Here is a 64,297-nt window from a genome sequence, read left to right as displayed (position 1 = left end):
CACTCCAGCACCTGGGGTGACCCAGTCTTCCTCCTACCCCATAAACGGGAACCCTTGGGACTCCATGGGAAAACATCGCTCCAGGGGGCTCAGCATTTACCAGCCCTGGGTGCCTGAACCTTCAGCTAACCAGGCATGAGGGCCACCCCCAACTTCTCCAGCGTCCCTGTAATGCCACATTGCAGTCTATTTCTTCCATTTGCCCTGCGGCTCCCCCTCTGGAGGTTGGGGCTGTCTTCCTCTTGGCCTGGCCCTGAGACGCCACACTTCTGGACTGCCTGTGTCCCCAAAGCCCCCAGCCCCTGTGTCTCCACAAGAGAGACCAGGCCAGGAGGCCTAGCCACCTCCAGAGTGTGAGCTGAGGAGAGAGGGTCCTGGGGCCCCAGGGCTCAGGCCCCCTGCCTTGGGCCTGCCAGCACCTCTAGCAAAAAGCTCTAATTTCTGCTTCCGAAATGGGTGTGGTAGGAGCTCTGTGGACAAAGAGGGTCCCTGGAGAGTGGAGGTCTGAATGTGTTCCCTTCCCTGGGGAGGCAGAGCTGGGGGAACGCCATCTCTCCTAGCGGGAGAGTGGGGCCCAAGCTGAGCAGAGCCGGTAAGAGGGCAGGAGACCCCTGTCCCATTCTCGGGCCTCGCTCAGCCATGAGGGCAGCTATTGTGCGTTGGATCAGATGGATGGGGTGGAAGAGGAAGGGACAGGCTTCTTCAGGTCCCACGTTAGAGACTCTCCCTGGTGTCCCCCCAGAGGTTCCTGAGCTCCCAAGCTGTAGAGCGGGTGCTGTCTCTGCCCCCCAGGATGGTTCACCCCAATGGGTCATGAGGTTTGCACAGAGAAATGAAAGCAAACCGGGTGCCTTGCCGGGGTCGGGGAATAGGCAGAAGTCTCCACCAGAGGTCGTCCTTGTAGACGCACAGCATCCCCGGACTGCATACCCACTGTGTGCCAGGCACATTAGATAGCACTCCAATTCCTTGCTGTTATCCTCATGCCGGGGAAAAAGAAATGACAGTTTGGAGAGGTTAAGGGGACCCACTCAGAGCCACTAAGCTTATAAGTGGCAGAGCCAAGATTTAAACCCCTGCAGCCTGACTCCACAGTGCTTGTGCTTAAACTTCGTGCAGCGAGGTTGCCCTGGTCCTGGAAGAGGGAAGTCAGGGTGGGGGAGAAGGCAGGACCCTCCTCTGACCACTCGGGCCGCAGGACCTGAGTCTGTGTCCAGGCTCCACATGCCCATCTGGGACTGCAGCTCCGAACAAGGCTGCTGGAGAGTCACAGGGGACTCACCCCTTCCTCTCTCCTCTGAACCACCCTCCATCCCCTCACCCCTAGGAAGAAAACCGTCTACAAGAGTGTGTGCCTGTCCCTGGCCCTGCTGGTGGCCGTAACGGTATTCCAGCGCAGTCTGACTCCCAACCAGTTTCTGCAGGCACCCCCGCCCCCCACTCTAGAGCCACAAAAGGCTCAGAAGCCAAGCGGACACCTGGTGAACCCCAACAGTTTCTGGAAGAACCCGAAGGACGCCGTAGCCCCCACGCCCATGGCCTCACGAGGGCCCCAGACTTGGGACATCAACATCACTAACTGCTCGGTCAATGTCAACTTGACCCACCAGCCCTGGTTCCAGGGCCTGGAGCCACACTTCCGGCAGTTTCTGTCCTATCGCCACTGCCGATACTTCCCCATGCTGCTGAACCACCCGGAGAAGTGCCACGGTGATGTCTACCTGCTGGTGGTGGTCAAGTCGGTCATCACGCAGCACGACCGCCGCGAGGCCATCCGCCAGACCTGGGGCCGTGAGCAGGAGACGGTGGGCAGGGGCCGCGGCGCCGTGCGCACCCTCTTCCTGCTGGGAACGGCCTCCAAGCAGGAGGAGCGGGCCCACTACCAGCAGCTGCTGGCCTACGAAGACCGCCTCTACGGCGACATCCTGCAGTGGGACTTTCTCGACAGCTTCTTCAACCTGACCCTCAAGGAAATCCACTTCCTCAAGTGGTTTGACATCTACTGCCCCAAAGTTCACTTCATCTTCAAGGGTGACGACGATGTCTTCGTCAATCCCCCCAACCTGCTCGAATTTCTGGCGGACCGGCAGCCACAGGAAGACCTGTTTGTGGGCGACGTCCTGCAGCACGCCAGGCCGATCCGCAAGAAGGACAACAAATACTACATCCCGGGGGTTCTGTACAGCAAGGCCAGCTACCCGCCGTATGCGGGCGGAGGGGGCTTCCTCATGGCCGGCAGCCTGGCCCGGCGCCTGCATCACGCCTGCGACACCCTGGAGCTGTACCCCATCGACGACGTCTTCCTGGGCATGTGTCTGGAGGTGCTGGGCGTGCAGCCCACGGCCCACGAGGGCTTCAAGACTTTCGGCATCTCTCGGAACCGCAACAGCCGCATGAACAAGGAACCCTGCTTTTTCCGCTCCATGCTTGTGGTGCACAAGTTGCTGCCCGCCGAGCTGCTGGCCATGTGGGGGCTGGTGCACGGCAACCTCACCTGCTCCCGCAAGCTGCAGGTGCTCTGACCCCGGCCCGACCACCGGGCCGGGTGAGGGCAGGTGTTCCTGAGCCCCAGAAATCATGGGGCCGGAGCCGCAAAGCCAGGACGTGGTCTGTGGTCCCCTGCAGGGAGCTGGAGGGTTTGGGCCGTGTGCGCCCCTGGGTGTGATGGGGTGCAGTTAGCCGGAAGGAGGCCTCCCTGCGCGGACACTCCCCAGAAAGTGGAGCTGAGGCCCAGGACCGTTGGGAACTGCCCGGACCGCGGGAGGATCATCTTGGGAACCAGGCCACCGGCCACGGGTCGCCCTCCTAACCTGGGTGCCCTGCTTGGCTCCCTGTGACCTGGTGGAGGCCCTGGTGGTCTTTGAAGGAAGCCGGTGCTCAGGTACCCGGGTTAGGCCTGACCCCGGACGGGTCTGTGGCGGCCCTCTCTTCTTCACAGAGAAGATTCTCGTTCTCCCATGAAATGCCTCAGTCTCCCCCCGCTGGGCCCAAGCAGCCCTTTCAGGAGAAGCTCAGCCCTGTGCAGGCTCACAGGCCCCCCCTTCCCCCACAGTCCCTGCCCCTGGGTCTCCAGGAGACGGAACCTCAGAAGGCCCTCAGCGCCGCCCCCGCCCCCCAGACCCGCCTGGAGTTGCTGCTCAGTGTCTGCTCCCAGGTGGCCTGACTCCTGGCCGTGGCCTGTGATGCTCCATCCGCCCCTGTCTGGACGCGCGGCTGGCCGCTCCGACTACCTCAGCGATCCTCAGAACCTCCGGGGCGGGCCGCAGCCCCCCCACCCCCCGCCCCTGACACAGGGCCAGAGAGCAGTGCTCCAGCCCCCCGCGGTCACGGTGCTGCCCCACCGGCCCAGGGCCCTCGTGCGGTCCCACTGAGGCCTGGCTCCCCGGCCGGAAACCAGCTGGTTTGGCCCCGGAGATGGACGTTCCTCTATTACTGTGAAGTTTTATTTATGAAGAATCTGGAAGGAGAGAGTGCCAGGCCTCAGGAGATGGTGGTATTCTTCCCTCCCCTTCCCTCATTCCAGCAAGAGTCCACCTCCCTCGGCCACTCGCCTCCCCCCAGAGCACCTCCGTGCCCGGCACCGCGCCCCCCCCCCCCCAGAACCCTGCCCTCCCTGCACGCCTACTTCTCCAGGGCCTGAGCAGACCAGCGTGTGCCCCTGGGAGAGGATGGAGGGACCCTTGTGTTCCACCTCGCCCGGGGCCGGGGGTCCTTGTGGATGGTGCAGAAGGATGCCACCTCATTTCTCAGGGTGGAGTCACCTGGGAAGCGACTGCGGGATCAACTCTGTTTTCTCAATAAAAGGAGGTGGTTGTTTTCTGGTGTGAAACTTCCTGTCACCATTTCCATCAGAGAGTGTCCGGGGCCCAGGTTGCCAGAGATTTCTGAAGACACGGCTTGTTCCTCCCTCTTGCTGGTGGGTACACAGCACCGCTTGAAGGGCTTTAGAGGGATGTGGGTGCCAGGATTAAAGCAGAGACCACAGAGAGACGCCCCCTGGACGGGGCGCTGGAGGGGAGAAGCATGCCGGCTAATGGTGCATTCCCGTGGAGGCTGATGCGCCCGTGAGCGGGGTCGGGTGGGGGTGTGCACGAGCTCGCGGGCTCCCTGATGTCCCTTGGGTCAACCTGGAAGCATTGATACGGTTGACGAGAAGCACTGAAACAGTGGCTCCGTGGGGTCCGGGGTTGGTGGTACAGGGGACTGCAGGGTATGGGGAACCTTGGTCTAAGTTGCTTACCTCTAGGTTGGGGAGAGCAGCTGTCCCCAGAAGAGTCGCTGGGGCCCTAGTGAGCAAACCAGCCGCTCCCTGCCTGGGCCCAGCTCCAGGCATCACGGAGTAGGTCAGATGCCCCCGGCTGTCTACACTGGGCCTCTCCTCCAGGGAAGTGGAAGGAATGACTGGGTCCTAACGTAACACAACATCTGGGAGTGCAGAAGGGGGCACGGGACTAAACGGCTGTCCCTCGCGGCCCCGGCTGCCTGGGTCCAAGCCCCCAGAGGGAAAAGGGACACGGCAGCTCTTCCTCCTCAGCCCAGATTTTCCCATGTCTCAGACGACCAGCTGCATAATTTGAAGGGCCCAGTGCAAAATGAAAATGCAGGGCCCCTGGTTTTAAAAGTTAAGAATTTCCAGTTTGCCACAACAGAGGGTTAAACCAAGCACACAGCCTGCTGAGCACAGGTCACACCCCCAAGTTGTCAGCCCCCTGTGTCCCTCATACCCTGTGAAGCCAGGGGCTCCAGAAAGCAGAGGGGGGCAGTAGGTCCTCTGTCTAACCCGAGCTCAGTCCACAGAGGACAGGGGCATCAGGGAGGGACACCCAGGAGACCGGGAGATGGAAGGTGGAAGCCACGAGCCCTGGGCGGGGTTCCAGGGACAGCACTGTGTTCGGCTAGGACCTGAAGAATGAAGTTTAGAGCTAGAGGAGGCCGTTGTACCTGAAGCAGAAAAGAGCTCCTCTCCGGGGGTGCTAGGGTGGGGTGTGAGAAGGGACAGGAGGGGCGCCTGGCTGGCTCAGTCAGTTTAAGTGTCCAGACTCTTGGTTTTGGCTCAGGTCATGATCTCACAGTTCGTGGGTTCGAGCCCCAAGTCAGGCTTCGCCCTGACAGCGCAGAACCTGCTTGGGATTCTTTCTCTCCTTATCTTTCTGCCCCTCCCCCACTCACACTTTGTCTCAAAATAAATAAACTTTAAAAAAGAAAGAAAAGAAAAACGGACAGGAGCCTGCGAGGGAGGTAGGGCCTAGTCTCAGGCCTGCATTGCAGGAAGATGTTCAGACTTGATCTTGAGAGCAAAGGGACAAGGTGCAGGGGCCCCGGGTGTGCACCCCCTTCCTGTGGGCCCCGTGGACCTGAGGCTTTAAGCGGAGACTGCACTTCCCAGCATGGGAATTTGCTCAGCCGTGGGCCCCCAGGGCGGCCTTGCGGCTGACCCCATTTCAGACTTCAGGGGCCCAGGCCTGAGCTGGCAGAACTGGCAAAGGAGTGGGGCTTCTGTGCTGCATGGCAGCAGGAAGGGAGGAAGGTCAGGTTGCCCACCGAAGGGGGCCACTATGCCAGGACCCCGCCCGACACAGGATGGGGAGCAGCCTTCAGCCCTGGGGGTGACAGTGCCTCTGCGTCCTGAAGGAGGGGTGGCATTCCTGCGCAAGAAGGGGAAGGAGGTCAGTCCTGGCTGGGAACATGCAGGGCATCAGGGACAGCGGCCAGCGGCCTGGCGGACAGGGCTGGAGATGGGAGAGACGGGGGGGTGGCAGTGTCCTGGTGAGAAAGGCGCATCTGCTGGGGGTGAGGTTGTTTTCCGCAGGCATGGAGGCTCCGCAGGCACCTTCCAGAGCCGGGAACAAACAAGATCGGGTGGAACCCTCGAAACATGTCCATGACCCCGGTCCCGTTTGGGGCATGGAGAGGCAGCCAGTCCCAGGTCCCAAGAACATCGGGCTGACACGGCCCCAAGGCCGCCCCACCACTGTCCCTGGCTCCTCTGTCCCCTCAGCAGGAACAGGACTCCAGGAAAGAAGGAGTTGGTGACTGGGGACATTGCTGAGACCATGCCCACCCTACGCCGGCTGCCCAGAAGCATGGCTCCAGCCCAGAGGGCACCCCAGCTGACCAGCCCTCAGCCAGCTCCTGGCCTGGCTCTGCCCCTTCCACTCAGCCGGCCCTGGTTTCCTCGGTCTGCCTGGGAGTGTGACCTTGGTCTGATGCTGATCACTTGGGGAAACAGGCACAAAGGCCACTCGGGGAAGCTTTGCAGGTAACAGTGACGACAACTGCCATTTTATGGGGCTTAGTCAACATGCCCGGCATTTCACAGGTATAATGGGTATGACCTTAACTCAGGGTACAAATACGGATACGCTTCAGCGTTTCTCATTGAGGGATGGAGTGCCAGCTCCTCCTGTGCCCCCACTGGCAGAAAACTGAAGCAGAGGAGGACATTCCAAAATACACCCCTTTGGCGTAAGAATTATCTGGAGCTGGTTATTCTTCAGAAACAGCGACACAGGAGCAGCTCTGAAGAATGAGTGGATGTTACTCTTTTGTAAGGGGACGTTTCATCTTGTGAAAGAAATCGGCACTTCGGTCTTCCCCTCTGTACCAGGGAGAGGAAGGTGGCTGGAAAGGGCTAGCATTACCAGTGCAGAGGGCGGGGGCTTAAATCTGCCTGACAACCTGCCCCTTGTTTGCTGTGCTTTTCCAGGCAACTTCTCACAACTCACCACGCCCCCTCCCCCTCCACCCCCACACACCACCTGTCCCGACATCTTTCTCTAATCTTGGGCTGAAGATGGTATTCAGAGTGGCGGCTTCGGCCATTTCGTAGAGTTTCAACTCAGTTTTCCTAGGTTATCTCCCATGCATACAGGAGGCACCCATGGTGCTCAACTTCTGTTTATCTGTCTTTTATTACGGGAAGTCTAAGAAAAATTATTTTTGGGGGCGCCTGGGTGGCTCAGTTGGTTAGGCCTCTGACTTCGGCTCAGGTCATGATCCCACAGTTTGTGAGTTTGAGCCCCATGTGGGGCTCTGTGCTGACAGCTCAGAGCCTGGAGCCTGCTTCGGATTCTGTGTCTCCCTCTCTCTCTGCCCCTCCCCTACTCGTGCTCGCTCTCTCGCTCTCTCTCTCTCAAAAATAAATAAATAAACATTAAAAATTTAAAAAAAAAAAAAGAAAAATTATTTTTTCTCCCTCTCGGAGCCCACTTACTCCCAAATTGTACAGAACTCCAAAGTCTTCCTCAGTGGAAAGTCCAAAGACTTTGGAAAGTCTGTTGCCTGCCCCTCCACATGGTCGGTCGTGCTGTGGGGCACAGCCTGCCCCGGGGCACAAGCTGTAGCAAGGCCCATGCTTCACACAAAGTGATTCTCCTCTCTTTTTTTAAAAAACCTTTTATGTACTTTTGAGAGAGACAGACAGAGTACAAGCAGGGGGAGGGGCAGAGAGAGAGGGAAACACGGATTCTGAGGCAGGCTCCAGGCTCTTGAGCTGTCAGCACAGAGCCCGACGCGGGGGCTCGAACTCACAAACCACGAGATCATGACCTGAGCCAAAGTCGGACGCTTAATCGACTGAGCCACCCAGGCGCCCCAAAGTGATCCTTCTCTTAATCACCCTCACTAGTGCAGCCCTCCTTCCCCAAAGAGCAGTAGCAAGTTAGGGGTACTGAGTCCTGTGGCTCTCAGTCCCTTACACAATCTGCTCTCAGGCTCTCTGTCCCTGGCAAGCAAATTTCCAGGCCTCTCCTGACAATAGATTTTAGTCCTCAACCTGATCCTGGAGCAGGCTGACAGGGGGATGAGTCTCAAATTCTTTCCTCCCCAAAGGCCCTGGGCTTGAATACAACCTGCTTCCTTCCCTCCCATGCTGTCAGCTTCAAGGCCGCTTGAAAAGGGGTCCCCACGGCCACTCAGCCATGTTTACAGAACTATAGGAGATCACTGAAAGAACCCCAGCCTTAACAAAGAAAGCCTGTTCCCACAAGACTTACGCTGTCCACTTAGACTGAGAAGGAGCGGGGAGGGAAGCTTCTGGAGCCCCATTACACACCACAGTCAAGTGAAGAAACCACTCCCAGGAGAAGGGGCCCAGAGCTACTGTGTGACAGGACACAACTTGAATTTAGGTCTGTGCCCCTAAAGCCCTCAACCTGCTGTCTCCCAAGACCTTCATTCAACCCTTCCTTTTTCCCTTAGTGGTAACTTCCAGGTGTATTTGTGGATTTTTGTCCCAAAGCCCAGAGAGTAGAAAAATGTTATAGCCAATGACTAGTTTGAAATCTGATATTTTGATGTGTGGAGGAGGCCAGGAGTATTAGCACTATAAGAAAAAAAAATCCAGATAGTTACTTAAAATACTGTGAAGAAAATCTTGTTTCAAAAATACATTATGCTTGGGGCACCTGGGTGGTTCAGTCGGGTAAGCCTTCAACTCTTGATTTTTGGCTCAGGTCATGATCTCACGGGGCGTGGGTTCGAGCCCTGAGTCCGTGCGCTGTAAGTGCGGAGCCTGCTGGGGATTCTCTCTCTCCCTCTCCATCTGCCCTTCCCCTGCTCTCACCCTCCCTCTCTCTCTTTCTCAAGATAAATAAATAAACTTAAAAATATATATATGCTTTAAAGCACAACCCCAAGCTATCTCCTTCTAGCCCAGTTCATTGTCCTTGAGCTATCTTGCACCCTTTTAAAAATTGCAGGTACTGATGGCTATGGAAACACTTGTCCAGAAGAGCTTCCATTGACTTCGACCCCCCCGTGGAAAAACCAGTTTTGCCTCCGTTTGCAGTTCAATTCTGTGACTCCATATAAATTTGTGCTTGTCAATGTCTCCTGTGTGCCGGCTGTCATCATCTGATTGTTCTCATGTGAATAAAATAAAACTTTACCTCGGGGGTCATTTTTATATCTGTACGAATTATAAATTTATCTTTTTTCAGAAAATTCTCTTAAGTTTTTATATTAAAAAGAGCACAAACTCGGGGCGCCTGGGTGGCTCAGGTCACCATCTCTTGGTTCATGAGTTGGAGGCGGTGGCCAGCCCTGTGCTGACAGTTCAGAGCCTGGAGCCTGCTTCAGATTCTGTGACTCCCTCCCTCTCTCTCTCTCTCTCTGCCCCTCTCCCGCTCACCGTCTCTCAAAAACAAACACTGAAAAACGATTTTGTTAATAAAAAAAAATAAAACGACACATATTGTGGAGCGGAATGCAATTTTTGCATGTACTTCTAGTACAAAATTTACATCTTGGAACAAATTTTACACCACCCAGGTGAACCCAGGCACACAGCTCAATCCTTTTCGACAGGACTCAAGCCCCCAGGCTTGTCTGAAAAGCTCCCCAGGGAGCTTTGAAAAATGCTGGCGTCCAGGCCCCAACCCAAGCGGTTCCTTGCGAACCTCGAGAGTGGACGAGAGTCTAGGTGTTTTAAACAGCTGCCCAGGTCACTCGGACAAGCACCCCAGGGGGAACTAGTGGCCGGACGAGCATTTACTGACCCTGCAGTGCAGCAGGTGACCTGTTAGGAATTTATTTTAATCCGGTGCGGCCGAATCTACCAGGAATGCCCAGAATTCTTGCCCCCCCCCCCGGGGGGGGGCCGCCCCCCCCCCCCCCCCACCTCCCCCCGCCCCGGGGCTTGTAATCGCGGTGCAGAAAAGCGGTGCTGGAGGGCGCGGGCGTCCCAGGGCGGTCAGGCCATTCGGCGGCCCAGAGGCCATCCCAGAACCGCCCCGGGCTTTAGTGGGGACAATCGCGCTTTGCCATCGGGCTGGGGTCGGAGAGGAGGGCGGTGAATGGTGGTGGAAGCCGCAGAATCCCGGGGGTCCGGGCAGAGGACGGAGAGCGCGGCGCTCCGCTCCCCCAGAGAGGCGTGTCCGGGCGGGACGCACCTGCCGGCCCGCGGCTCCGCGGTGGGGACGGCGCACTTACCCCCGGAGCCGGCTCGGCAGCGTAGGACCGGGCGCGGGGCCCCGCGAGGACCGAGGGCGCGGTGCGGCGGGAGGACGGCGGAGTCCTCGGCTCCCGGGCAATCCCAGGAGAGGGCGGGGAGCGCCCCCAACTGCCCACGTAAGGTATCGTGACCAAGGGACGGGAGGGACGATTTGCGCCGGTTTTGTGAAATCTGTAATTTGCGTTATTTGTACCCCAAATCCCCGGCGTTACCTGAGGGCATGTGTGCCCCACAAACGCTGGAAAGCCCCACACTAAACTGTGTAACAGGAGTTGTTTCGAGGTTTCATCCTTTTCCTTTGGCTTCTCTGTGTGAGGCTTTCTAGCACGTAGCACTGAGTTGAGAGGTAAAGTTTAGGAGGTAGAAAACGTGCCAACATCCGGACGGACATGGTGGCTTTGGAGGGAGTGAGATGGCTGTGAGGTCTTCTGGGCCACCTTAGGGTCGCTATTTCAGGGGAAGGAGGACTTATTTTACCCACCAAGGAGACAAATTGCAGCCCCTTAGAGTTGACAGAAATCACAGGCCAGGGCGCCTGGCTGGCTCCGTGGTAGCAGGCGACTCTTGACCTCTGGGTTGTGAGTTTCAGCCCCACGTTGGGCATAGAGCCTACTTTAAAAAATAAAATAGGGGCTCCTGGGTGGCTCAGTGGGTTAAGCATCTGACTTCAGCTCAGGTCATGATCTCTCAGTTCGTGAGTTCCAGCCACACGTCCGGCTCTGTGCTGACAGCTCAGAGCCTGGAGACCGCTTCGGATTCTGTATCTCCTCTCTCTCTGTTCCTCCCCTGCTCACTATCTGTCTCTCTCTCAAAAATAAATAAACATTTAAAAAATTTTAATAAAAAAATAAGATGAAAAGGGGCGCCTGGGTGGCTCAGTAGGTTGAGCATCTATCTGGCTCAGATGGTCTCTGGGATGGAGACCCGAGTAGGGCTCCGCTTTGAGCATGGAGCTTGCTTGGAATCCTCTCTCTCTCTCTCTCTCTCTCGATCAGCCCCTCTAGCCAACTTGCCCTCTCTCTCCAGCCTGCCGGGAGAAAGCACCAGCCACTAGCCCACCCACCCTCCCAGGCCTTCTGACATCAGAATGAAGGCCTTAGATATCAGGGAATAGTTTGCTATCACCGTAATTGTTTAGTGTCTGAGCTCTCAGACACATGATGCAACGCTCTAATTTTTATATAAAGCTAACATTGGATATAGCCAACATTGGTTAGGATATGTTTGGTTGCAAGTGACATAAAACTCAGCTCAAGTAAAAGACCAAGGGCCACCTGCAGCATGATTGGTCTGAGTCCACTAATCATCCAGGAGAGACACATAGGTCAGTGGTCCCACCTGCTGAAGCAGGCTGCCCTAAGCGATGGAGATCTGTGCTCAGGCAGCTGGGGCGCGGAAGCTGAAAATTACCCACCACGCTGAAGCCATGCACGTGGTCTGGAAGGCTTTGAGGCAGGTCCAAGGAGCGGAGCATCCCCCAGAGCTGCCTGCAGTTAGCTAAAACCAGCTGCCAGTGGAAAGGCAGGACTCACATCAGCCCAGCTCATCCAGATCCCATCAAACGTTTCTTGCTAGATTTGTTTTATGTGATCTACAGCTGTGCTGTTTGGCACTTTAAAAAACAGAAAGTTCCCGGCGTGCCTGGGTGGCTTAATCAGTTAAGCATCCAACTTCAGCTCAGGTCATGATCTCACAGTTTGTGAGTTCGAGCCCCGCATTGGGCTCTGTGCTGACAGCTCGGAGCCTGGAGCCTGCTTCAGGATCTGTGTCTCCCTCTCTCTCTGCCCCTCCCCTGCTCAAGCTCTGTCTCTGTTTCTCAAAAATGAATAAATGTTAAAAAAAATTGTTTTAATAAACAAACATTTTTTAAAAAGTTTTTTAAATAGAAAGTTCCTTGGGGCGCTTGGGTGGCTCAGTCAGTTAAGTGTCTGATTCTTGCTTTCGGCTCAGGTCATGATCCCACAGTTTGTGAGTTCGAGCCCTGCATTAGGTGGCTCAGTTGGTGTCCGCTTCAGCTCAGGTCATGACCTCGTGGTTCATGAGTTTGAGCCCTGCATCGGGCTCTGTGTTGACAGATCAGAGCCTGGAGCTGTTTCGGATTCTGTGTCTCCCTCTCTCTCTGACCCTCCCCTGCTCATGCTGTCTCTCTCTTAAAAATAAAATTCAAAACACATTAAATTATTAAAAAAAAAAAATCCATGTCAAACTCTGTACCACACACAGCTCATACTTCCTTTTGCACACGAAACGTTTACCGCATGTGTGTATTAAGAAGAAAGAAAACATCAAGTATCCTCCAAAGCAGAAATCTGACAGGCCAAACACTATGTCCAGGATACAATAAACCAGAGATTAGTCACAAAAGTAAAGCAAACAACAATCCTAGCCTCCTTCTTAAGTAACTGTCGAGTCAAAGAGAAAATAGAAACTATAATGGTTGATTGTTTTGAATTAGGAATACCACATAATTATGAGATAATGCCAATTTACGTCATTATGACTTCAAAGGTGTTCTATGTCAGGCCTTAGCCCTAAAGTCGTGACTATTTGAACATTGTAAAATTTACCAACTTTAAATGCATTCATTTTTTGTAAGAAAAATTACTATAAATAACTGACCTAATATTTCAACTCAAAATTTCAGGGAAAGAACTTTAAAACGAAGCCAGGAAAAAGAAATAAGAAATAAGAAAGAGGAAAGTTAACTTTAATAAATGTGAAAGCAGTCGAATTGATAAAGAAATTCAAAAGTCGATTTTTTTAAGATTTTATTTTTTTAATATCTTAAAAAAATTTTTTTTGTTTGTTTCCATTTGAGAGAGAAAGAGAGAGACAGTGCACGAGCAGGGGAGGGGCAGACAGAGAGACTGAGACAGACTCTGAAGCAGGCTCCAGGCTCTGAGCTGTCAGCACAGAGCCCGACGTGGGGCTCGAACTCATGAGCCATGAGATGATGACCTGAGCCAAAGTCGGACGCTCAACTGAATGAGCCAGTCAGGTACTCCTTAAGATTTTATTTGTATGTAATCTCTACACTCAACATGGAGCTTGAACCCACAGTTCTGAGATCAAGTCGCATGCTCCACCGACTGAGCCAGCCAGGCGCCCCCGAAAGTAGATTCTTAAACCAAAAATTAAGCACTTCAATAGTTACAGTTTCTGCCAAATTGAATAAAAGGAGAGAAAAGACAAATGCAATTAGCAAGTTGATGTAATTAACACAGTTTATAATGTAAAATTATAAGAATGACAATTCCCACATGAACATGTGAATAGGTTTTTAAATCTTATTGGAAAGTATGGTTCAAATTAATACAAGAAACAGACTCACAAAGAAAAGAAAATCCTATGTTCCCCTAAGTGAGGAAGAACCTCAAAGCATTATCAGAGGATCATCTTCCCAGGGGCACCTTTGTGGCTCAGTTGGTGGAGCAGCCAACTCTTGATTTTGGCTCAGGTCATGATCTCATTGTTTGTGGGATCAAGCCCTGTGTCGAGCTCCCTCTCTCTCTCTCTCTCTCTCTCTCTCAAGATAAATAAGCTTAAAAAAAAATCACCTTCCCAGAGTCCCTGTAGATCATTTTGTCAGTAAGTTCTTTCAGATTCCAAAGAAACAACTCACTCCAGCCTATGTAACCACTGCTGATGTGGAAAAGGACAAACTGTCCAACCCCTTGTATGAAGTCAGTACAACCCGGATGCGAAACCTAGCAGAGCGAGCCCAGCTGCACGATGCCAGACTCCTGACACGCATCCAGAACCCCCTTCCATTTCCTGGTCTTGAGCTCCTGGGTTCTTGCCCTCCCATTTGTCCCTAAATCCTTTTGATCAATAGTCCCCCTTGTCCAGGGCAGACCCAGCCTTCACTTTAATCCCCCCAAGGGGCTTATGTGCTGGATCATTCTCACCAAAGCTGGGTTTTGCTCGCTGCCTTCCTCATCACACTTAGTGACTTATATCCGGTTAACCTACTCACCCAACACCCTGTGCCCACACTGCCGCTGAGTGCCTCTGACCCTGTAGCAACCCATGGGCATTGCTGACCAGCTGCGGAGCAGAAGGCCCCCTTGGGGGCCTTTTGCATGCCAAGGCTGCCTCTGTTAGGTCTCTGCTAGAGACAGCAGACTAGACAGTGACCATCCTCCCCTCCTGGACATTGCCGATGCCCTCCCCACCCCCCACCTCTGTATTCACCCCACAGCTGTCTCACCAGCACCTCTGCATCTGCACCTCCCTGAGACACATCTCCCCTTCTCATGCCTTGTTCTCTTACAAGGGATGTGGATCCCACAGTGAAATGGCTCAAGTCCCTGGGGGAAATATGGTTCTTTCAGTTTTGCCACAAAGCTTTCCCCTATTCTGGTTGCAGTCACTGGTAACTGACAGAAACCCAACTCCAAACTTGGTCAAGAAAAAAAGAACTTTTAAGTGGATGTAACAAATCTCTAGGGCTTCAGGTATGGCTGGATCCAGGTGCCTAAATGATTGCCTTTCATCTGTTAGCTCTTTTTTTCTCTGAGTTGACTTGATTCTCTAGCAGGCAGCTTCAGACTTAGGTGGTCTTTACAGATCACACTCCCAAAAGAAAAAAATAAAAGTAAGCAGAGTTAGAAGAAAAAAAAAAAAGGAGATACAGCTTTTGTGATACCAGAGAAGTCATTTTAGACCTCCAGCTATTTATGCCTTACTGTGATTTATGCCCTACTTGCCCATGCCCATTGCCCTACTTGCCCATGCACACTTCTTGCAGAACTTTCTACGAGGTGTCAGAACAGGGGAAAAATGCAAAGACCTCGATACTTAAGGATTTAAAGGGAATGCAAAGATGAATAGTCTCTACCAGGCCAGGAAATAGTCTAACCATAACAGAGACAATAAATCGGTGGTCAAACTCTCAGTGCTGTTTCAAAGGTAAGCAAGGCCCTGCATTCCTTACCCAGGATAAGGATCCCGAGACCGCATCCAGTTTATTCCAGCTCTAGGCTCTTGGAGCATCCCCATGACCCTTCTCCTTGTCCAGTTATCTCTGCCTCTTTATAATTTAAAACCTCTACCCAAGAAGGAGCACAAACCTTATTAACATAACATACAATGTGTAGGAATGTTTCCTTAAGACACAGGCATGACCTTATGCCCGTCTCTACGTACGATGACAAAGATCTCCTTTCTGAATGTTCATCCTAAGCCTAAAGAAAAGAAACCCACTCACCCCTGCTCAGGGAGTCACATGGCTTTGGAATTTATTCCCCCCTCATCTCCTTATTCGCGGCGAATAAATTTTCCTTTCTGTGTGACAGCTCCGCCCAATGTAATCTCTATCTGTACCTCACCAAGGAGCAAACTCACATTCATTCAGTTCTGAAATGAGTATCTTTCCGATATTTCTGGCAAAAACTCAAGGAGAGATTCTCATTAGGCCGGCGTGTATCATATATCCAAGCCGGACCCAGTGTTTATGGCGAGGAGAACGGAGTCCACTAACCAGGATATCACTGAGGCCCGGGACAGGGTTAGGCCCATCCAATCCACATGGCCCAAGCAGGATTACAGTGAAAGGGGGCTGTCAAGGAAGGATGGATTCCCCAAGGAAGGGGTTAAGAGGAAACAAAAATGACAAACTCAGCCTGCAGCACCCCAGGCTGGGACAGATTACAGTTGACCCTCACACTCTGCTCAGGATCTGATGCTTCCCACCCTTGGCCCCCAGATGAGCCTGGACCCTCCACCAAACCCTTTTCTCAAGAGATTGTTTTCCTCTTGGGCACTTTTTTTTTTTTTCTTTAAATAATCTCTGTGCCCAAGGTGGGGCTTGAACTCATGACCCCGAGATCAAGAGTCGCGTGCTCCACAGACTGAGCCAGCCACGTGTCCCTCTCTTGGGCACCACTGATCCTTCTTACAATCTGGCTTCCATTCTCTGCCCACCAAAGCCCATCAGGATTGTTCATTTGTGACTGACCTCCAATTTAAACAGGTTCATGGATCTCCCCATAGGGCTTTCAGGTCTATGCAAATCTGGAATCGCAGCTTGGACATCAGATTCTGAGTGAAGGAAAGAGGAACCCAGAGCAGAAAGAACAGGAATTTCCATTCTCTTTGCACAAGAAGGGGGCCTGCTTTCCAGAACTGAACCTGGGTAGTGAGCTATTGGTACCTAACAAATTATACCAAACTTTAACAACCCAAAACAACAAAAAACATCTCTGGAACTTGGGAGCAAATTAAGTGGATTCACCAAACACAAAAGTTCTAAATGAAAGATTATACAATACAGTTTAGTAGCATATTAAAAGTTCAACAGGGCAAAGGATCTGAATAGATATTTCTTAAAGAAGATAAACAGCCAATAAGCACACGAAAAGATATTTAACATCACTAGTCATTAGGGAAGCAAATCAAACCCACAATGAGGTATCACTTAGGTATCTCATTAGGATGGCTCTTATCCATGAGGATGGCTAATAAAAAAAGAAAGGGGGGTGGGCCTGGCTGGCTCAGTTGGTAGAACATGTGACTCTTGATCTCAGGGTCATGAGTTCAAGCCCCGCATTGGTCATGGAGCCCATTTGTGGGGAAAAAAGGGGAGGGGGAGGGAATAACAAGTGTCGGCAAGGATACAGAGCACTTGGAACCCTCGTGCGTTGATTGGTGGGAATGTAAAACGATGTAGCCACTACGGAAAACAGTTTGGTGGTTCCTCAGAAACCACTTGATGCAACAATTTTAATTCTAGGTATATACCCAAAAGAACTGAAAGCAGGGACTCGAACAGATACTTGTACGTTGGTGCTCGTGCAGCATTATTCACAATAACCAAAAGGCGGAAGCAGGCCCCAAAGTCCATCAGTAGATGAATTGATAAAGAAAACGTGGTCTATCCGTACAGTGGAATAACTGAATGAAATTGCCACAACGTGGTACATACACGCTGCAACACGGATGAAAACATCACGCTAAGTGAAATAGAACAGACACAAAAAGACAAATACCGTATGATTCCACTTACATGAGGTACCTAGAGTAGCCAAATTCATAGAGACAGAGAGTGGAGTCGAGGTTACCAAGGGAAGTGAGGAGAGGAGGGAGGGAGTGTTTAAAGGGCAAAGAATTTATGTTGGGGATGATGAAAACGTTCTGAAGTTGGATGCTGGTGATGGTTGCACAGCTCTGTAAATGTATTTTACGCCACTGAACTGTACGCTTTAAAAAGATTAAAATGACAAATTTTGTGTAATGTATATTTTACCACAATAGTAGATAGATGACAGATAATTTTTTAAAAAAATTTTTTTATGTTTATTTTTGAGGGACAGAGACAGAGCGTGAGCCGGGGAGGGGCAGAGAGAGAGGGAGACAGAATCCCAAGCAGGCTCCAGGCTCTGAACTGTCAGCACAGAGCCCAGTGCTGGGTCCCTTCCTGGAGGCTGGCCACAGGTTGTACTCCCAACCGCCCCAGAGACAGGCCAATGAGAGGGTACAAAAGCCCTACCCCTGCCTCCATCCAGAACAATCTGAGGGATAGTCCCAGCTCCAGAGCTCCCATGGGAACTGAGACCTCCATTTCAGCTGCATCCCAGCCCAGCTGTTCCTGTCCCCCATCTCCCTCTCTCCCCCCTCCTCCCCCCTCTCCCCTCCTCCTCCCACCCCTCCTCCCCCCACCCCCAGGCGCTGAGCCTGAGAGCCCTGCCCAGTAAACCTCCTTTTGCAAATTTCCCTCTCAGAGTCTGGGTCCCGCAGACCTGCCCAGTGACACCACCTATACTTGCTCCAAAAAACTGAACCTCAATCTGATCTATTGTCTAGAAATACGAGGGGGCAGAGAACATGGTAAACACCACCCACAGGGACGTAATCAGCAAAACCAAGAGGAGGCCCATTCTGCAGGGCAAATTACTTGATGTCATCGATGAACAAACAGCAAGAAAAATGAAAAGAGGGAAGGAAAATTCACAGATTGAAAGAGACTCCAGGGGCTCCTGGGTGGCTCAGTCAGTTGAGCGTCTGATTCTTGATTTCAGCTCAGATCATGGTCTCACAGTTCATGGGATCGAGCCCCAAGATGGGCTCTGAGCTGACAACACAGAGCCTGCTTGGGATTCTCTCTATTCCTCTCTCTCTGCCCCTCCTCCGTTCTCTCTCTCTCTCTCAAAACAAATAAACTTGAAAGAAAGAAAGAAAGAAAGAAAGAAAGAAAGAAAGAAAGAAAGAAACTCCAAAGCCATGTGTGCCTCCTTTGAATGCAGGTTTGATAAGGGAAGTGAAAAAAAAATAAAAAATGATGAGCTAATCAAGGAAATCTGAACACTGAATATTTGATGACAGCAAGGAATTAATGTTTAACTTGTAAGATGTGATAATGGAATTATTGTTTTATTAAAAGAATCATTAACCTTTAAAGATACATATTGAAATATCTTAAACAAATTAATATAATGTTGGAAATATGTGGACAAAATATTGGGAAAATTGCAAATATGGATGAAATTATATAATATTGAAAATATATTTCAGGGGCGCCTGGGTGGCGCAGTCGGTTAAGCGGCCGACTTCAGCCAGGTCACGATCTCGCGGTCCGTGAGTTCGAGCCCCGCGTCAGGCTCTGGGCTGATGGCTCAGAGCCTGGAGCCTGTTTCCGATTCTGTGTCTCCCTCTCTCTCTGCCCCTCCGCCGTTCATGCTCTGTCTCTCTCTGTCGCAAAAATAAATAAACGTTGGGGAAAAAAAAAAAGAAAATATATTTCAAAAATTTCTGAGGGTTGTGGGAAGGATGAGGGACAAATGAAACAAATTTGGACAAAGCTGGGGGCCGTCGGGTAGCAGGTTCTTTTTTCTGGTCTTTCAACTTTAATATGTGCTTGACAATGTCTCTAATAAATTTATTTTTATTTTTATTTTTTGAATTTCTTGAGAGAGATCATGCAGGTAAGCAAGCAGGGGAGAGGCAGGAGAGAGAGAGAGAGATTGAGAGAGAGAATCTCAAGCAGACTCCATGCCTGGCTTATGGCCCAACTCAGGGCTGGATCTCATGACGGTGAGATCATGACCCGAGCAAAATCAAGATTTGCACACTTAACCGACTGAGCCACCCAGGCTCCCCAAAAGATTTTTTTAAAACATCAATTTGAACATAAAAGTTGGCATCCTATGTAATGGTAAAACACTTGGGTGGTTCTCAGCATGATCAGACGTATTCCCTCGAGGCCACAATCATGAGCTAACTAGGTCTGGAAGTCACAAAGCAAAAAGATGTGAAACAAGAAAACGGACACGAGAAATAGGACTAGTGAAAAGGAAGTTATGTGATTTGCAGATGACACAGTTGACTACTACAGAAAAACCAAATCAAGTGAAATACGTCACACTTACGACAGTGTAGCAAAGAGACTAAATGCGAGAAGAATAGATATGTGGGGTTTTTTTTGTTCTTTTTAAATGTTTATTTATTTTTGAGAGAGCACAAGCAGGGAGGGACAAAGGGAGAGGGAGACACAGAATCCGAAGCAGACTCCAGGCTCTCAGGTGTCAGCGCAGAGCCCAACACGGGCTCGAACCCACCAACTTCAAGACCATGACCTGAGTGGAAACCAAGAGTCAGACACTTAACCACTGAGCCACCCAGGTGCCCTAAGACATGTTTTCTTATATGTTAATAACATTCAATTAGATTACATAATGGTGGGAAAGACTCTATCAAAATAACCAGGAAAAAAAATTACTAGGGGGCGCCTGGGTGGCTCAGTTGGTTAAGTGTCTATTGATTTCGGCTCAGATCATGATCTCGTGGTTTGAGTTCAAGCCCCGAGTTGAGCTCTGTGCTGACAGTGCAGAACCTGCCTGGGATTTTCTCTCTCTCCCTCTCTCTTTGCCCCTCCCCCGCTATCTCACACACTCTCTCTCTCAAAAGAAATAAACTTAAAAAAATGTTTGTTAATAAAATAAGAGGAGAAACATGCAATTCTTCTTTAAAAAATTATTAGGATAAAAAAAAAACATTATTTGGAGTAGCCTTAATAATAAATGTAAGAGATGTGTGAAGAAAGGTAAATTTTTTTCTTAGTGATATAAGTCACCTGTTCCAGGATGGAAAACTGACGGTTGTAAGAATGTCGGTCTTTCCAAATTAATGTTAGTGTTTTAATACAATTCTAACCAAAATGTGGGGAGTCTTTTATGCTGTTATTGAACTATACGGACATACAATAATTTCACGTATTGAAAGTGGATAACGTAATAAGTCTGACATGCATACTCATGTCAAACCATGACCACGGTCAAGAGAGCGGGCCACCCATCACTTGTGCCCCTAGGCACTCTCTCCCTTCTTTCCTTCTTTGCCTCCCCCTCTCCCTTCCCTGGTCTTCAGGCAACCACTGATCTGCTTCCTACCATCATGGATCAGTTTGCATTTTCTGGAATTTTATAGATGTGCAGTCATCTATATAGCACCTACTCTTTTTCATCGAACTGCTTTTACCTAGCATAATTATTTACAAATCCACCCACCCTGTTGTGCGTATCAATACCTCCTTTTCAGTCTTGTGTTTTTGTTTTTTTTTTTTTTTCTAAGTAAGCGCTACATTGAATGTGGGGCTTGAACTCACAACCAAGATATCAAGAGTCGTATGCTGTATGGACTGAGCCAGCCAGGCGCCCCTCAACAGCTCCTTTTCATTGTTGAGTGGTATTCATTGTATGGATATACTAAATTTTATATCTTTTTTATTTTTTATTAATCTTTGAGAGAGAGAGAAAGAGGACAAGTGGGGAGGGGTAGAGAGAGAGGGAGACACAGAATCTGAAGCAGGCTCCAGGCTCTGAGCTGTCAGCACAGAGCCCAACCCGGGACCTGAACCCACGAACCATGAGATCATGACCGGAGCCAAAGTCGGATGCTTTAACCGACTGAGCCACCCAGGCGCCCCATGGATATACTAAATTGTAATCAGTAGTTGAACTTGCAAATCTTAAATCCAGGAATAATGAAGGTCAGCTGTATGTACTGAAATGTATTACAAGGAACTGCCTTTCACGACTGTGGGGGCTGACAGAGGGGGCTGGCAAGCCCAGAATCCACAAGGGCAACCCGTCAGGAAGGGCTGGCTAGAACTCCATGCCCACAAGAGTTGAACTACACAGGCAGAATTTCTTCTTTCGGGAATCTTCCACCCTGCTCTTTAAAGCCTTTCAACTGTTTGAATTAGGCCCCCTTAGATTATGTAGGATAATCTCTCTTAACATCAATTGCCTATAAACTTTCATCACCTCACAAAACACCTTCCTGGCAACACCTAGGCTAGTTCTGACTCCAGAACTGAGGGCTGTGGCCTAGCCAGGTTGAGACATCAAAAGACCATCACAGTCACTGGACGAAACCACGCTGTAGCTGCAATACTGAAGACAGAGGAGTATGATAAAAGCTACGTATTATCCTGCTTCACGTTTAATAATGAACATGACAGAACACAAGAGCCAGTGTTTTTGTGCTGGAAAAATCTCCCGAATGAATGGGAGAATAAAACCGGCGACACTGAAAGGGCATGGCACGTCTGGCCCTCCAAAAAAAATGCATTTAAAGATGCAGGGGGTTTTGTTTAAGGAGAACTCAATTCGGGAAAAGTTGGAACACTCCCGACACTGGATGGACTATCTCACAATAAGCTTTTACTGCCGCGGGCTCTGAAACTGCTCAGCCAAAGACAAATCTCCCACACTGTTCGAGAGACGTGTGGAAGGCAAGGGCATGCGCGAGGAAATTAACGAGCTACTTTTTGGGTTGGATCAGAGGACAACAGTGGAAACAGTTCCTTGTCGAACGGTGTGGTATGTTCTAGAATAGATGACCTTTCTTTTACCAGTGGAAGCAGGTCGTTGAGGAAACAGCCTCGCTTTCCCCTCCAGCAGGCAAATGGACGAAACCGCAGACCCCTCTCAACGGGGGGGCTTCTCCTTGCTTCTGGTCACGAGGGACCCGCTGCCGCTTTCTTACTTTGTGAGTCGCCCCTTGCAAACTACAAAGGCTGTCGACGTTTTGGAAGCGCTAAACACGTTTTTTGCCAAATCGGTTGCGCCTGGAAAGAAACGCTTCATTCTCTGGCCAGATGGACCTCCCGCAAAGCTTATTTTGCAAACTCGAGTGATAAAGAGAGCTCTGCACGTCGTCATCGCTCGATGCTTTTTACGCAGACCGGCACAGGCAGTACAGACTTGCCCAATATCTCTGCGAGATGTCTTGTCAACATTCATCAAAGTCATCAACTCTGTCGGAAGCAGGTCCCTCCATCACTGCATTTGAAAAAGTTTATGAGGACATGGGAAAACAGTTTATAGAGGGCTTCTCGCTGGCTTTTAAAGGACAAGTTCTTTTTTATTTTTTAATGTTTTCAAATATTTATTTTTGAGAGAGAGAGAGAGAGACAGAGACAGAGTGAGCAGGGGAGGGGCAGAGAGAGAGAGAACAGAATCCCAAGCAGGCTTCAGGCTCTGAGCTGTCGGCACAGAGCCCGATGTAGGGCTCAAACCCATGAACTATGAGATCAGGACCTGAGCTGAAGTCGGGGGCTTAACCGACTGAGCCACCCAGGCACCCCAGAATGTTACTATTCTTTGAGAAAACCCTGTCTTCACCTAGTAAAGCAAGCCCTGGACGCTTAGATATATATCTATGCAAATCAAGATTTTCTGGACTTATACCAGAAAAAAAGAAAGCTGTTACAAACATTTTCATACAATTTTTGTGTGTGTGGACACGTTTTAATTTCTCCTGAGTAAATACTTAGAAACAGAACTGGAGTCATAGCGTAGGTATATGTTTAACTTTACAGTATTATAAACTGTCGGTGTAGCTGTATGTTGAATTTTATAATAAACGGCCACTTTCCAAAATGGCTGTACCATTTGACATTTTACTGGCGATGAGTAAGAGATTTGGCTCTATAGCCTTCACAACGTTTGCCCTGTCCGTTTTTGTGTGTGTTTTTTTTTTATTTTTTTTATTTTTGGGACAGAGAGAGACAGAGCATGAACGGGGGAGGGGCAGAGAGAGAGGGAGACACAGAATCGGAAACAGGCTCCAGGCTCCGAGCCATCAGCCCAGAGCCTGACGCGGGGCTCGAACTCCCAGACCGCAAGATCGTGACCTGGCTGAAGTCGGACGCTTAACCGACTGCGCCACCCAGGCGCCCCTGCCCTGTCAGTTTTAACTTTAGCCATGCTGGGGGGTAGACAGTGGTATCTCTTTGTGGTTTTGATTTGTATTTCTCTGACGGCTAATGATGTTGAGCACTTTTTCATGTGTTTTTTTTTTTTTTTTGCAAATTCAGATGTCTTCTTTTATAAAGTGTCTGCTTAAGACTAGTCTTTTTATTGGGCTATCTTTTTCTTGAGGACTTGTCATCCTTTATAGTTCATGGGTACAAATCCTTTATCAGGAATTCATTTGTGAATATTTTCTCCCAACTTATGGTTGTCTTTTCATTTTCTTAACAGTGTCTCCCGAGGAGGGGCGCCTGGCTGACTCAGTGGAGCGTGCGACTCTTGATCTCTGGGTTGTGAGTTAGAACCCCACGATGGGTGTAGAGATTGCTTTAAAAAATAAAATCTTAAAAATAAATAAATAAAACACAAAACAAACAAAAAGTGTCTTCCGATGAGCAGACATTTTAATTTTGATGAAGTCCCATTTAACATTTTTCCCCATTTATAGTTAATGCCTTTTGTATCCTAAGAAATCTTTCCCTACCCTAAGCCATAAAGATATTCTCCTTTGTTTTCTTCTAGAAGTTTTATAGTTCTATGTTTTGTATTCAGGTCTGTGATCCACCGTGCATTAATTTTTATATATAGGGTGGAGTAAAAGTTGAGGTTCATTTTTTTTTTAAATATAAATAACCTAGTTTTCTAAACACTATTTGTTGAGAAGACTGTCTTTTCCCCCATTGAATGCCATAATGCCATTTTAAAAAACCAATCAAATCAATATATGAGGAATTACTTCCAGAATACCTTCTCTATTTCATTGATATATTTATCCTCACAATAAGGCACTGCCTTGGTTTCTGCAGCTTTCTAATAAATCTGGAAATCATTTAGTGTGAGTCCTCCAGCTTTTTTTTTTTTATTTCTTTTTTCTTTTATTTTTGAAGGCCATTTTAGCTATTCTAGTCCTTTGCATTTCCATATAAGCTTTTAAGTCATCTTGTCAACGTCCACTAAAAAGGTTGCCGAGACTATGATGATTGGATTGAATCTATAAATAAATTTGGAGAGGATGACATCTTAACAATATTGTGTCTCCTCATCCACAAATGGGGTATATCTCTCCAGTTCCCTAGTTATTTCAGTTCTCGCAATGTCTTCTCATCTTTTGCTGCATTTATTTTGGCGGTGAGGAAGATGCATGGGAGGAGGCTCCCGCAGGGACAGCAGCCGCGCGTGCGGCGAGGGAGGGAGCGGCGAGTAGCGGCCGCCAGGGCGGCGCCCGAGAGCGGGGAGGTGCGGGGACTGGAGAGCCGTGTGGGCCCCCCTCTGCCTGCCCTTCTCTTCCAGTCCGCACGCGAGACCCCGAGCAGCACCTTGGGCCAAAATCCATGAAAGGGCGCCCGACACTAACCACAAGGGGGCGCACAAGCCCTCAGAAAAAGAACAGCAAGAAGCTGAACATACGGATGAAGTACAAAATGCAATGGTCAGACTTAATGGCCAAGCCAGTAAGGAGACTTTGCAAAGACAACAGAAACATAACAAACCCCGCCAACCATTTTTTCAGGAGGGGTCGGAGCTGGTGGCCCAAATTCCACATCTGGGGGGAACATTTGTCAGCCATCCTCAAGTATCTGCACCGCTTGGGGAGGGAGATGAAGATGTGAACATTGTTCGCCAAGAGTGGAAGCGACAGAACTTCAAGGTATTAAATCAGGTGACAGAATAGATTTTTATCTTGGTGAAAAACCTCACTTCGAAAACAAAGTGCTTTCCAAAGAAGTTCATCGGAGTGTTGATCCACCCCCAGGGCTCACGGAAGTCAAGTGGAAATCTGGAAAGGATTTGGCAAAACGTTCAAGTCAGACTCAGAATCAAGCCAGCAGGAAGAGAGAGCGTGGGAGCCAGAGGGTGTCCTCCTCTGGTTTACTGACCAGTCCGCGCGGGTGCGGGTGAGTGGGGCGGGGCGATCAGAGATGACAGGTGGCAAATCCATGGCAGCACTCCTTGGCTCCCGACATGGATGATGAAGAAGAGGAAGGAGAAGATGATGGAGGAGGAGGAATGGAAGATACTGACAAAGTGAGGATGAAGATGATGTTGAGCGGGAGGAAGGGGAAGGACGAGGAGGGAGAAGCCGACTCATGGAACAGGGATGGATTCCAGCCTTCCTTCCTAAATCGTCTCCAGTTCCTGGGAGCAAGTTGCAGCCCTTTTTTTTCCCCCCCTCTCCTCTTGTGCTCTGTCGCCCTGTTTTTTGAGGTCCCGTTTCTCTCTTTTACACCAGCAAAGGCTCTCAACTATCTGGGGAGGAAAAAACCTTGAGCAGAATACATTGGGGGGGGAAATCTCTACTCCTTTCTGTTCCAAATTCATTTTCATCCCTTCCTGTCTCAACAAAAACTTTATGGAATCAACACCACCGGGGAGCGGAGAACAAAACCAAACCACCTTCTGCTCCCTTAATTCGCTAACCGCTGGAGGGCGCTAGGCCCCCGTGTAGAAGGGCATAGAAGTCTAGCTTTTCCCCTCCTATCTCCGTCTGTGGGCTAAGAGATTACACCGCGTCTCCATGTGCGTATAGACGGTTGGCATTTACCAACGTGTATCAGTCCACCTTCTCTTGTGTAAGAAAAATTTTTTTTAGGGGCATCCTGGTGGCTCGGTTGGTTAAGAGCGTCTGACTCGATTTCAGCTCAGGTCATGATCTCACAGCTCATGAGATTGAGCCCCGCATTGGGCCCTGCACCGACAGCACAGAGCCGGCTTGGGATTCTCTCTCTCCCTCTGTGCCCCTCCCGCCCCCTCAAAATAAATAAAATAAACATGAAAGTTTTTTTTAAACTTTAAAAAATGGGGTTATGAAAGGTCAGCAAAGGGTGGATTTGAGATGTTTGGGTGGATTAAGGAGGCATTTTGACATTTGGCTTCTCCTTTGGCACGTTTAATTGTGATGTGTTTCACTTTTACAGGTTTGACTTTAAATTTGTTCATTCACATACAGTATCAAATTAGTTTCAGGTGTAGAATTTAGTGATTCAAAATGCACGGACAACAGCCAGTGGCCGTCACAAGTGCACTTTTTAATCCCCATCACTTTTTTAACCCCTCCGCCCCCCCCCCCCCCCCGCACTTCCCCCCTGGTATGATCGTGATGTTTAATAGATATCTCTGCATGTAAAATGACACTTTAGAAATAAAATTTTCTCCTAATAATGACTTGAGCCCTGCCTCTTGGTGAGACAATCAGCAGAACCTGTAGGATTTTATCTGGAATTGACCTGCTCCATTGTGGAGTGTTTATTTAAAATTTGTATTTTGTGTCCCTGGAAAGCTGATGCTCAGTTTTAAAAGTGAAAATCGCACAGGGGCGCCTGGGTGGCTTAGTTGGTTAAGTGTCCAACTTCAGCTCAGGTCATGATCTCACTGTTTGTGAGTTCAAGCCCCGCATCCGGCTCTGTGCTGATGGTGCAGAGCCTGCTTGGGATTCTCTCTCTCCTTCTCTCTGTCCCTCCCATGTTTGTGCACTCTCTCTCTCTCTCTCAAAATAAATAAACTTAAAAGTTTTTAAAGATATCATCCACTGTCTCATATTTTTCTGATAAGAATGTAGCCATTATTCTTACCCGTGTTCCTTTGCAGGTAATAGGTCTTTATTGAGTGGCTGTTTTAGTCTTTGTTTTTGAACAATTCGGTTATGATGTGCAGAGGTGTGGCTTTCTTCTTGGCTCTGGGGGTTGTTTCTCATCAAATTTAGAAAATTCCAATCATTTTTCAAAGAGAGATTTTTCAGCTCCATTCATTCTCTCCTGTCCTCCGTGGACTCAATTACACGTACATGAGGCAATTTGATATGGTCGCTGAGGCTCTCTTCAGTTTTTTCCCCAATCTTTTTTCTCTTTGAGCTTCAGTTTGGATAGTGTAGGGGAAGTTCTGGGCTTGGAGCCCCTGTAACAACAGATAAGTTAACAAGAGAAAAATCACACAAATTTCTTTAATGTAAGCTTTACGGGAGCCTTCACAAGGAAATGAAGACCTAAGCAGTGAAGCCTAACTGTCGTTAAGTTTGACAAATAGTGGAGAGCTGTGGGCACGCCTGGTATCCGACTCTTGCTTTCTGCTGGGGTCATGATCTCACGGTTCGTGGGTTCAAGCCCCACATCGGGCTCTGTGCTGACAGGGCAGAGCCTGCTTGGAATTCTCTCTGTCCCTCTCTGTCTGCCCCTCCCCTGCTCATTCTCTCTCAAAAAATAAAAAAAAAGAAAGAGTGGAGGGTTGTGGGAACATGTGACAGGACCAAAGAAAGAGAAGATATGACCTGAGTTCATGCAACGGGGGCAAATCCCATTCCTTCATCTCCTCTTGGTGTCTCTGTCTTCAGAGATAAGGGTGCTCCTTTCACCGAAGGGCCTATGACCCGCCTCAGGGAAGGTCACAGAGTCCAGTCCTTCCGGAATCTGCTCTCACATTCCTTCCGCTTGAAATACTCAATATGCCAAGCTGCTGCTGTATTTCAGGGTAGCGTGTCCCAAACTCTGTCAATAATTTCTATTGAACTGTCCTCTGGTTAACTGATCCTTTCTTCTGCTGTTAAGCCCTTCTAGTGAATTTTTTGAGATATTTTGTTTTTCGGTTCTAGGCTTTCCATTTGGTTCCCTTCTTAGAGTTTTCATAGCTCTCCAGAAACACCTCCATTTCTTTATTATATATACTCCTCTTCTGCAAATTATTTAACATATTTATGATTGAAGTCTTTGCCTTCATATTTCAATATGTGAGTTATGTGTTTATCAACTTTATGATTGTGGACTACATTTTCATACTTCATTGCATGTCTAGTGATTTTTAATTTTTTTTTAATGTTTGAGAGAGAGAGAGACAGAGAGTGGGTGAGGGGCAGAGAGAGAGAGGGAGACACAGAATCCGAAGCAGGCTCCAGACTCAGAGCCATCAGCACAGAGCTCAACGCGGGGCTCAAACTCATGAGCTGAGATCATGACCCGGGCCGAAGTCAGACGCTTAACTGACCAAGCCACCCAGGCGCCCCTGTAGTAATTTTTTTTAAAAAGTCAGCTCTATGCCCAAGGTGGGGCTCATCCTCATGACTCCAAGATGAAGAGTCACATGCCCTACAGACTGAGCCAGCCAGGTGCCCCTAGCAATTTTTTGCTTACTGGACATTGTGGATGAGGCACTGTAGAGAGTCTGATTTCTATTATCCTTCTCTGAGCACTGTTGAGTTTTGTAGGCAATTAAATTCCCAACACGTCATCTTGAGCATGGGGGGTGGGGGGGCTCAGTTTCAGGCTTGAGGCTTTGTTAGGGTGAGCCTATTTTGGTTTTGCGTTTTGCCCCACGTCCTAGGCTGTCCTTCCTTAGGTGTGGGATGTGGCTGTTACTTCTGAAATATGGCCTAAGTCTCAGAGAAAAGCTTGAAGTGCTTATTAAAAGCCTCTAACTGGGCAGAATTTGAACTCCAAACTCTGCCTCCCCAGCACTCAGCAGCTGCTGGCATCTATAGCCAGCTCTGTTAACTTTCCAGTTCTTTTCCCCTGGGCTCGTTAGAATCTTGCCCTGTGCATACACAATGTAGGACTTGGCTGAGAATTTGAAGGCAGTTAAGTGTGCAGATCTTATGGCTCAGTGTCTCTTTTATTTTCAGGAAAATTTCCAGACTTAAACTCCAAACGGACTCCTCAGCGCAATAAGACAGGCCCCCTTTCTGATTAAACTCTGTATCTGGGGATCCATGCTAACCCATGGGTACCCAACAGGAGAAAACTGGTTAAACATGGATCTCACCCAGTACCCTTATCTTCTTTTAAGGGTGATAGACATCTGTTTCGGTTTCTATCTGGTATTATCTGTCCAACAACTTTAAAAGCTGATTTATATTTTGTACAGTTTATAATTGTTAACAGAACGGTCTGTTTTCAGACATTCCATCATTACCAGAACCAAACTCCCTAACTTAACTGTATTTTAAATGTAAATACATCTTATCTAATGCATTAGTGAACACATAATTCTATCACAAAAGTTGTGCATAAATATTTTAATAAATTTACTTCAATTGGTTTCCCTTGTAATCCTTTCTTTTAAAGCAAATAATCCTGAGAACGTTATTCTGAGAGGTTCAAAGTCTTTACCAGGACCCCCTACGTGCAAATGTTAAGAACTCCTGGCCTAGATTCTCTCCTGCTGCTATCACAGCTTTCCCTGCATTTGGGGGAAGGACTTCCTCCGGGGTTCCTTCGTTCATCACTTACTGAGTACCTACTGCATGTCAGGCACTGTCCTAGGCCCACGGGACAGAACAATGACATCAAGCCCCTCTACTCAGAGGTTAGCAGGGATACATGTGTGCTTTTCATGTTTCCACGTGGAGGGCCCAGCAGTAGAGGAACTCTCCAGGCCTTTTCCCGGCGCCGCTGGGTTACCTGATCTGCGGGAGATAGCCACTGGCTCCTATCTAGAAATTGGGAGAGAATGAGCCTGCTGAAAGGCTCTAAGCCGAGGGCTGCTTGCTCTTCCCCTATCCACCTCGGCTGAGGGTCACAGAGGGTCACAGCGCACACTGCTCTACTGTCTGCCCAGGTTTTCTAAGGGCGAGGAAGGGAGTTTCAGGCAGGAAGGAGGGCTCATCTGTCAAATGCTGCAAGGAAGCAAGGGGACATAAGTCACAATGCTAGGGACAAGGAGTGGGACTCAGGAGTGTGGTCCTTCTCAAAGTTTGGCAATGAAGGCAAGTGGCAACAGCTGGGTGGGGAGGTCGGGTCAGGGGACAATTCTTTTGACGAGAAAACTTTTGGCACTTTTTTAGGCTGAGGGGAAACAGATTGAGATACAAAGAGACAGTGAACCAAGCATACAAAAATGGGATACCTCTGGGAAAGGGCACAGGCCAACCATTCCATGAAATTGAGTTCTGTGTGCATTCCACAGCATCTCTTAGTGTGCTGAGTGGACTTCCTGCAGACTCCCAAGCCCCATCACTTAATCCAAGTGTAAATTTGGTTAAAGACACATTGGCCTGGGAGCACCTGGGTGGCTCAGTTAAGTGTCCAACTCTTGATCTCAGCTCAGGTCATGATCTTCCAGTTCGTGGGCACAGACAGCACAGCACAGAGCCTGCTTGGGATTTTTTTTCTCTCTGCCCTTCCGTTGCTTGTGTGCTCTCTTTAATGTCTTAAATAAACATTAAAAAAACAAAACAAAAAAACACCACGGGGCAAAACAAAAAGCACCACCAAAGGCTCCGTCGACTTTGGCTCAGGTCATGATCTCACTGCTGGTGAGTTCGAGCCCCACTTCAAGCTCTGCATTGACAGCTCGGAGCCTGGAGCGTGCTTCAGAGTCTCTAATATAAAATGAAACAGAAGAAAAAAAAAAGTAAAAGAAAAAAACCACATTGCCCTGAAACGCAGCCTTAGGTTTCCACATCCTCGTGGATGTGCTGCCACCTGCTGGAAGAATGACAGAAGTGGCGACAACCATTTGCCAACGGGTGCTGCTTTTCTAAAATGGCTGCAAAACCTTCACCCAGCCCACCAACCCGGAGACCAGACCGGTGTCCGGGAGGCAAGAATTAAGACGTTTGCAGGATTCTAGTCCCTAAAGGTAAGCGTTAATGCTCCTCCTTGGCCTTCCAGGGTGACAGACTACCCTCCAACCTCCTCTCCATTCCACACAAGTCAGCACACCACCCCTGGAACAACCAGTAATAACAGGACTGGACTGTCCCCAATTTAATGGTGAGGAACCGAACAGCAGAAAGGGAGAACGAGGGGCGCCTGGGTGGCGCAGTCGGTTAAGCCTCCGACTTCAGCCAGGTCACGATCTCGCGGTCTGTGAGTTCGAGCCCCGCGTCAGGCTCTGGGCTGATGGCTCGGAGCCTGGAGCCTGTTTCCGATTCTGTGTCTCCCTCTCTCTCTGCCCCTCCCCCGTTCATGCTCTGTCTCTCTCTGTCCCAAAAATAAATAAAAAACGTTGAAAAAAAAAATTAAAAAAAAAAAAAAAAAAAAGAAAGGGAGAACGAACCTTACTTTTCCGCCCACATCAGGCGTATGGAGGGGCTGAGGGAAGGCACACCATCAGCAGCATTCGCTTATTAAAGTACATGTGTACAGTGATTCTAGATTTTTATGTTTATTTTTGAGACAGGAAAGGAGGGGCAGAGAGGGGAACAGAAGATCCGAAGTGGGCTCAGGACTGACAGCAGAGCCCGATTTGGGGCTTGAACTCACAAACCAGATCATGACCTGAGCCAAAGTCCGATGCTTAACTGACTGCACCAGCCAGACACCCCAAGAGCAAATCTAATGGTGGAATACATTTCCCTTCCCTTCAACAAGGGAACCCACAGACACCCCACACCTCTAGGGCTGTAAAGTCCTATTTAGTAACAGGTACTTAAGCACTGGCTGTGCTGGGCCTGGACTCATAGCAACCCTGGTCTCTGTTCCTAATGGCCAAATAACTTTACAGGTTTATTTAAACCTCTAGGCCTGCCAGGTAGAGTAGCCAACCAGGGCAAGCACCTACATGAGAGAAGGCTGTAGGGTCACGACAGCCCTAGAATCCTCCTTTGCTAGGTCTCAGGAGATGCAAACACCAACCTCACAGGCCTTGCTAGCCCAGTTTTGGGACACTGTTTTGCCTGGATGCAAATTTTGACATTAGGCAGTCTGAACTCCACTGAGTGAACAGCAACTTTTGAATCCAGAGAAACACAGGCTGCCAAGCTTTTTTTAAAGTTTATCCAAGAACATCTGCTTGCTGGCTTGACCTTCATAGCAGCAACAAGCTTCCACTGGTACGCTCACCCTCCAAACAGGCCATCATAGCTATCTCCCCCATATCCACAAGACTAGCTTAAGCTGCAAAAAATATGCATACAGCTGAGATTTCCTTCACCCACAGTGAAACTCAACCAGGCCTAAAACGAACATTTACTTACAAAAACATTTTGATGTTTATTTTTAAGAGAGAACATGAGCAGGGGAGGGGCAGAAAGAGAGCTCCAGGCTCTGAGCGGTCAGCAGAGCCTGACGTGGGGCTTGAACTCATGAACCCTGTGATCATGACCGGAGCAGAAGTCGAAGACTTAACTGAACCACCCTGGAGCCCCTTTTCTTTGTACGCTCACATTAAAAATGTATTATAAGAGACACCTGGGTGACTCCACTGGTTACGCGTCACAAGCGGTCCGCAGAGGCCACTTCCATCCTGTCCTCCTCTCTCTGCCCCTCCCCTGCTCTCAAAAATAAAGATTTTATTTTGCTAAAATGCAAAAGAGTTGGTTTTTTAGATATTTGAGAGCAAGCACAAGCAGGGGAGAGACCGAGAGGACAGAGAACCTCAAGCAGGCAATCCCACAAACCTCGGAGATCATGACCTGAGCCAAATCAAAAAAAAAAAATTTTTTTTTAATGGTTTTTAATGGGGCACCTGGGTGGCTCTCTCAGTTGAGCATCCCACTCAATTTCAGTTCAAGTCATGATCTCAGTTTGTGGGATCAAGTCCCAGGTCAGGCTCTGCGCTGACAGCTCAGAGCCTGCTTGGGGTTCTTGCACTCTCAAAGTAAGTGTTGAAACTAAAAAGTCACCTGCTCTACCAGCCAGACACCCACCTACATTTTGATTTGGCACTTTGACTAGTCTAAAACAGGTGGTTAGAGTCCATGGGCTTTTTGGATGGCTGTTTTAACATCTCTGCTCCACAGCATCTAGGGCATCATTCAGTAATCCTGTTAATCTGCTGGCATAGACCTCGGGACCCTTGATTATTAGTAGTGCTAGAGGGAATAAGGAGTAAATTAATGAATACTGAATATCGTGTAATACCAAAGCCCTTACTTGGTTGGTTGAACCAGAGGTTGTTGCAAGATTTACAAAACACAAGGGTCCACCTACTGGACTTGGTTTTCTTCCCCAGGCTCACCATAATCCCCAAGCACCCACTGGTCCATTCATCTAGCACAAATTCTATTGAATTATCGCCAATTCCAGAATCCATGCTCTCAGCTGCAGGTTTCAGGAGGCCTGACCAATGTGCTCCTAGCCCCTCTCCAGAGTACTTCTTCAGAACACCTGATCCTCAGGCCTGCGGCAAACAGGATAAGCCACAGCAGATTTCCAATAAGCCTTTCAAGTCACTTTACCAACCATCTCACCAAAACTTGTAGCCAGGATACTTGAACCCAATGTAACAAGCATTTCCATAGCAGGGGGTGGGGTGGGGTGGGGTGATCTGGAGCCACAGAGCTGGCTCTACCACGCTCCACCTGCAGTGGTATTCCAGGAGACACTCTAGGAAGTACAAGTCTGGCACCAGAGTTTAGGACTTTTAATTTGTCCCAAAGTTGCTGAAGCAAAAATCATGATAAAACATTCTGCTTTCCTTTACACCCCCCAACGCAAAAAAACAAAAACAAAACTATTCGTAGGAAAAAAATGGTTTTGTACATGGGAAGAAACAATATAAATTCAAAACTTACAGATAAGGATTAGCTCTATCACTCATCTCTTTAAAAAGTTTATATGAATATCCAGTCAAAACCAACAGGGTATCTCCCTTGAAATGTTATCTATACGAACTTCCAAGTAGACCACAGGACTGTATACTGTCTTGGAATGTCCTCAGAAGGCTCTGTCATTGATCAGGTAACAGAGTAAAAACCCCAGAGTCCTTTTCTTTCAAACAGAAGAGGGTAAAGACAGAGGGATGGAAGAAACTATTCAAACTTCGTCTTCTTTCCTTGTGGCTTGTGGTCTCCCCCTCCTCCTCTGCCTCCTCGGAAGCCTCCTCGCCCTATAGGAAGCCAAGACATTGAAGAATGAGTACAAAGCAGCCAGGAGTCCTCCCCTCCCCACAGTGATCAGTGACAACCTGGAGGCTGATGCAGGAACCCTGCCCTGGGCTCTGGACACATTGTGAAGGACACGTGCCAGTGTCCAGTGCACACACAGAGGAAGCCCCAGCTTCCTTACCTCCAAAGCCTCCCCGGCCTCTGCCACCAAATCCACCTCGGCCTCCTCTGCCACCACCACGGCCTCCAAAGCCACCTCTGCCTCCACCGCGACCTCCAAAGCCACCTTCACCCTTCGGTTTGGCCCAGTCCAAAGTAACTTTGTTTCCATCAATTTCACCATCTTCCATGGCCTCCTTGGCAGCTTTGGCATCTTCCTCACTGTTGAAGTCTACAAAACCAAACCTGAAATGCCAAATGAGATTACTCGTTATAGAAAGAACACATACTGCAAGTGCCAAGATTAACCTCACATGTTGGACAGTGATTCCACAGGAAGTAGATTTGCTCAGTGGAGGAAAGACCCAAGTGACAGAGTGAAAGGCTTCCTTGTGGAAGGCTGAAACTCATTTTATCGACCCCCAGAAATGTCTCACAGATCAGAATATACCTCTGTGAAGACAGAGGGCAAAATAATGCTAACTGTGAATTGTCTCTTCTTCTCGTGCGAATCCATAAACTGCCACCAATTGACAGAAAGGAGCTCAGTGAGAAGGTATACTAGAAAGGAGGTCTCCGCTGCGTGGACAAGTATTTCCTTTCATCTTACCCTTTGGAGGACCCAGTCTCCCGGTCAGTGACTATCCTTGCCCGAACAGAGCCGTCGAACGATTCCTTTAATGTTTCTTCTGTGGTATCCTCAGACAGACCTTTGACAAACAAGGTTTTGGACGGCTCTACGGAAGAAAAATTGCACATTTTACCTAAAGCCACAATAACCAGATGGTAGCTTTTAATAACGTCCAGTATGGGACTACTGGCCAAGAATGCTCGGCTTAGCAGAAGCTAGCCTTTCGCTTAAAAATCTCTGGAAAAAAGGCACATAAAAGCAACTTAGCAAACTAGTGCTCAATTAAAGCAAAAGGCATAGATCAATCATCTCAAATTTATACTGATCACCAGAGCAGCTGAGGTCCTGTCTCAGATCCTTTATGGAAAGAAGGAGAAGCAATGCAAAGACAGCAATCCCTAAACAAGCTGGCAGCTGTTACAATCACCACATAGGGCAGTAACTGTGGGCGAATGTGCTGCTAGAAGACCTCACTGGATCAGAACTTGACTATCTAGAGGAATTTTCTTGGGATTTCATCAGTTATGTTCTCAGATAATCAATCATCATATCCAGTATCCTTCACTTAGCAGCAACAGGAAACACAAACGTTCACCTCTAAACTGGACAATGATGCAGCATAGCACCGAGGAGTGCCGACCCTCAACGTAACACCATGTTAAACGTAACTTACGGCTTCTTGCATTAGGTGATCCCCTGGGTCCTTGCAACTCCAGCCTGATTGCTCTGCCCTCAATTTCCCTTTTATTACAGGAATTTAAAGCTTCTTTAGCATCTTCAAATGAAGCAAATTCTATAAATGCATACCTGAGAATAATCATCAATACTTAGAGTTAGTTACCAAGCATATACTTGCTGGGCTGCAGACATCTAATGCCACCAAAGAGATACTTAAATGATGCTCTTTATACCCAATTTGTGAGCTAAAATGATTCAGCCTCTTAAAGCCCATAATTAATATCCTAACCATACTAATTATTTTACCCTTTAGATTTGCCATTTTGGTTCTGGGGCACTTTAATAAAAGTCGCCTTCTCAAATACTTCTTGAAGAGTTTCTTCTGTTGCATTGTAGGAGAGATTGCTTAAAACCAGAGTTTTTGATTCACCTACAAAGAAAAAAAAAGCCAAATGAAGACTCTGAAACAATGGTTCCTAAGTTCAGTCACAGCTATACCTTATTCGAGAACTTCTATGACTGGGAAGAATTAACATGTCAATGGACATGCAGGTGGACTTCCACTTGTTACTCATACTGAGTACTTACCATGCACTATTATATTCCTATTACCTAAACATGTAAAAGCTATTTGTTTATATGTTCCTAGAACAAATATTCTAATTTAAAGGCGCACATCATTGAAGTCCTTTAAAGGGTCAAACACACAGGGAGATCTGTCTATGTTCCAATGCAAAACGACTTCACACACCTCACTCAAGACACTGAATTACTATCATAGAGGTACAGAACTTGACCGATCTAGAGCTACATCTAATTTACTATTGAACTTAAAAAAAAAAAAAAAAAAAAAAAAAACAGTAAAAATGCAAAGATGTCCCTCCATCAATCCTGGAATTCTGTAAATTCTTACCACTCCAAGTGCTATTCTTTCCACCTCTATAGTCTTGATTTTGACCCTTCTCTCCAGTATAGTACAGGGAAATAGATCGCCCATCTATCTCTGTTCCCTGCTTTTCTTCCAAGGTTTTTTCTGCATCAGCTTCTGTCTTGAATTCAATATAAGCAATCCTGCAACAGTAGAAAAAAAAAGACATTAAGAACTTTAAAAAACACTGATTTTTAAAAAACAACCATGTTAACACAAATGTTCTAATCTCACCAACAGAATCTTGTTTCAAATGAGTACAATAAAAATGTTCTTAAAGAACTGAAATGTTCTGGTTTCCTGCCATGTTTCACTTGTCCATTAAAATTTCCCTTCCACTACAGAAGGTTGCCAAGCACACCTAGAAAACTTGTTCATGGTAACCCCATCTCACTGCACAACTGCTATTACTTACAAAGCTAGGTACATTTCACAATACTTTGTATATATTTGGAGTCTTTTACAATGACCCTAAAGTATGTTTTCCCACTGCCCAGGTAGGAAGTTAAGGCACTGGTTAAAGATTAGTTTGCACCAATCACACACCCAGGAAAGTGAGATCAAAATTTCTTTTATAAAATCAGAAGTACATTAATTTTAATGGATGTCAACATTCCTTACACACAAAACATACCCTTTACTCTTTCCATCCTTGCTGACTAATCTGATTTCCACAGCATCTTCAAATACTTCTTTTAATTCATCCTGAGTAACTTTGTAAGGCAGATTTTTAGCCAAAAGTGTTCTTGCGTCTCGATCTAGGTTAAAAAAAAAAACCAAACAAATGAAGTGTATTGCTTGAAAGACATACTCTCCCCTCCCCGAAGAACTAATGGAAAAGTTCTGTTCAACAAATAATTTGAGATCCTACAATATACAAGGCATGTACATATACGTACACCCACTTATACACGGCACGGAAGTATAGAGATGCAGCAAATGGCAAAAACACAAGCTGCTGTCACCAGTGAAATCAAATTGCGTGTTGGATACTCACAGCAGTGCTCAAACTAAAACAGGTGCTAAATACTTTTTGAATTAAGATTACGAACATACATTTTGAAACATGACAAAGAGAGAAAAGATAAAAAATACAAAAAGAGTGGTTAGGATCTAATCTAGTTCTATTGAGGAAAGACCTCTATTAACCAATTCTTTTTTAAAGAAGTGTATTCTTGCCCGGGAATTTAGAAAACCGGCAAGCAGTACATTTATCACTTGAACTTATTTAAACCCTCACATTATAAGGAAACCAATAAAAGTTAAACTATTTACCCTGGCCAACTAGCTCCCGACTAGATATATATAACCATTAAGAAGTTAGAAGTCAGTTATCACAATTACCCAGTCTTACGTACCTTTCTTACTGTCTTTTCCCTTTGGTTTTTCTAGTTTAATTTCATTGCCAAAGACTTTTAAACCAGTGAGTTCCAAAGCTTTTTCCAGATCTTCAGCAGATTCAAAATCCACATAGCCAAACTTCCTTTAAGACAGTAAGATGAAAAATGCAAAATTACGAATGGGGGGAAAAAAACCCATGAAAACATGACTACACAATCCCTTCCGGGCAAGCAAAATGTGACGATGTGATGATGCAAAGAATTAAGCAAAGAAAAACCTATGGTCTTAACAGAAGTCAAGGCTCTATTAAACTGCTGCTATAGAGCAAGGTATCAGGGAACTGATGCAAGTTCACCTTTGAGGTATTAGCCATACTGCTCCTAACAACTGATACTAACAGCAATCAAAAGAACCTGGTTTAGGGGCTCCTGGGTGGCTCAGTTGGTTAAGCGTCTGACTCTTGGTTTCGGCTCAGGCCATGATCTCACAGTTTCCTATGCCCAAACCCCACACTGAGCTCTGTGCTGGCAGCTCGGAGCCTGCTTGGGATTCTCTCTCTCCCTCTCTTGCTGCCCCTCCCCCACTTGTGCTCTCTCTCAAAATAAATCGAAGTTAGAACCATTATATCTCTTCAAATCCACTAGTTTCAGATCTTTCTAGAAGCCTAAGATTCAAATCTTGTAACTTACTAAAAATTAACGCTGTAACGAAACGTAAGGGAGATTTTAGAAACTTCAATTTGGGATTTTACATTTTGATAATCTAGTAACTTAACTCATTAATGTCTAATATTTGAAAGCTTGCAAATCCAGGAGTAACGTGCAGAATTCCTCCATACTCACCTAGACACACCAATTCTGACATCCACAACAGCAAGATCATTTTTAGCAAAAATATCACTAATGCCTGTTTTTAATTCAGGAGCAGATTTGCTGAAATTCAGGTTTCCAACAAAAAGATTGAATGATGTAGTTGGTTCTGTACCTGTATAAAACAGGAATGCAAATTAGTCTTTATAAAGTATGGCATGAACTTAAATTTCCAGTGTGAAATTTCTACACAGAGCACATCAGACATCACAATATCACATCAGGCTTCAGTATTAAGTCCCTCTGCTGTTCATCACTTGTGCGATCAGGTGCCACACCCTTCCCCTACCTCCCATTCTGCAAGTTACCTTCTACTTTCTGTTTCTTGGCTTCAGGAGCCGCTTTCTGTTTGGCCATTTCCTTCTTTCGCTTTCCAGGTGCTTCTTTAACAGGCTCTGTACACAAGATTTTCAACACTCTTGTTACCAGTGAGTAGTCACACATATTGAAGTGCCTTTTCTTCCCCCCAAGTAACCTCTATAATTTTTATCACTGTACTTCAGAATCTAACTTGATTACCTTCTTCTTCTTCTTCTTCTTCCTCCTCCTCCTCCTCCTCTTCTTCCTCATCATCCTCCTCCTCTTCCTCATCCTCCTCCTCATCTTCATCCTCATCATCCTCCTCCTCATCTTCATCTTCAGCTGCGCTCTTGGCCTTCACAGGAACGGCTTTTGCAGGGATTTTCTTTCCTTTGGCTGGTGTGGTCTCCATAGCTTCTTCTTCAGAGTCTGAAAGAGATGCAACTTACTCAAAAACTCAAGAGAATTCTCCCCAAACCAACTTCAGTTCTTGGAAAATCTAAAGGAAAAGAAATGCGATCCTATCAATGCCACCGTGCTTAGCAGTTACAGAAAGGAGTAAACAGATCTGTTGGAAGCAAATCCCACCTTATGAAAAATAACTCACAAAATAGGCCATTTTAAACATTTTCTCAGGGGCAGGCAATTGTTTTGGGTGACTTAAGACTTCTGTACCACAGACACCCCAGAAAATCCCTGGGAGGATTTTCATCTAACTCCTAGACCGTCCTGGAATGTGTAGCATTACTGCCAAAACCTCACCTCTAATGCACCTTCTAAAAACTAGTCCGGAAACAAAAGAACTCCTTACCATCGTCATCGTCATCGTCATCCTCTTCCTCATCCTCATCATCTTCCTCCTCGTCGTCGTCGTCCTCATCATCTGAGGCAGGGGCAGCAGCGGCGGCTTTCATCACTGCCGGCTCGAATTCATCCTCCTCTTCATCCTCCTCTTCCTCATCCTCCTCTTCACTGTCCTCGTCATCTTCCTCATCACTGTCTTCCTTCTTGGCATTCTTCCCATTCTTTGCTCCCTTGGCTGGGGTGGCTGCTCCTTTCTTACCAGGAGTTGCTACCAATGCCTTGCCCGGGGTGGCTCCCTTCTTGCCAGGTGTTGCTACTGCTTTGGCTGGTGCAACGGTTTTTTTGGCTGGTGTGGCTGCTGCCTTTTTGCCAGGGGTGACAACTGCTTTCTTGGCTGGTGTGGCGACTGCAACCTTTTTTGTTGGGGAAACCATCACCTTCTTTGCTGGAGTTGCGGCAGCCTTCTTGCCTTTTTTCTGAGGAATGATAACCTGAAGAATAAATAAAACCAAACATAAATCTGTCTCCAATCCCGAAGAGTGCCTTGGTCCCATGAGCAAGTACTAAATTCTCACACTGGTTCTGGCTCAAGACCACACGCATTAGATGTATGTTAGTGTGTTAAACTACAGGGCCATGACATTGGGTCCTCCCATGTGCCTGAAGTCACAGCCTTCTTCAGATAAAATACAATACTGAAGCATAAGAAACTGCTCTTAACAGTTAAAATACCTCTGAATTCCTGTACTTCATACATTCTAACTGCATTTAAAGTGGCACAGCTTAATATGGACTCTGACAAGTCAGTTTGGATCCTACCTGCCACTTTAACAGCCTTAGGAAAAGCTTAAAATAACTTTTAAGCCTCAACTTTTTTTTCCTCATCTGTAAAGGATAATAACATCAACCTCTCATACTGTTAGAAAGATTATGAGTTGGCATATCTATTAGAAGTCTTGCACGCAGAAAGCTCTACTTGTTAAGTACTACTTAATCATTTAGGATTCTTACAGTGGGTGCTGGTATAAAAAGCTCATTCTTAGAACTAGAAAATAAAATGAGTAACAAATAGACTAGACAGTCAACCCTTGCAAAATTAATAAAGAGTGAGCATCTTAAGCTTGATAAAAACTTCCATTCGTCTACCTTAATTTTACACTCAAAGCCACTTTTTGCTGCTAGTTTCATCAGGTAATGAATTAACAGTAAAACCTTTATCAAATCCTCAACAAATCTAGGCGAAAATATAGGGATTAGTGGTCTTTACAGTGAGCAAACAGTAGCCAGGCATGTTACCAGGTTAACACAGAGGTGGCCACCCTCAACCCACACCAAGAGGTTAACAGTAACTAGTATCACACAGCTCATAATCAATCCTCCTTGGAGGCTAGGAAAGGATCTGGTAAGGCTAACCGAGACCTGAAAACAATGCTCAGCAATGCCACTTACTAGACACTTAACAGTCCAGGCTGTTTATTCACCTAGTGTGTTGACCTAACATACTAAAACTAGAAAAATGTCACGATTTAATACAACATATGGCACCAAGCCCTACAGAGAGCACAGGAAAAGGAGACTCTAAATCTTTTCTGTCAAATTCATTCAAATACTTACCCTGTATCTCAACATGCCAATGAAGAGCTTGGGAAACAATCTCCGCAGACCATGGATGAATGAATATAATCTTATTTTTGCCAGTATTTTCAGACATTTGATACCACCTGTTTTAACTCTCCGTTTCGTACTTTAACACAACTCGGCATGAAGCTATATATAATTACCTCTTCTCCACTGCTATCATCATCTTCATCTTCTGACATTTCCTCATCTTCACTGTCTTCTTCTACCTCCTTAGGGGGAGGAGCCATTTTCTTGGGGTCACTTTGATTTTTACCAGCCTAAAACAAACAATTAGCACATCACACCTCCAACATCTCAGACCATTCATATTTTCCCATCATTCTTAAGCATAGTAAGCCACCTCCTTTTTTTCAAATCCGCTTTTCAGACTGCTGGATAAAAATACTGACACGTGAACTACTAGGTAAACTAGTACTGAGGTCAACGTTAAAGCGGTAAGACTCTTGAGCCCCGCTCCCCCATTTTCCCTGTGATTTACAAACATCACGAATGGTTTTAACAGTACAGACAACTGGCCCATTTTAACGGCCAACAACCCATAGCTCTTTACCGCGTGGGGTGAACTACCTTAAAAAAGCCTTTGGTTAATTCTGGCACCACAACCTACACTCTCGCCTGAATCCAAATTCGCGGTGGTGAGGGTCTCTAAGACAAGTTTTCAAAAAACCACGCTAGGCCTTACAACCTTCGCTCTTCCGAAGTTCTTTCCCGTGGAAACCCCGCCCCTTCCAGAGCCGGCGGAGCCACGTGAAGATACCGCGCAGGTCACCATGTGCGCGCAGCACAGCATAAAAAGCACGAGGCAGGGCCTCCCCCTGGAGCCCACCTCGTGCCCGCCCGTCTGGCCGGAGCCGACATCCCGTAGGCCGCAGGCCCTCCGTTTAAAGCAGTCCCGCCTCTCCCCAACTCACGGCCAAGTCCCCTCCGCAGACGCCGGGACACACGCGGCGCGGCCCACGTGGCGGGCCGCGCGCTGGGGCACGTGCGTCAGGAGGCGGGGCCCCGCTTCGGCCCGTCGCAGGAGTTTGGCATCATCCCTCCACCCCAAGGCCCGGCGCCCCCTCCCCACTCAGTCTCGAAGTCTTTCCGCCCCACCACAACCACCCGCGGAACCTGCCGAAGCCCTTCACCTCGCCACCGATTAGCCAAAAAACGCGAGACCTCCCCGCTAACCGCGCGAGATTTCCCGCAGCATGGCGCCCTCGAACGCGCCCGGGACGGCGCGCAGGCCCTCCTCCTCGCGGCGCCGCGCGCGCCCTCCTCAGAAAGCAGGCCTCGACGTCCATGCTTGCGCAAGCAGGCTTCTTACTTTTGCGAGCTTCACCATGATGGCGGCGTATGCCGGCGGAGTGTGTGGCGGGCGAGTGGCGCAGACGAGTCCAGAGGAACCCAAGCGACGGCGATGGCGGCCGCTGGTACAGAATATCCCGGAGCACGTATGCTTGGCTGCCAGCTAGAGCTCGAGACTGAGGCGAAAGACTGAGCCTGCCCAGTAATCGCCTCTGGAAAGGCGACGACGGCGTCCTCGTGACTCCGTCTCGGCCAACCAGAGGTTGCGTCCATCCTATGGACCAATCGCGAGCCTCTACCCAAGAACGGCGCGAGGCGGGGCGCAGGCAGCAGTGGGCGGGCCGAGGCGGGCACGGGAGGGGGAGGGGATTTGGTGGCGGCGCCCTGGGGGCGGGATTCGCTTTGTGCAAGGCCGGCTCTGATTGGGTGGTAGGCGCGCGGTTCCTGAAGAGCTTCTTCGCGGCCCGCGCTCGCGGCGCTTGCGCCGTGGGACTGACGCTTTTGGCGCCGCTAGTTCCCGAGACGCGGGCGGCTGCATGTGCGTAGTCTCAGGTATCTGACCGTGTCGGTGTCCTGTCTACTCGGGGGAGGGAGGGGTCCGTGGAGATCTTGGGCGGCCCCACGAGCGGCTGCAGCCCGCTCTCCACGCTGAGCCGCCCGGCGGCCGTGGAGAGAGTAGTTCGTCCCCATTTCCCTGCTGATGAGCCCGAGACCTCCCGAAATAAAGGGACCGCCAGGTTCACAGCGCCCGCGTAGGAGGCGCACTTCAGCCTGGCCCGCCAATGAACCCGAGCCAGAAAATCCCCGTCTGCAGGTGATTCTCTCCCAGGCCACGTGCCTGAAGCTGCCTCCTAAGAGCTGTTAATAAAAGACAGTCGCCTATGTCTGTGAACAGTGCACAAACATTACATTTATTGTCAAGTAGCCTCATGAGCTGGGTATTTCTCCCAACGAGGAACAAGACCGGAGAGATAACTTTCTGGTGGTCACCGGGCATTATAACTGGGGTGGGGAGAGGAACTTGGTGAGGCCAACCACAGGCCAACCCTTTGACCACTCACAAGTTCCCCTTTTTGTTATTTGGGACTAAAACATAAATTAAAATGTGACTTAGAAGTCAATCTCACCAAATGGTCCAGGAGTTAGTCAAAAGAGGCAAGGAAAGGTTTCCTCAATGGCAGAGGCACAGGAGGTTCTTTGGGTGGTGCTTTTGCCAGTTCTGATGGGTCACTGCGGGCAAATTTAGTTGGTGCCAAACTTGACCCAGAGCACTTCCTTCAGTATAGAGCCTGCCTAGGATATATACTGGGCATCTGGTATCTAAATGTCTCTGCAGGGTTGCCTGGGTGGCTCATTCGGTTAAGCTTCCAACTTCTGCTCAGGCTCAGGTCATGATCTCACGGTTCATGGGTTCTAGCCCCGCATCGGCTTCTGTGCTGACACCTCGGAGCCTGGATCCTGCTTCAGATTCTGTCTCTCCGTCTCTCTCTCTCCGCCCTTCCCCCCTCAAATAAATAAACACTAAAAAAATTTTTTTTTATAAAAATAAACGTTTCTGCAAAACCAGGATACCTTCAGCTATGATGATATTTCCACAATTGAACTGATGCCCAGAGTTGCCTCTGGAGATCCTAATTAAAGAGGTTTGAATTGGGGACCAGGATTTTGTATTTTAACAAGGGCCCATGGGGATTCTTAGGGAGCAATCAAGTTATTTTGCAATGCTTAACTAGCATACTCCTGGGACTGAGTGTGTAGGAAACCCATAGCTAGCCACTGGGGCTCTGATTAGGGAGGAGGTTGGGGCCAGTTCTGGGGTCAGCACCCTGCTTTTCTGACCTATGGAGACCCCCTGAGGAAGTTCATATTTTGAACTCTGGGATGGGGACCAAGGGGACACTTACTGGGTTATGGGGGACAGAAAGAACAGCATGGGCCCAGACATGGTGGAATAAGAAGACTCTGGTGTTTTCAAGCAGTTTGGCACAGAGCAAGATTAGGGTACTCATAGGAAGAGCCTAGAGAGATGAGAGATGAGAGGTGGGCATGATCAAGTGACAATATTCTACAACTATTGGTGTGGCTGGCTTCTTGTCATTCAGATCTCAGTTTATATCACCTCTTAAGAGGTGATCATCCTTGACCCTCCAATGAAAGGTATCACTTGGGGACTCCCTATCACATCCCCCTAATTGAGTCATCTGCAAGTACTTATTACTGGCATTTTTCTTGGCCGTTAATTGTCTGTTTGCTCCCTCCCTGGCCATGAGAACATAGACTTTGTTGTCTGCTGTATTCCTGGCACCTAAAGCATTGCCAGACACAGTAGAGGTGAAAATTATTTGCTAAGTGAATGAGTGAATGATTCAGGTAAAAGAAGTAATGGGACGATTCAGTGTTGTTTAGTGTTCAAGTGCCTTGCTTTGGAATCAGTCTGGGATAGAAAAATAGTAATGCTTAGTATTTATATAATGTTCCCCGAGCTCCAAACACTATTCCAGTTCTTTGTATATTGATTCATTTACTTTTATAAGAAAGGTATCTCTGTTTTACAGAACTAGGGCATAGAGAGGTAAATTAACTTGTCCAGGGTCACACAGCTAGTAAGTAGAGCAGCTGGGACCCTACTCTGTCATCCCAGGTGCTTTATCTATGAAATGGGGATAATCATAGTACCAGCCTCTTGGGTCATAATGTGTATTAAGTGAGATGCTGCGTGTCCTTTTTGAGAGCACATACTAAGCCTTCAGCCCTCAACTAATATTAGCTATTGTTATTATGGACAGATTTGGTGACCCAAATAGAGGAAGAGAGGATAATTTACCCATTATCTGTTGAATGTGTGTGTGTGTAAGTGGAGTGATACAAACAGGGCCATAGGTTTTGGAGGAAGCTAATGAGTTCAGTGTGGGACATGTTGCGTGCATGACGGATCCCCGTTGTTTCAGACAACTGGCTCTGCAGGAATGGTCACATAGCCACAGACACAGGTGGTATGAGGAACATGCCCAGAATAGCAGCTAGAACAAGGAGAGGAGAAGGCTGGGCAGCCCAGGCCCGGTGATGAGAGACATCTCAGAGTGGGAGAAGGCCCAGAGGCAGAAGCAGAGCTAAGAAGGGAGTTTTAGAAGCCAAGGGATCAGCGGGTTTTAAGAAGAAAGAAAGAACAGTGCCCAGTGCCATAAAAGGGTCAAATGAGGTGAGGTCTGAAGGAGTCTGCTGGATTTGGGACTGAGAAATGATGGAGATCTTGGCAAGACTTGTTTCAGTGTGCTGGGGGAGAAGCCACACCGCCCTGGACAGAGAACTGGCAGCGCTAAGTGCAGGGTGCCTGTGTAGGAAACACTCCCGGGGGAGAGGAAGTGTTCCCTCTACTGATGCTGCTGGAAGAGGAAAATGAACGTATCTGTACAGCCTGTGGGGAAGAGCCGGTAGAGGGAGAGATGATAGGTCAGAAAGGAAATGAGAGGACAAGATTCAGTGAGGAAGAATTCTTGAATAAAGGGGCTGGTCACCCCTTGATATAGACCAGTTTGAGAGTAAAGGTAAGAGCATCTATGTAGCTACCCAGTAAGTGTAAACCAGAATGTAGGCTGAGGGGCGGGGGCAGCAAGGCTTAACTGTCCGTCTGGTGCAGTGAGTGCCTCCTGAGTGCCCAGACAGTGCCTGGTGCATAAAAGGTGCTTAGTAAAGGGGCATCTGGGTGGCTCAGTCGTTCAAGCATCCTCCTTCCGGCTCAGGTCATAATCTTGCAGTTTGTGAGTTTGGGCCCCCTGTCGGGCTCTGTGCTGGCAGCTCAGAGCCTGGAGCCTGCTTCGGATTCTTTGTCTCTCTTTCTCTCTGTCCCTCCCCTGCTCGCACTCTGTCTCTCTCTTTCTCAAAAATAAACAAATGCTAACAAAAATAATTTTTTTTTAAAAAAAGGTGCTTAGTAAATATCCACTCAATGAATGGAGTGTGGATGTGAGAATCATGGTAGCTCGTGTCTGTTGTCTTCAACGTTTATTTATTTTTGGGACAGAGAGAGACAGACAGAGCATGAACGGGGGAGAGGCAGAGAGAGAGGGAGACACAGAATCGGAAACAGACTCCAGGCTCCGAGCCATCAGCCCAGAGCCTGACGCGGGGCTCGAACTCACGGACCATGAGATCGTGACCTGGCTGAAGTCGGACTTAACCGACTGCGCCACCCAGGTGCCCCTAGTGTCTGTTGTCTTCTAAAGGAGAGGGAGGGGATGGGATGGGAGTTTATAGAGCAGAGAGTAGTAGGAGAAAAGGAGCCACCCAGGTGCCCCCAAAATAAAATCTTTAAAAACAAAAGATATGCAAGGGAATGTAAATTGGTGCAGCCACTATGGAAAACAATATAGAAGCTTCTCAAAAAATTAAAAAGTAGAACTACTGGGGTGCCCGGGTGGCTCAGTTAAACGTCCGACTCTTGATTTTCACTCAGGTTGTGATCTCACAGTTTGTGAGATCAAGCCCTGCGTGGGCTCTACGCTGACAGTGTGGAGCCTGCCTGGGATTCTGTCTCCACGCCCCCTCTCAAAATAAATAAACATTAAAAAAAATAGAACTATCATATGATCTAGCAAACCCATTTCTGGGTATATTTCCAAAGGAAATGAAAACAGGATCTCAAAGAAATGTCTGCACACCCATGTTCATTGCAGCATTATTCACAATAGCCAAGATATGGAAACAACCTAAGTGTCTGTCAATGGATGAATGGATAAAGAAGATGCGATATATATATGTATGTATATATATGCATACACATATATATATACAATGGAATATTATTCAGCCATAGGAAACAAGGAAATCCTGCCATTTAGGACAACATGGATGGACCCTGAGGTCATTATGCTAAGTAAAGTAAACCAGACAGAAACAAATAATGCATGTTATCATTTGTATGTGGAATCTACAAAAAACAAACAAACAAACACAAAAAACAAAAAAACCCTCCTAGAAACAGAGTAGAAAAGTGGTTGCCAGGGGGTGGGGGTTTGAGGAAAATAGGGAGAGGTTGGTAAAAGGGTGTACACTTTCAGCTAGAAGATGAAGGTCTGAGGATCTAATGTAAAACATAATGACTATAGTTGGTAATACTGTATTGATAATATTGTATTGTATAACTGAAATTTGCTAAGAACAGAATTTTCATGTTTTCACCAAAACAGGAAAGACAAGTATGTGAGATGACGCATGTCGTCAATTAACCAATTGGGGGAATCCTTTCACAACGTCTATGTACATGGAATCACCACAATGCATACACTTTAAATATCTTACAATTTTAAATGTCAACACTGAAATTTAAAAGAAACACAGAGCATCTGAAAATAAATTAAAAAATAAAAGGTGAGTAAACACCATGTGAAATAAATTGCTTATAGCCAGCACGAGGCAGAGCAGACCATTGCTTTGAACACAGGATGATGCCCTTCAGGGTGGACCTCCCTAGCAAGGCCCAAATACATTGGACCTTGGATGAGGGGAAACTGTAGTCTGAACCTGCAACCTGAACCTGGTGGCAGATATGAAATATGAAATATTGCCTCTTCACTCTGATCTTCTGCCTCTGTGTTTTTCATCTATTAAATGAAGGCAGGGATTATTTTTCCCTTTTCCAAGGATACGGCTAAGTATGTTTTTAATGTTTATTTATTTTTGAGAGCGAGAGCACGCGCAAGCATGAGCGGGGGTGCGGCAGAGAGGAAGTCACAGAATCTGAAGCAGGCTCCAGGTTCTGAGCTATTAGCACAGAGCCCGATGTGGGGCTCGAACTCACAAACCACGAAATGGTGACCTGAGCCTAAGTCGGACGCTTGACCGACTGAGTCACCCAGGCACCCCAATATGGCTAATTATTAAAAGTAAAGCAAAGGCAGCTCAGATCCACGTCCTTGGGGGTTCTAAATCTGAAATTCTGGAAAGGAAACCTTAGCTACCCAAATACCCAGAAACTTAAGTAAGGCTAACTCCAGTTTTATTCTCTTGCTGCTGGAATCCCAATGCTCCCTAACCTCTCCATCTATCCCTAACCTGTAACTGGGACCACAGGATCTACCCAGAGCAGAGTAACAGCAGCACAGGAGTTTTGTTTCCAAGTGCTGTCTTTTTTTTTTTTTTTTTTTTTTAGTTTTCTAAAAATGACTTCTTTATTTGTTGTATTGCAAAGCACACACATGGTATAAAGTTCAAAAAGATACACAGTAAATGGTCTCCTCCCTCCCTGTCCCCCGGCCACCCTGTTCCAACACAAGTGCCAGCAGTAGCCTCTTGCATATCCTTCCAGATTTGACCAATGCATTTACAAATAGACATGTATTTATTATATTTCACACAAACGCTATGTGCATACTATACACTCATCTGAACTTGGCCTTCTTTTTTATTAACCAGCCCTCTCTTGTAACTCACATCAGTGCACGCAGAGCGGCCTCATTCTTTTCAAGAGCTACAGGGTGTGCCTCCTGTGGGAGGATCCTTTATTTAACCATTTGTCCTTATTGCTGGACATTTGGGGTTGTTTGCTGTATGTTTCCACAACAAGGCCGCCACAGTAAATAAACTTTTTACATACTTTATTTTGCACATATACAGTTGTATCTGTAGAATAATTAAATGTAGAACACTGGGGTCAAAGAGGACAGCCTTTCACATTTTGGTAGGTGCTCTCCCAAGTGTGGCCTTTGGTTGGAGTTCTTGGAGGCAGCTCCAGCCAGGGGTGATCCCCCTGTCTGGCTGGCTGGGGTTATCTGCTGCCCCGGAGCTCCAGGGCTGAGACAGCACTGTACATTTTTGCAGAGGAGGGATGAGATGGGAGAGAGGTGTGAGGTCACCACTTCCACTGGGGTATCACTCTAATTCTTTACCTTGAATTTTCTTTTTTTAAATATTTTCTTTTTTTAAATGTTTATTATTGAGGGGGAGTGGGATAGAGGATCCGAAGCTGGCTCTGTGGTGAGAGCTCGCTCCAACAGAGCTGGATGCGGGGCTCGAACTCACAAACTTTGAGATCATGACCTAAGCAGAAGTTGGAACACTTAACTGACTGAGACACCCAGGCACCCCTCCTTGAATTTTAATACTAGGCATCTGACCAACTTCTGACAACAGCCTAGGGCCTGGGGTACTGCCTTGAACAGTCCGTGGCCACCTCTTCTACCCACTGCCTGGCACAGCCCCGTTACCAACCCCCACTCCCACTGCACCTGTCTGCACTGAGGTGCCCACTCTGAGCATCCACGGGCACTTCTGCACCCCAAGGCCCAGTCGGCCACAGTGAGCCTCACATCAGCACAGGGGTCCCACAGCGCAGCGGAGGAAGTCTATGCATCTTCAGAAGGATAAACTCCAATTCCCAGATGCGGCCTCCAGGAACCCAATGCCTCAGTCAGGTTCCAACCAGCAAAGAAAAATTGCCTCAAATATTTAAAACAGAGGGAGGTGTATATATATGTGTGTGTGTGTGTGTGTGTGTGTGTGTGGTGTGTTTTAAAACAGAGTTTAAAGCAGGGAACTGGTTGACTGAATTGCCGAGAAGGCAAATGGGGGTGTGAGGCCCAAGCAGGAAACTGCTGCCACCCTCAGCCCAGGGGCCCGTGGACGGCTAGTCCACTGAAGGGAAGGCCACTGTGGAGTGATCAGGGCAGATGCCCAAACCAGAGGGTCAGCGCTCTGAGTAGGGGGAGGGGAGGGAAGGGTGCAAGGCAGCAGAGGGCGCCCTACTGGCCTTGAGAGGAATTCGCAGCCTCAACTCCAGGGCTCCAAGCTTGCTGTGAAGAGGGGAAGACGAGCAGAGCCAACTTCCCTTTACCAACCCAAACCCTGCTTCTGCCTTTTTCTGTTTCGTGGGGCCTTCAGATGCTGTCCAGAACTCTTCCTTCCTCGCTAGACCTTGCATGGTGTTTAGGCCAGTGTCCCCATGTGTGAGGCGACCTGTGCAAGGAAGCCACCTAGCCTTTGTCTTCTCTCACAGCCCGGAGCCAGCCCTCAGCTCCCACCTCACCGGTGGCCAGCCCGCCCCCAGGAGGGATCCTGTATGACAACCATCCTGTTCCCAGCAGGGCCCAGAAAGTCTTCCTGGAGCTCCCAGGGCTCATGGGCTCTCATTCCCACCTCCCTAGCACCTACCCATGCCTCGTCTCTCCAGGGCCCCCCACCTCCCTCCTCTCACTCTGGACTGTTACCCTACCCTCCACTTCACAGAGAAAAACAGACCTCCCCAGGGCACTCCCACAGCCTGATTTACATCCAGCCAAGTCCTTAGCTCCCCTCCAAGGCTCCAGGGACCGGAATCTTTTATAAAACAACATCCTTTCTCCCAAATCCCTCCCCGCCTTCCTCCTGGGAGCCACTGCGGTGATCTCCTCAGCCACACCTTCCATTTCAACACCTCCTCTCCTCTGCGCTGCTGTCCTTCACTGGAGCAAGCCTCTGGAATCATTGAGAAAAGATGCTGCCAGGCCCTTTCAGACTCGGCAGGGGCCTCCAGCCCCGTGCTCTGGGGGGATCCCACACATCCTCTTGCTTGCTAGCCCAAAGGACACTTTAGACCTTAACTTCCTGAACCTTTCTGTGGCTTCTTTCTCTTGCCCACAAGTTCCTCTGGCCTCCTGCCTCCATTCCATTCTCTCCCGGAATCACCTCCATGTCCGCATGTGTATAGCCCCCACCTCCGGCCCCTCTGCTTGGGGCACCTTCTCTGGTGGCAGCAGCCGAATCCGAATCCCAGTGGAGGACTGTCACCCAACGTGCAAATGGGGGGAGGGTGCTCTTCAGAAGCAACTTCCTCCTGGGCTCCAGGCTCATTAACCCCTTGCCTGCCAGACATCTCCCTTGGGTGTCCTATAAATCTCAAAAAGCAGAGCACCACAAACTGAACTCAGCTTCTTCCTTCATGCTGGACTGCCACCTTTCAAACCTCAGTAAATGAAACACAGCCAGCAGCCCTCCTAACCCTCCCAGCCAAGAGCCAGATGGGTGGTAAATCCTACTCTCTCCCTCAGCTCCAGCAGCCAACCAAGGCTTCCCAAGGCCTGGCCTTCCAGTGACTTAGGAATCGTCCATACCCTTCCCACAGCCTCTCTCTCTTCAAGTCTTCATCATTTCCTGCCTGGATTAACACCTCCCCGACACCAGTCTTGCCCTGTATCTTGATCTACCCATACAGTAGCCACCTTGGTTTTAAAAAAATGTTTTTTCGGGACACCTGGGTGGCTCAGTCGGTTAAGCGTCCAACTTCAGCTCAGGTCATGATCTCACGGTTTATGAATTCGAGCCCCGCATCAGGCTCTGTGCTGACAGCTCAGAGCCTGGAGCCTGCTTCAGATTCTGTGTCTCCTCTCACTCTCTGCCCCTCCCCTGCTTGTGCTCTGTCTCTCAAAAATAAATAAACGTTATCAAAAATAAATAAACGTTAAAAAAATTAAAAAAAATTTTTCCTAACGTTTATTTATTTTTGAGAGACAGAGAACATGCACATGCAAGCTGAGAAGGGGCAGAGAGAGAGTGAGAGAGAATCCTAAGCAGGCTCCACACTGACAGTGCAGAGCCCAAGTGAGGCTCGATCTCACAAACTGTGAGATTATGACCTCAACTGAAATCAAGAGTTGGACGCTTAACTTACTGAGCCACCCAGGAGCCCCACACCTCGGTTTTTAAATTGACAGATACAAACAATGACTTCTGGGGCACCTGGGTGGCTCAGTTGGTTAAGCATCTGACTCTTGATTTCAGCTCAGGTCATGATCTCATGGTTCCTGAGATTGAGCCCAGAGTCAGGCTTGCACTGACAGCACAGAGCCTGCCTGGGATTCTCTCTTTCCCTCTCCCTCTCTGACCTCCCCCCTCAAATAATAAATAAATAAGCTAAAAAAAAAAAAAAAAGATTCCAATGACTTCTCATAGCGAGTGGGCAGGATAAAATCGACTGCCTTAGCCCACGACTGAAAACACAGGATCAGTAATACTGGGGTTACTTTTGCCTTAGGCTCCACTGTGACTGGTGTAACACGTTACTGATCCTGTCTTTACTTAAAATTTAACGTTTTGTTCATCATGTATTTTCTTGCATTAATTTTGGTTTTTATTTTTATTTTTTAAAAGTGTTTATTTATTTTTGAGAAAGAGAGAGCGCAAGCAGGGGAGGGCAGCGAGAGAGGGAGACAGAGGACCACAAGCAGGCTCTGCACTGTTAGCACAGAGCTGGACACAGGGCTCCAACACATGACCCCGTGAGACATGACCTGAGCCAAATTCAAGAGTGGGACTCTCAACTGACTGAGCCACCCAGGCGCCCCTAGTTTTGGTTCTTATTTATTTACTTATTTATTTATATAAAACCTTTAAATGTTTTATTTAGGATTTTTTTGGAGAGAGAGCGAGGGAGCGCGCGCGCGAGTGGGGGAGGGGCAGGGAAGGGGACAGCGGATCTGAAGCAGGCTGTGCCGCTGACAGGGTGACAGTAGCGAGCCCAATGCGGGGGCTCAAACTCACCAACTGTGAGATCATGACCTGAGCCAAAGTCGGATGCTGAACTGACTGACCACCCAGGCACCCCTAATTTTGGTTTTTATTTTATTTATTTTTATTTTATTATTAGTTTTTTAAATGTTTATTTATTTTTGAGAGAAAATGAGACACTGCATGAGTGGGAGAGGGACAGAGTGAGGGAGACACAGAATCTAAAACAGGCTCCAGGCTCTGAGCTGTCAGCACAGAGCCCAACTCGGGGCTGAAACCCATGGACTATGAGATCATGACCTGAACCAAAGTCGGATGCTTAACTGACTGAGACATCCGGGTGCCCCTAATTTTGGTTTTTAAGTCTTGCATTACAATATCATATTGGAGGTGCCTGGGTGGCTCAGTCAGTTAAGCGTCCAACTCTTTTTTTTGTTTTTAAGCATCCAACTCTTGATTTCGGCTCACATCATGTTCCCAGGGTTGTGGGATCGAGCCCCGCACCCGGCTCTTCACTGAGCATGGAGCCTGCTTAAGATTCTCTCTCCCTCTGCCCCCTCCCCTGCTCACATTCTCTCTTTTTTTTTTTAAATAAAAAATAAAAATATCATATTGATTACTGAGGTTTCAGCCTTAAATTTTGCACCCAACTCCCTCACTTGTTTCAACCTAGTCCTGGTCCTGTGCCTTGCTATGGACTCCAGGATTCAGCCAACTGGACTACTGTCCTTTTCTTAGTGGGCCCTCTGGTCTCTGTCCCATTGGCACCTTCTCCTGTGCCCCTCCCCCACCTGAAATGACCTGCCCTATGTCCAGCCTCCTGGTCAGCTCTCAGGATTCGACCATTTCTTCCAGGAGTCCTCCTGTTACCCCCAGACTGAGCTGAGGGCTCCTCTTTGCCCCCAAAACCCCAGCTGTCACAACACATATGGGTGAGTATGCTTGCATTTCTGTCCTTCCACTCAGCAATGAGTTTTTGAGGTTATGTAGAATTCATCCTAAAAGGATTCATCCTTTTATTGGTGCTCAATAACTGCTGATTCCATGGACGATGCCCACGTGCCTTAGAGCCACCGGAGGAACTTCAGGATTAGTGATGAAGATCCCCAGAATTCCAACAGGTATTCCAGGAGACTGTGGAGATCCCAGGAACTCCAGAGAATAAGGCAGCTGCCTCCAGGTCCCACAGCCTAACCCCAGCCCACGGCCACCTCATCGGACCTGGGGCACCCTTCCCAGACAGGTACTGTCTTTCCCGAATCTCCAGCCCACACCTGGCTCAGCCTCTGTTCCCACCCAGTCCTCCGGTTGTCCTCCCAGGTCTAGGGCACTGTGCCCTGTGCAAAGGACTGAAAGAAGGTGAGGTTGAAAATAGACGAGGGTCTGGACCTTAGCTTTGTAGGTTCAGAAACCTGAACTTGAAAAAGATAATTTTATCCCTCACACTTAAAAAACAAAAAGTGCTAGTAAGGATGTGGCGAAAGTGGACCCCTTGTACACCGTTGGTGGAAATGTAAAATGGTGCAGCTGCTATGGACACCAGCGTGAGATTCCTCAAAAACTTGAAGATGGAATTACCATTTGAGCCGGCGATCCCACTTCTGTGTATATATCCAAAAGAATTGAAAGCAGGGCCTCGGAGACATTTGCACACTCATATTCAATAGCCACGTCTGGCTATTATTCACAACAGCCAAAAGGTCACAAATGTGCATCAGTAAGTGAATAGATAAATAAAATGTGGGTAAACAAACAAAAGACAAAGAAATATATACATGCGCCACATTTTGTATACGTGGACATACCCATTCACACAATGGAAAATTACTGAGGCTTGAAGAAGAAAGGAAATTCTGACACGTGCTACACCATGATGAGCCGCGGAGACATGGTAAGTGAAATACGAGAGTCACAAAGAGAGTATGCTTTCACTTACACGAGCCAGCCAGAGTAAAATCACAGAAACAGAAAACAGGATGGTAGTTTCCAGAGGCTGGGGGGCAGAGGGAATGAAGGGTTATTGATTAATGAGTGTGGAGTTTCAGTTTTGCAAGATAAAAAGAGTTCCAGGGGGGCCTGGCTGGCTCGGTCAGTGGAGCATGTGACTCTCAATCTCAGGGTTGTAAGTCCAAGCCCCATGTTGGGTGTAGAGATTACTTAAAAATAAAATCTCTGATGGGGCGCCTGGGTGGCTTGGTTGGTTGAGCACTCAACTTCGGCTCAGGTCATGATCTCACGGCTCGTGAGCTCGAGCCCTGCATCGGGCTCTGTGCTAACAGCTCAGAGCCTGGAGCCTGCTTCGGATTCTGTCTCCCTCTCTCTCTCTCTCCGCCCCTCACCTGCTCATGCTCTGTCTCTCTCCCAAAAATAAATAAACATCAGAAAAAAATAAAAATAAATAAAAAATAAAATAAAATAAAATCTTTGGAAAAAAACAGAAAAAAAAGAAAAAGTTCTGGAGCTTGGTTGTACAACAATGTGAATATACTTAACGCAGCTGAACTTTTTTTTAAGACTTTGCTTTTTTTTTTAAGGATTTATTCATTTTTGAGAGAGAGAAAGAGAGAGAGGGTGCAAGCAGAGGAGGGGCAGAGAGAGAAAGACAGAGGATCCAAGCGGGCTCAGCTGCTGAAGGCACAGACCCCGATGTGGGGCTCAGACTCACAGACCAGGAGATCATGGCCTGAGAGGAAGTCGGACACTCAATGGACTGAGCTCCCAGGCGCCCCTGAACTGTAACTTAATGTTAAAATGGTAAATTCTATTTTATGTTTATTTTACCATGATTTTTAAAAAGATAATTTGAATTTTTGATAAGAAATACATTCAAGTCGGGCTCCTGGGTGGCGCAGTCGGTTAAGCGTCCGACTTCAGCCAGGTCACGATCTCGCGGTCCGGGAGTTCGAGCCCCGCGTCAGGCTCTGGGCTGATGGCTCAGAGCCTGGAGCCTGTTTCCGATTCTGTGTCTCCCTCTCTCTCTGCCCCTCCCCCGTTCATGCTCTGTCTCTCTCTGTCCGAAAAATAAATAAACGTTGAAAAAAAAATTAAAAAAAAAAAAGAAATACATTCAAGAAACCATACAATATAAAAGGATAGACAGTAGAAAGTGTCTCTCGCCCTCCCGTCTCCCATTTTCCTTGTTCCTATTCCTCTACCCTGCACAGGCAACTGCTTTTTAAAAAGTGTCAACCATAAAGAACAAAAACCACATACGCATCTCAACAGATGAAGAAAATGCATTTTACAAAATCCAACACTCTTTCATGATAAAAGCACTCAACAAAGAAGTAGAAGGGTACTTCCCCAGTCTGCTAAAGGGCACCGACAAAATAGCTAACAACACACTCGATGGTGAACGACTGAAAGCTTTTCCCCTTAAGATCAGAAACGAGGGGCGCCTGGGTGGCTCAGTCGGTTGGGTGGCCGACTTCGGCTCAGGTCATGATCTCGCAGTCCGTGAGTTCGAGCCCCGCGTCGGGCTCTGTGCGGGCTCTGTGCTGACAGCTCAGAGCCTCGAGCCTGTTTCGGATTCTGTGTCTCCCTCCCTCTGACCCTCCCCCGCTCGTGCTCTGTCTCTCTCTGTCTCAAAAAATAAAAATAAACGTTAAAAAAATTAAAAAAAAAAAAAAGATCAGAAACGAGACAAAGATGTCTACTCTTACCACTTCTGTCCAACATTGGATTGGAGGTTCTATCCAGGGTAATGGGGGTGGGGAAGGCATCTGGTTTGAAAAGGAAGAAGTAAAACTATCTCTACTTGCAGATGAGATTATCTTATATGTAGGAAATCCACCAGGATTCCCCCCCCCCAAAAAAAAAACCTGTTAGAGATAATGAAAAGTTCAGCAAGACTGTATAAGATCAGTGGGCAAAAATCAATTTTATTTCTATAAAATAGCAGTAAACAATCAAAAATGGGATTAGGGGCGCCTGGGTGGCTCAGTGGGTTAAGTGTCTGACTTCGGCTCAGGTCACAGTCTCACAGTTCGTGGGTTCAAGACCCGCGTCGGGCTCTGTGCTGACAGCTCAGAGCCTGGAGCCTGCTTCGGATTCTGTGTCTCCCTTTCTCTATGCCCCTCCCCCGCTTGTGCACTGTCTCTCTCTCTCTCTCTCTCTCTCTCTCTCTCTCTGTCTCATAAACATTGAAAAAAACGTTTAAAAAAATGGGATTAAGAAATCAATTCTGTTTACGCTGGAATCAAAGAAAATCAAACACTTAGGAGTAAGTTTAACAAAAGATTGTACACTGAAAACCACAAAGCACCATTAAAGGAAATCCTGGGTTCATGGATTAGAAGACTTAATTTCATTAAGATGGCGATACTTCCCAAATTGATATACAGATTCAATACAATCCCAGTAAAAATTCCAACAATTTTTGCAGAAATTGATAAGCTGATCCCAAAACACATGTGAACATGCAAGAGACCCAGAATAGCCACAAAAGTTTTGGAAAAGAACAAAGTTGGAGGACACACTCTTTGACCTCAAAACTTACCCCAAAGCTGTGGTAACCAAGGCTGTGTGGTACTGACATCAAGATAGACATATAGATCAGGGGCCCCTGGGTGGCTCAGTCGGTTGAGTGTCTGACTTTTGCTCAGGTCATGATCTTGTGGTCTGTTGAGTTTGAGCCCCGTGTCGGGCTCTGTGCTGGCAGCTCAGAGCCTGGAGCCTGCTTCGGATTCTGGGTCTCCCTCTCTCTCTGCTCCTCCTCCACTCATGCTCTGTCTCTCTCTCTCTCTCAAAAATAAATAAACATTAAAAAACATTTTTAAAGATAGACATATAGATCAATGGAATAGATTGGAAAGTCCAGAAATAAACCCACACATTTATGGTCAATTGATCTTGGCAAAGGTGCCAAGACAACTCAGCGGAGAAATAGTCTCTTCGACAAATGGTGCAGGGACAGCTGGATAACCACATGCAAAAGAGTGAGACTGGACCCCTGTCTCACACCGTTTATAAAAATTAACTCAGAATGGATCAATGACCTAAATGAGCTAAAATGCCAAACTTTTAGAAGAAAACATAGGTGTGTGTCTTCCTGATCTTAGAGGAAGCGATGGTTTCCTAGATAGAACACCAAAAGGATAAGCAACGAAAGAAGAAGTGGATACACTGGACTTCAGGGGAAGAAAAAAAAAAGAATACAAACCACTGCCACACAACTTTTGTGTTGCAAAGCACATGATCAAGAAAGTTGAAGACAATCCACACAATGGGAGAAAATATTTGCTAATCATGTATCTGATCAGGGTTAATATCCAGAATATATAAAGAATTCCTGTGATTTAATGATAACAACAAAAGTGGCAAAGGCAGAGTGCTTGGGTGACTCAGGCAGTTAAGCGTCTGACTCTTGATTTCGGCTCAGGTCATGATCTCATGATTCATGAGATCAAGCCCCAAGTCAGGTTCTGTGAGTTCTACGCTGACAGGATGGAGTCTGCTTAGGATTCTCTCTCTCTCTCTCTCTCTCTCTCTCTCTCTCTCTGTCCCTCCCTCACTTGCACTCTGTCTCTGCCTCTCTCAAAAATAAACATTTTTTAAAAATTAAAAAAATGAAATAAAATCTTTAAAAAAATGGCAAAGGATGGGGGGGGGTGCAGAAAGCAAAGGATTTAAATAGACATTTCTCCAAAGATATACAAATAGTGAATGAGCACATGAAAAGATGCTCAACATCATTAACCACCAGGGAAACACAAATTGAAACCATGAAGAGACATCTTCATACCCACTAGGACAGCTACAATCAAAAAAGTCAGATCCTGCGACGCCTGGGTGGCTCAGTCGGTTGGGCGTCTGACTTCGGCTCAGGTCACGATCTCACGGTTTGTGAGTTCAAGCCCCGCGTCGGGCTCTGTGCTGACAGCTCAGAGCCTGGAGCCTGCTTCGGATTCTGTGTCTCCCCCTCTCTCTGACCCTCCCCTGCTCATGTTCTGTCTCTATCTCTCAATACTGAATAAACATTAAAAAAAAAAAATTAAAAAAAAGTCAGATCCTAACAAGTGTTGATGAGGATACGGAGAAACTGGAGCCCTCAAACACTGCCGAGGGGAATGTAAAATAGTGCAGTTGCTTTGGAAAATAGTCTGGCGGTTCCTCAAGTGGCTAAACATAGAGTTACCATATAACACAGCAAATCCACTTCTAGGTATATATGGCCAAGAGAAATGAAAACTATTTCCATGCAAAAACTTGTACATGAACATTCATAGTAGCATTATTTATCACAGACAAAAAGTAAAATAACCTAAATGTCTAACAACTAATGAATGGATACACAAAATATCCATATCACAGAATATTTTTCAGTGATAAAAAGAAATGAAGTGGGGCGCCTGGCTGGCTCAGTCAGAGAGCATGTGACTCTTGATCTCTGGGTCATGAGTTCAAGCTCCATGTTGGAAATAGAGATTACTGGAAAAAAAAAAAAAAGTACTATGCTACAATATGGGTGACCTTTGAAAACATTATGGTAAGTCAAAGAACCCTGATGCAAAACACCACATATTTCATGATTCCATTTATATGAAATATCCAAAATCAGCAAATCTTTAGAGACAGAAAGGGGATTAGTGGTTTCCAAGGACTAGAGGAAGGAGGAAATGGGGAGTAACTGAGTATGGAGTCTCTTTTTGAGGTCATGAAAATGTCCTACAATTGGATAGCTGTGCTGTGAATATACAAAAAACAAACAGTGAATTGTATACTATAAAAGGGGGAATATTAGGGTATGTGAATTATATCATGATAAAAAAAATTCCTTCGGGGCACCTTTGGGTGGCTCAGTTGGTTGAGTGCCCAACTTCAGCTCAGGTCAGGTTCTCACAGTTCATGGGTTGGAGCCCCGCATTGGGCTCTGTGCCGACAGCTCAGAGGCTGGAGCCCATTTGGGGATTCTGTGTCTCCTTCTCCCTCTGCCCCTCCCCTGCTCGCACTCTGTCTCTCTCTGTCTCTCAAAAATAAATAAATGTTAAAAAATTAGGGGCGCCTGGGTGGCTCAGTCGGTTAAGCCTCCGACTCTGGCTCAGGTCATGATCTCACGGTTTGTGAGTTTGAGCCCCGCGGCGGGCTCTGTGCTGACAGCTCAGAGCCTGGAGCCTGTTTCAGATTCTGTGTCTCCCTCTCTCTCTGACCCTCCCCCGTTCATGCTCTGTCTCTCCCTGTCTCAAAAATAAATAAACGTTAAAAAAAATTTTTTTAAAAATTAAAAATGTATGTATATGAACCTTCAAGGAGAAATACAGCCCTCACTGGACCAGGACTGTATTATTCATAAACTGACAACGGAAGCTAAATCGGAAGGTAGCTTGGCAGACACGGAAGGCCAGCTGACCACCTTCACAATAGATCTAGAATCCTAACCCTCCTCACCATGTCGGTACTCCCATGAGAGTAAGATCTATTCCCAGCTCCCTGACTCTGCTTTCCAGCCCCGCCGGTTTTCTCTGAAATCTCCAGATTCACCCAGCCACATTCTGCTGAGGACATGAGTGTGAGTCTTTGACTCAGGTTGCCTCCCCTGAGATCACCGGCATCTCCAGAGCCCCCATGGGGTGTGGGGCCCTAGCCTGCTGTCTGGCAGAGCAGGAGCTCAGCAAATGTTTCTGGAGGGAACTGCAGTCAGGAAGAGCCTCGTTGAGGAGATGTCATCTAGGCTGAGACCATAAGGGTCTGTGGGATCTGTCAGCCTGGTGGGCAAGAGGAGAGTGCCCTGGGCAGGCACAACGGAATGTGCAAAGGCCTGGAGAGAGAGGGCTGGTGCCATGCTGAGGACTCAAGGGAGACTGAGGGGCTTGAAGACTCACGATCAAGAGGACGGGAAGAAAAGCTAGAGCAGATGGGGCCAGAGATGCAGATTAAAGATTAGATACCTTTCATTGTAAGCAGCTGCTCAAACTGTTTAAATGCCCAAGGGGTTCATTGGCTCTCAGCACCACAAGGTTCTGGGTGCCCCGTCTCATAGCACTTCAGGGCTGGCTTGATCTGGCAGCTCAAAGATGTCGTCCTGTACCAGTTTTTTTTCATCTTTCTTTCCCCACTGTTCTGAGTCAGCTTCATGCTTAGACTAGCTTTCATCATGATGTCAGTGTCTTTTGGGGCGGTCAAAAAAAGAACCTCATGTCTATACATCCTAGAGTCTAGAGGGAGCTAAAAAACATTTTTTCCAGCAGCCCCAGCTAAAAAAAAAAGTCGTCTCCACTGGCCTTGGGTTAGAGGCCCACCCTGTGGCCCAGTAATGGGATTATGCTGGTCAGTGTGGGCCTGGGCCACCTGCCCGAGCCCCAGGCCCAAGTGAGTCAGCACTTAGGCCAGTGGGTACCCTCAAAAATTATTAGGGACTAAGCAGAGAAGGCTTATGGGAGGTAACCACAGTAGTCGAAAACTCGAATTCTTCCTTTCATTTACTCAGCTGTGCAGGGTATCATCTCTCTTTTGTGGGGTTGTAAGAACAGAGAAGTTTAAACGTGACAGTGAGGTGCTGCCATCATCATTGGGGTGCTGTGGCTGGTGTGACATCAGCAGAATGCCCCAGGGGACTGTTTCTCTTCAGTGAAGGAAGGGCAGCCTTGGTCACTTGGTCCTACGGAGCTGAGTTTCTCACTCTATCCAAGGTCCTGTTCTCGGAAGGGAGGTGCAGTGGCATGACATGGCCAGCAGGTGGCAGCGCCAAGGCAATTTCTGGTTCCCGCCAAGCCTGTGAGCCTGTTCTCCATAGAGACCCTGCTGGCTTCTCCAGACAGATCCTGAAGCAGCTGCGACTTCTTGGGGGCCCGGACTTTCAGGTGGCAGCAGGGCCAGCTTCATGGGTGTGTGATACACACTTTGGAGCGGCCTGGGACTGGTTTAGTGCTTCACTGTCGCTATCTTGAAATCTTAACAATTGTTAAGGGGGAAGATGGAGACCTTACATGGGGAGAACAGGGACCCTACAGGGGAAAGACAGGGACCCTACGTTGGGGAAAAAATAAATGTCTCCAGTGAGGTCATCAGTGGCCTCCTGGTTGTTACATCTGCTGGAAACCTGGGTCTTATCTTAACTTGACCCCTTTGGTATCTGACACTCAATGTCTCTATTCTATACAGTCTCAGGACTCCCCTCATGCTCCTCTGGGCTCTCTCCTCACTGCTTCACAGCCATCAGTGTCCCCTGGGCTTCCTTCTATTTTTAATTTTTTTTTTAATTTTTTTTATTGTTTGAGAGAGGACACATAGAAACAGGAGAGGGACAGAGGGACAGGAGGGAGAGAATCTTAAGCAGGCTCCACCCTGAGCTGTGAGATCATGACCTGAGCTGATATCAAGAGCCGGACCCTTAACTGACTGAGCCACCCAGGTTACCCTCCTTCCATTTTTTTTTTTTTTTCAACGTTTATTTATTTTTGGGACAGAGAGAGACAGAGCATGAACGGGGGAGGGGCAGAGAGAGAGGGAGACACAGAATCGGAAACAGGCTCCAGGCTCTGAGCCATCAGCCCAGAGCCTGACGCGGGGCTCGAACTCACGGACCGCGAGATCGTGACCTGGCTGAAGTCGGACGCTTAACCGACTGCGCCACCCAGGCGCCCCCCTCCTTCCATTTTTAAAGAAGCCACCTACTAAGGTGTAATTTACATACAGTAAAACTCAACCTTTTGGGGTGACAGTTCAATGAGTTTTAGTAAACATGTACAGTCATGGTATCATGGAGAAAGAATGCTGCCAGCCCCCCTTAAGTTTCCCTCATGCCCTCTCGTAGTCGGTCCCAGCCCCCACAACCCCTGATCCACTTGCTGTCTCTATGGTTTTGCCTTTTCAGGAAGGTAATGGAAATGGAATCATACAGCAGGTAGCCTTTGGGGCCTGGCTTCTTTCACTTACCATCAGGCCACTCCCACTTTTGAATCTTATTTTTTGGTGTTCCAGGCACAGCCACAGCTTAAAGCACCACTCCCTGCTGAGGACACCCACGGCCTACCACTGCAGACCCTCAGCTTCCCTCAAACCAGCTCCTCTGCCTTCGTTCTCTCCGTTGGTCACCAAGCAAGAAGCCTGGGAGGCATCGTTGACTTTTTCTGGTGTCCCTCCATATCCAGATGTCACCCTCCCGACAGTCCCCTCTGGCACTGCCTCTGTTCAGGCCCTGCCCACACCCTTGCTGATCTCCCTGCCTTCTCACCCTGGCCCTGTCCCAGTCCGGTCTGTGGGTATCAGCTCCCAAGTGTAGCAAGCCAGGGCCCTCGCCCTCATCTGGCCTCTGCCTGTCTCTCCATTCTCTCCTGTCTTCTCTGTTCCTTTCAACCCCACAACAGAGAGACGATACCCTGCACAGATGAGTAAATGAAAGGAAGAATTCGAGTTTTCGACTACTGTGGTTACCTCCCATAAGCCTTCTCTGCTTAGTCCCTAATAATTTTTGAGGGTACCCACTGGCCTAAGTGCTGACCCACCTGGGCCTAGGGCTCGGGCAGGTGGCCCAGGCCCACACTGATCAGCATAATCCCGTCACCTCCCCTCCTCAGAGCCTTGCATTGGCCAGATGTCCACCTTTCACTTCCCCCAAATAGTCCATGCTGTTTTTCATGCACAAGAGGCAAGACTATTCAACAACTTCACAAAAGCTGATGGTGAACTTGATGAAACGGAACTGTAGGTGAGTAAGCAGCACCATAACATAATAGCTCACAAGGTCTCCTAGCAATTTCCAAGAAACTGTTAAGTATAAAAAGCCAAGTGCAAAAGCGATCTATAGTAGGCTTCCTGTCATGTAAAGAAGGGGAAAGTGTGAAAAGAAATACTGTAGGGATAGAGCAGAAACTAACTGAGGCTGGTTACCTGGCTGGTCACAGGGTGTGAAGGTGGGAGAGTGGGACGGGTGGAAGGCACGGGGAAGTGACGCTTCTCGGGACATGGCTGTATGGTTCGGACTTTTAGAATCATTACTATTGAAAACATTTTTTAATCAACAAGCAATTGGGGAAGAGGAGGGGTGGAGATGACACAAAGTGAAATATAAACAGGAACAAATGACCCCAAGTGTACTACAAATGCATAATAACCCTGAGGACACGGGGACAACTCAAATAAGCAACTTTAGAAAAGAGTATTTAGGGGTGCCTGGGTGGCGCAGTCGGTTAAGCGTCCGACTTCAGCCAGGTCACGATCTCGCGGTCCGTGAGTTCGAGCCCCGCGTCGGGCTCTGGGCTGATGGCTCAGAGCCTGGAGCCTGT

At 47.7% G+C, this 64,297-nt stretch overlaps 2 protein-coding genes, 1 long non-coding RNA gene, 3 other non-coding genes and 1 pseudogene across 8 annotated transcripts; 2 read left to right on the top strand and 5 right to left on the bottom strand.

The window, feature by feature from the left end:
• Positions 1 to 1,301: 1,301 nt before the first annotated feature.
• On the top strand, positions 1,302 to 3,829 carry B3GNT7 (UDP-GlcNAc:betaGal beta-1,3-N-acetylglucosaminyltransferase 7; the record flags this gene model as incomplete). The annotated part of the gene is made up of 1 exon (XM_040450720.1): positions 1,302 to 3,829. A coding segment is annotated over one exon (1,221 nt), but the record flags the coding sequence as incomplete, so codon positions are not given.
• Positions 3,830 to 11,315: 7,486 nt separating this feature from the next.
• LOC121014262 (protein SET-like) lies at positions 11,316 to 25,327 on the top strand (annotated as a pseudogene).
• On the bottom strand, positions 25,327 to 28,058 carry LOC121014444 (uncharacterized). The gene is made up of 2 exons (XR_005783218.1): positions 26,775 to 28,058; positions 25,327 to 25,452 (listed from the first exon to the last, which is right to left on the bottom strand). It is a non-coding gene; the product is annotated as an uncharacterized LOC121014444 (long non-coding RNA).
• A 5,420-nt stretch (positions 28,059 to 33,478) lies between these two features.
• LOC121014443 (nucleolin) lies at positions 33,479 to 42,808 on the bottom strand. Of its 3 annotated transcripts, none has more exons than XM_040450716.1 (14): positions 42,619 to 42,808; positions 41,450 to 41,566; positions 39,676 to 40,159; positions 39,084 to 39,293; positions 38,873 to 38,959; positions 38,538 to 38,679; positions 37,713 to 37,837; positions 36,989 to 37,112; positions 36,340 to 36,497; positions 35,733 to 35,856; positions 35,422 to 35,555; positions 34,728 to 34,854; positions 34,140 to 34,363; positions 33,479 to 33,960 (listed from the first exon to the last, which is right to left on the bottom strand). In XM_040450716.1, exons 1-14 carry the CDS (start codon positions 42,634 to 42,636, stop codon positions 33,884 to 33,886), a joined length of 2,151 nt encoding a protein of 716 aa, XP_040306650.1. In that variant the 5' UTR covers positions 42,637 to 42,808; the 3' UTR covers positions 33,479 to 33,883. The 3 variants fall into 3 exon arrangements, with proteins under 3 accessions (XP_040306650.1, XP_040306651.1, XP_040306652.1); XM_040450717.1 differs by having other exon boundaries at positions 38,873 to 38,961; positions 39,089 to 39,293; XM_040450718.1 differs by having other exon boundaries at positions 38,873 to 38,961; positions 39,092 to 39,293.
• LOC121014529 (small nucleolar RNA SNORA75) lies at positions 34,544 to 34,675 on the bottom strand. Its single transcript, XR_005783262.1, has one exon. It is a non-coding gene; the product is annotated as a small nucleolar RNA SNORA75 (small nucleolar RNA).
• Positions 35,222 to 35,302, bottom strand: LOC121014533 (small nucleolar RNA SNORD20). Its single transcript, XR_005783265.1, has one exon. It is a non-coding gene; the product is annotated as a small nucleolar RNA SNORD20 (small nucleolar RNA).
• Positions 38,760 to 38,828, bottom strand: LOC121014532 (small nucleolar RNA SNORD82). Its single transcript, XR_005783264.1, has one exon. It is a non-coding gene; the product is annotated as a small nucleolar RNA SNORD82 (small nucleolar RNA).
• Positions 42,809 to 64,297: the final 21,489 nt, after the last annotated feature.

Source organism: Herpailurus yagouaroundi, unplaced genomic scaffold (genome assembly GCF_014898765.1).
Source record: "Herpailurus yagouaroundi ecotype Mexico unplaced genomic scaffold, PumYag 202, whole genome shotgun sequence".
NCBI lineage: Eukaryota > Metazoa > Chordata > Mammalia > Carnivora > Felidae > Herpailurus > Herpailurus yagouaroundi.
This window is presented reverse-complemented; position numbering and strand designations above follow the sequence as displayed.

Coding starts and splice junctions, on each gene's coding strand:
- LOC121014443 (XM_040450716.1), bottom strand. Junction 39,294..39,675: donor TGACGATGACGATGACGATG/GTAAGGAGTTCT, acceptor CATCTCTTTCAG/ACTCTGAAGAAGAAGCTATG. Junction 34,364..34,727: donor GAGACTGGGTCCTCCAAAGG/GTAAGATGAAAG, acceptor TTGGCATTTCAG/GTTTGGTTTTGTAGACTTCA.